This window comes from Arachis stenosperma, chromosome 4 (genome assembly GCF_014773155.1).
Source record: "Arachis stenosperma cultivar V10309 chromosome 4, arast.V10309.gnm1.PFL2, whole genome shotgun sequence".
In the NCBI taxonomy this organism is placed as follows: domain Eukaryota; kingdom Viridiplantae; phylum Streptophyta; class Magnoliopsida; order Fabales; family Fabaceae; genus Arachis; species Arachis stenosperma.
Genome location: NC_080380.1, coordinates 137,643,702 through 137,715,790, shown reverse-complemented (window position 1 = coordinate 137,715,790; position 72,089 = coordinate 137,643,702). Strand labels below are relative to the sequence as shown.

At 30.6% G+C, this 72,089-nt stretch overlaps 7 protein-coding genes and 2 pseudogenes across 9 annotated transcripts; 4 read left to right on the top strand and 5 right to left on the bottom strand.

The window, feature by feature from the left end:
* Positions 1–11,500: 11,500 nt before the first annotated feature.
* On the bottom strand, positions 11,501–15,845 carry LOC130975669 (uncharacterized). Its single transcript, XM_057900424.1, has 4 exons — positions 15,775–15,845; positions 12,062–12,236; positions 11,879–12,008; positions 11,501–11,790 (listed from the first exon to the last, which is right to left on the bottom strand). Exons 1-4 carry the CDS (start codon positions 15,843–15,845, stop codon positions 11,501–11,503), a joined length of 666 nt encoding a protein of 221 aa, XP_057756407.1.
* Positions 15,846–22,838: 6,993 nt separating this feature from the next.
* Positions 22,839–24,095, top strand: LOC130975668 (uncharacterized). The gene has a single exon (XM_057900423.1). The coding sequence runs from the start codon at positions 22,839–22,841 to the stop codon at positions 24,093–24,095; it is 1,257 nt and encodes a 418-aa protein (XP_057756406.1).
* Positions 24,096–26,261: 2,166 nt separating this feature from the next.
* LOC130973500 (uncharacterized) lies at positions 26,262–28,511 on the top strand. Its single transcript, XM_057898057.1, has 3 exons — positions 26,262–26,601; positions 27,657–27,785; positions 28,058–28,511. The coding sequence occupies exons 1-3, from the start codon at positions 26,311–26,313 to the stop codon at positions 28,235–28,237; spliced, it is 600 nt and encodes a 199-aa protein (XP_057754040.1). The 5' UTR covers positions 26,262–26,310; the 3' UTR covers positions 28,238–28,511.
* A 269-nt stretch (positions 28,512–28,780) lies between these two features.
* LOC130973499 (uncharacterized) lies at positions 28,781–31,477 on the bottom strand. Of its 2 annotated transcripts, XM_057898055.1 has the most exons (9): positions 31,338–31,477; positions 31,023–31,103; positions 30,573–30,662; positions 30,208–30,374; positions 29,860–29,929; positions 29,683–29,762; positions 29,480–29,542; positions 29,300–29,376; positions 28,781–29,048 (listed from the first exon to the last, which is right to left on the bottom strand). In XM_057898055.1, the coding sequence occupies exons 1-9, from the start codon at positions 31,413–31,415 to the stop codon at positions 28,948–28,950; spliced, it is 807 nt and encodes a 268-aa protein (XP_057754038.1). In that variant the 5' UTR covers positions 31,416–31,477; the 3' UTR covers positions 28,781–28,947. The 2 variants fall into 2 exon arrangements, with proteins under 2 accessions (XP_057754038.1, XP_057754039.1); XM_057898056.1 differs by lacking the exon at positions 29,300–29,376 and having other exon boundaries at positions 31,338–31,457.
* Positions 31,478–32,595: 1,118 nt separating this feature from the next.
* On the bottom strand, positions 32,596–35,168 carry LOC130975667 (uncharacterized; annotated as a pseudogene).
* Positions 35,169–54,231: 19,063 nt separating this feature from the next.
* LOC130974386 (outer envelope pore protein 16-3, chloroplastic/mitochondrial-like) lies at positions 54,232–56,817 on the bottom strand. The gene is made up of 2 exons (XM_057899255.1): positions 55,589–56,817; positions 54,232–54,718 (listed from the first exon to the last, which is right to left on the bottom strand). The coding sequence occupies exons 1-2, from the start codon at positions 55,698–55,700 to the stop codon at positions 54,573–54,575; spliced, it is 258 nt and encodes an 85-aa protein (XP_057755238.1). The 5' UTR covers positions 55,701–56,817; the 3' UTR covers positions 54,232–54,572.
* A 1,716-nt stretch (positions 56,818–58,533) lies between these two features.
* LOC130976086 (uncharacterized) lies at positions 58,534–61,100 on the bottom strand. Of its 2 annotated transcripts, XM_057900846.1 has the most exons (9): positions 60,931–61,100; positions 60,768–60,848; positions 60,124–60,213; positions 59,871–60,037; positions 59,705–59,774; positions 59,308–59,387; positions 59,115–59,177; positions 58,936–59,012; positions 58,534–58,808 (listed from the first exon to the last, which is right to left on the bottom strand). In XM_057900846.1, exons 1-9 carry the CDS (start codon positions 61,018–61,020, stop codon positions 58,708–58,710), a joined length of 819 nt encoding a protein of 272 aa, XP_057756829.1. In that variant the 5' UTR covers positions 61,021–61,100; the 3' UTR covers positions 58,534–58,707. The 2 variants fall into 2 exon arrangements, with proteins under 2 accessions (XP_057756829.1, XP_057756830.1); XM_057900847.1 differs by lacking the exon at positions 59,308–59,387 and having other exon boundaries at positions 59,115–59,218.
* Positions 61,101–61,683: 583 nt separating this feature from the next.
* LOC130975666 (origin of replication complex subunit 5-like) lies at positions 61,684–64,434 on the top strand. The gene is made up of 5 exons (XM_057900421.1): positions 61,684–61,719; positions 62,410–63,239; positions 63,320–63,745; positions 63,887–64,172; positions 64,275–64,434. Exons 1-5 carry the CDS (start codon positions 61,684–61,686, stop codon positions 64,326–64,328), a joined length of 1,632 nt encoding a protein of 543 aa, XP_057756404.1. The 3' UTR covers positions 64,329–64,434.
* A 79-nt stretch (positions 64,435–64,513) lies between these two features.
* LOC130975665 (signal peptide peptidase-like 2) lies at positions 64,514–66,112 on the top strand (annotated as a pseudogene).
* Positions 66,113–72,089: the final 5,977 nt, after the last annotated feature.

Below are 72,089 nucleotides of genomic sequence, written 5' to 3'. Positions count from 1 at the left end.
ATTAAATTTATTTTTTTCTTATCAATTTTACTCTTTATTTCCTTGCTTATAGTTTCTTTAGTATTCAAATATTTTAAATATATAATTATATTTTTTAGAATTTGACTATTACTCCTTAAAATTCAATAAAAATACTTTAAGTTTTTAATTTTTTTTAAAAAGCAAGAAAACCAATTCAAATAAACACCAAATATGTTAGAATGGCTAGATACATTTACAACCCACACAATTCTCTTTATAATAGGTATGTTTTTGAGTTTTGAAATAATTTATTAATTTAAATCCACACAAATATCTCTTTTTATAAATTAAATTTAAATTTCTAATAATTAATTATCTAGAAAATAGGTATATTAATCTTAAATAACAAAAAATAATTTATAATTGTTCTCTTTTTATATTATATATATGATGATGGTTATATAAATTTTGAAAGTTAATTTTATTTATTGAATTTTAATAATTATAGGAGCGGGTAAGGACAAAGTGGGTTAGAGTTCAACTTTTTACTACCTGCGGATAGGAGTGGAGCGGGTTCTATGTGGGTTATTGTAGGGCAAGCGGAGTCGGATAGAGCAAAAACTCGCTCCATTGTCACCCCTACCTAAGATACAGATAAAGTCTAAATATAAAGACCAAATCCACTTTGCAGATGTGCTCGACCTCATGGGGACCGACCTGGTGTGCAGAATGCCTGAATCTTAACTGCATATACAAATGTGCTCATATATTCAAATATGAGATCTCAACACCCCTAAATTAAAAAAGATAACTACCTACCAGAATAGGAGAAGAAGTTACAAGAGTGGCCACTAGGTCACTCGTCCATTTATTTAACTCTCCTTTCTTAGGAATTTCTCAACTCTAATCTATATAAAAATCTGTCCTAAATCCTTGCTTGCTTAATCATACGAATCCCTTGCAAGTACCACGCCACACACACACACCTTCTCACGAGAAACTCAGATGGATCCATCCCTCCATGAGAAGACATCATACATTGCACCTGAAGGTACCTGGGTCCCATGTTCAGGCCCAAATCATCTTGATTTTAGGTAAGTCTTGAAACAACTACATTTATTATGTATTAATAATTTACCATGTCAAATTTATATTTTACACCGGAGAAAATGACCTCTCCTACGAGATGTCTAAGTGACACTTTTTTTCCTCTATTTCTAAATAAAAAAGTTATTCGTACACTAAAATCAGCAACTAATGTACTTGTATATAAATACATGTGTGGTTTAATTTATTTTCAATATGTATTTATATTCTAGTATGTATTTTATATGTTGTGACTGATTTTGGTGACCGATTTTAATGTATACGTAGCATAGAATATTTCTAAAATGTTCGCTCTCTTTTTCTGTTAGAGTTAAATAACATACACTTTATTCTATTTAATTAAAATATTTTTTAATAATTATTTTTTATACAAAATAGTAATAATTATTTTATTATTTAAAAAATAATAATATAAAATATATAATTATTATTGTAATAGTTTTTATTTATTTTTAATATTTTAATTTGTTACAAAATACTTAATTCAAAATTTTTTATATACTTCATGATTAATAAAAGTATTAAAAATAATTAAAATTTATTACATGAATGGTAATATATATCTTATATTCTTGTTAAATTTATTGTAATAGTAAAAATAATAATATAAAATATATTAATTATTTGGGAGTAAAAGCTACAACAAACGTTCTCTTTGATCAATTTAAGATACATATAAAAAAGCGTTGCTTTATAAATTAAATAGGCAACATTTATAGTATTTATCTATTATACTTTCTAAGAGTTGCCTTTAAATGTTTAATGAACTTTCCATTGTAAGTGTTGTCTAAAATTATTTCACTAAATTTTTATTTTATTTATTTTTTAAAATTACTCTTCTCCTCCTAAACTCAACCAAAATTAAGAAAAAAGCACAAAACACATCAACCAATAATTGATTCATCACATTCCTGGCTACCATTACTTAGAAACAAAACTCAAGTCTCGAACCATACCATTTCAGAATCAAAATCCTAACCCTAACTCAATTTTTCCCTTTAACGAAATTGACGCGCGTTCTGCATTCCTCTTTTGCTTCGCCGTGGTGCCGTGCTCTGTCCATCTCAGGCGAGTCGACAACTCTCCGCCGTTCACCTCTTCCTCTCAAGCCTCTCGCCTCTCGCCTCGGTCCTCAGGCATCTCTTCCTTGAAGGCGCCGTCGTCCTTGAAGGCTTGCATAGATCTCTCAGGCATGACAAAAATTTCTTCCAGATTTTACATAATTAATTTGGTTGAATCGTTGAAATAACAAAACTATTCAGAGACTTGTTTTCTACTTCTTCTTCTTCGACTTCTTCAGTGCTCCATGGTCCACACTTCAATCCCGCGGAATCAAGCCATTTTCTCCACTTCTTAATTTGAAGCCTGAAAAAGCAGTAATCCTCATAATTGATCGAGACTTATGCATGTCACCAATTTCCAATTATGTGGCTTGAAATGGTCCTGTGATGACAGGGAACTTGCTTCTAGAGGTAATGATAATCAGGTATGCTTCTATTAACACTAGTGTAGATTAAAAAACAAAACATGATTGAATGTAATGATTTATTATTATATGAGCAGCTATTGGTATGGAGTTAGCACTCTCAGCAACCGGCATTGAGACTCACGGAGCACACAGCTGCCGTGAAGGCTATAGCATGGTTGCCTCACCAGAGCTGTCTCCTTACTTCCGGCAGTTCCACCGCCCATAAGTGTATCCGTTTCTGGAACACTATAAATGGCCATCAGTTGAACTTTGTTGACATTGGAAGCCAGGTTTCTTTCCTAAACTGTCTATTGAGACATGAATGAATAATGTACAATGGTTCTATAATAATAACAATAACAATGTTTGACTAAGTTTGCAACCTTGCTTGGAGTAAAAATGTGAATGAGATAGTAAGCACTCATGGAATTAGATCATGGTGTGAAAATATCCATCACTAGCAAGGGTAATGTTTTACTCGATTTATTATGGCAGAGGAGAATTTCAAGTAATAGAAATATTGAATTTGATTATTAGGTTGCAACTCTAACTGGCCACAACATGAGAGTTCTTTACCTTGTAATGTCTCCTGATGGTCAAACAATAATCACTGGTGCAGGGGATGATGAGACATTGTGCTTCTGGAATATCTTCCCATCCAAGAAAACACCTGTAAGCACTTATGCAGTGTCAAATTTATATTTGGCTTAAACACACTTATTGGCAAGAAAAATTTCAAGAAAGACCAATTAAACTGGAAAAGGAGATTGGAATCCAAACAATGCCATAAGACTCATGAAAACTATAGTCGATTTGAAAAATCTATGTCTTGTTACATTGGGTTATCTAACTCAATTGTGAGATTTCACATTTGTAGGATTTGCTAAAGGTATATAAAGAGACCAGAAATGGAATGTTAGGACTTGATTACTCCACTAAGTTCTCACCATGGCTTACATTTGGAAGCTTGTCTCCTCGTTTAATTGTTAACAAATTTGCTTTCATTATTCAATATATTGGCATAAAAAATTATTTGCTTGTAACCATTAAAGATGCTGTTTGATATTTAAGTTAACTTGAATTTGGTAATGATTAAGAAAGTGCAGTTGTGAATGCAATTGTGCCGCTTTTAAAATATGAATAAGTATATAGCTGAAATCTTCTTATTTATGTAATTATTTGTTTTGACATCTCAAATTATTGCTTTGTTGAATAGCTGAACAACCAGGAGAATTATTCTTACATGGTGGTTATATCTACTAGTTCTTCTTCTTCCTATACAAGGGTTCAGATCAGTATTTTTTTTAGGGGTTTTATAAAAAGCAGGTTTTACTTTCATGCTTTTTCTTCATCTAATTTTTTCACTTATTTTCCTATGCATATTTAGAAGTGGTCTAAATTATTAGAGTTAATTAGTGGGTTGAAGAACATGTCTCAGTTTGTATAAGATCTCTTTTCATAAATATATTTAACAAAAATGTAGTGCCACTGCCACCTAAAGAGAGTTTTGTCACTCATCCTTACAAGAGCTCAATGTAACTAATAATAATAAATAGCATCCTTGTAATTATTTTTAATATGTAATTAGTCTTGCTTTATTTGTGTTATTTTGTGCATGCAGTGATTCAAAGAAGTTTAATTTATATATGAAAGTTAGTTAATCAAGTAGTATTGGCTGCAAATTCAAAGAAATTAAAGCACTAACTAGTTGAATTGCTGATACATGTGGCAGAGAAGTATGACAAAATGGCAAGAGATATTGGGATGTCTTCTACAAGTACCAAAAGGACAAGGTATAGGGTTGTTTGCTTATTATGTTTTATTTAGTTGATACTAGGTAAAAATATTATTTTTTAATTAGAATTAGCTATAAGCATTTTTGCCATTGGTTTTATTGTTTTCGGAATTATAAGCATTTCAGAGCCCAAGGGTACCTAGTTTGCACCACCATTAGTTTCATTGTTTTCGGAAGCTTATTATGTTTTATTTAGTTGATACTAGGTAAAATATATTTTTTAATTAGAATAGCTATAAGCATTTTTGCCATTGGTTTTATTGTTTTCGGAATTATAAGCATTTCAGAGCCCAAGGGTACCTAGTTTGCACCACCATTAGTTTCATTGTTTTCGGAATTATAAGCATTTCCATTCATGTCCATTCCTGTCATGGCTTGCAAGTGAGCCTTTTATTAAAATTTAATTAGGGAATTATATTGTGCGATTCTACATGGACATTTTTATAGCATATAGTATCTGCAAAGCCTATGTGTGCAGAAAATTTAATTTCTAAGCTAGATGAGGTGATATATACTCCATTATTTCTTTCATCCATTTTGTTCCTGTAAGCATTGCCCTATTAACAATCCCCAAAGAAGAAAAGTGAGCTACAAGAAGATTTTTGTCTACTTAGAATTTTCTGTTCCAAACAAAGTATACACAATGAATAATAAAAGGATTAGCATTACTATTATATTATCAAATCTATCCCTAGTCTTAGCTGCTTCCTTTCTCTTGCTTGTGTCTTCAAAACTTCCAGCAGCAGCACACAAACAACGCCAATCCCATCTTTAGCCTTGTTGAAATCCATGATGAGTTGATGAGAATTGACTAAGGTAGGGTTCTTATTAGAAAATTAGGAATTTGGAAAGAAAAGGTAAAAAGTGTTATCACTATAAGGGTGGCATGCTAGTTTCTACTTTTGAAAATTTTGTTTAAAGACAAATTATAATGGCCTTCACTAGACTCTTGTAGAAACTATTTTTGTGTGTCATTATCTCAATTGCTATATCTCTTTGTCTCTATCTTTATGATCTCTCTTTACACAATCCAAGCATTTTCCATAGGATAAGAATTTGAGTTACTTGAGAATTTGATAAGAATTTGTATATCTAATGTTATTCTTCTAATTTGATGCCTTGGATTTATAGGTTAGTTCGGAGGAGGGTATTGAAACAAAGAACCTTGCTTCGGATATTGCTGATATTTTCATAAAAGAAAAATCCTCAAGTTCTCCCACTATTACTTGTAATCAAGATGGTGGTTTCTTGTGGAAGGATGATTTTCTAAATAATTCAAACTCTATAAAGGAGGACAAGGTTGGTTCTTTGTCTTTCACCATAACCAGTGCGACTTCATGTCAGCCGAATGAATTGAATAAGAAATCAGTTATGAGTGATGGGATGAATTCGATTCAGAGGTCTCCAGAACTGAAGAGTCATGTTGCAAAGCCGGCAGCTCGGACCAAACTTCCTTTTAAAAAAGGATATAGTCAAATGAATTGGCTTAAGCTTACTCGGACACATCCTGGCCTTGCAGGTTCTCTTACTTAATCTATTGCCTTAGTTTTTTATTTAAAAAAATAACTCTACTTAGTTGTAGCTTTGAATGATAAGAATACATGAAGCTTATGGTTGATTATTATAGCTGAATTTAAAATAAGTTGCACAACAATTGATGCAAATTTCTGATTAGTGTAGCATTATTTCAGAATCATTCATAGGATATATTTTGACTTCAAAGCAAGACCGTCTTTTATAGTCAAAAGTCAAAAATTGAGAATGTTCTAAGCCAAAATCCTTCACAACTTGTTCCCAACCTTCTTCCAACCAAATTTCATCTTCATTCTTTTGAATCCAATATACTCTTTGTTTAAGAGTGTTTGGTAGCTTTAACACTATAGGATTTGATACTCCTCTCCAATATTCTTTCACAAAAGCTTTAGGAATTTTCTGAAACCAAAGCAAGCATGTAAATAATAACTAATTAATATTATCTGTATATTATGAATGGGAACAGAGAATAATATAAAATTAACGAGGAAAAAAAGAAAAAGAAAACTTACCAACTCATGCTGAAATCTTTGAACAAGAATTTTAAAGAAACTTCTTTCATGTAAAGTCATTGTGAGTAGTTAAAAAGAAGAAGTAAAAGAAGTTAGGTTGAGTTGAAGAAGATATCCAGAAGACGAAGAAGAAGATCTAAATCTTCTTTTCTCTTTGCTATACTTAATAAAGTTCAACATAAAATCATGACAGTGCATCAATTGGAAGATAGAGAATGATGATGGAGACAAGGGCTATGCATTGATGATGAATTTCTTCATCATATTCAGATCTTTATTAATTGTGTACCATACTACCATTACAGAACAACTACTCCTCCAAATCAAATACTATAAATAGAATCGAAAGAATTAAATTCACAGCTTGATTCATTAATGACATCAACATCATATAATCACTTTAGTTATACGCCAGTCATGATTTCCATATTAATAGTAAATAGCATTTTTATATAAATATATATATGTTTTTAGCTAGCTATGGCCTAGCTGCCTGTGAAAAGATCCAAATCTTCTTTTCTCTTTGCTATACCTAATAAAGTTCAACATAAAATCATGACAGTGCATCAATTGGAAGATAGAGAATGATTATGGAGACAAGGGCTATGCATTGATGATGAATTTCTTCATCAGATTCAGATCTTTATTAATTGTGTACCATACTACCATTACACAACAACTACTCCTCCAAATCAAATACTATAAATAGAATCGAAAGAATTAAATTCACAGCTTGATTCATTAATGACATCAGCATCATATAATCACTTTAGTTATACGCCAGTCATGATTTCCATATTAATAGTAAATAGCATTTTTATATAAATATATATATATATTTTTAGCTAGCTATGGCCTAGCCGCCTGTGAAAAGATCCAAATCTTCTTTTCTCTTTGCTATACTTAATAAAGTTCAACATTTTGTCTTTGCTATACTTAATAAAGTTCAACATAAAATCATGACAGTGCATCAATTGGAAGATAGAGAATGATGATGGAGACAAGGGCTATGCATTGATGATGAATTTCTTCATCAGATTCAGATCTTTATTAATTGTGTACTATACTACAATTACACAACAACTACTCCTCCAAATCAAATACTATAAATAGAATCGAAAGAATTAAATTCACAGCTTGATTCAAATGACATCAACATCATATAATCACTTTAGTTATACGCCAGTCATGATTTCCATATTAATAGTAAATAGCATTTTTATATAAATATATATATGTTTTTAGCTAGCTATGGCCTAGCCGCCTGTGAAAAGATCCAAATCTTCTTTTTTCTTTGCTATACTTAATAAAGTTCAACATAAAATCATGACAGTGCATCAATTGGAAGATAGAGAATGATGATAGAGACAAGGCCTATGCATTGATGATGAATTCAGATTCAGATCTTTATTAATTGTGTACCATACTACCATTACACAACAACTACTCCTCCAAATTAAATACTATAAATAGAATCGAAAGAATTAAATTCACAGCTTGATTCATTAATGACATCAACATCATATAATCACTTTAGTTATACGCCAGTCATGATTTCCATATTAATAGAAAATAGTATTTTTATATAAATATATATATGTTTTTAGCTAGCTATGGCCTAGCCGCCTGTGAAAAGATCCAAATCTTCTTTTCTCTTTGCTATACTTAATAAAGTTCAACATAAAATCATGACAGTGCATCAATTGGAAGATAGAGAATGATGATGGAGACAAGGGCTATGCATTGATGATGAATTTCTTCATCAGATTTAGATCTTTATTAATTGTGTACCATACTACCATTACACAACAACTACTCCTCCAAATCAAATACTATAAATAGAATCGAAAGAATTAAATTCACAGCTTGATTCATTAATTACATCAACATCATATAATCACTTTAGTTATACGCCAGTCATGATTTCCATATTAATAGTAAATAGCATATATATATATATATATATATATATATATATATATATATTAGCTAGCTATGACCTAGCCGCCTGTGAAAAGATCCAAATCTTCTTTTCTCTTTGCTATACTTAATAAAGTTCAACATTTTGTCTTTGCTATACTTAATAAAGTTCAACATAAAATCATGACAGTGCATCAATTGGAAAATAGAGAATGATGATGGAGACAAGGGCTATGCATTGATGATGAATTTCTTCATCAGATTTAGATCTTTATTAATTGTGTACTATACTACCATTACACAACAACTACTCCTCCAAATCAAATACTATAAATAGAATCGAAAGAATTAAATTCACAGCTTGATTCAAATGACATCAACATCATATAATCACTTTAGCTATACGCCAGTCATGATTTTCATATTAATAGTAAATAGCATTTATATATATATATATATATATATATATATATATATATATATATTTAGCTAGCTATGGCCTAGCCACCTGTGAAAAGATCCAAATCTTCTTTTCTCTTTGCTATACTTAATAAAGTTCAACATAAAATCATGACAGTGCATCAATTGGAAGATAGAGAATGATGATGGAGACAAGGCCTATGCATTGATGATGAATTTCTTCATCAGATTCAGATCTTTATTAATTGTGTACCATACTACCATTACACAACAACTACTCCTCCAAATCAAATACTATAAATAGAATCGAAAGAATTAAATTCACAGCTTGATTCATTAATGACATCAACATCATATAATCACTTTAGTTTTACGCCAGTCATGATTTCCATATTAATAGTGAATAGCATTTTTATATAAATATATATATGTTTTTAGCTAGCTATGACCTAGCCGCCTGTGAAAAGATCCAAATCTTCTTTTCTCTTTGCTATACTTAATAAAGTTCAACATAAAATCATGACAGTGCATCAATTGGAAGATAGAGAATGATGATGGAGACAAGGCTATGCATTGATGATGAATTTCTTCATCAGATTTAGATCTTTATTAATTGTGTACCATACTACCATTACACAACAACTACTCCTCCAAATCAAATACTATAAATAGAATCGAAAGAATTAAATTCACAGCTTGATTCATTAATGACATCAACATCATATAATCACTTTAGTTATACGCCAGTCATGATTTCCATATTAATAGTAAATAGCATTTATATATATATATATATATATATATATATATATATATATATATATATATATATATATATATATATATATATTTTAGCTAGCTATGGCCTAGCTGCCTGTGAAAAGATCCAAATCTTCTTTTCTCTTTGATATACATAATAAAGTTCAACATAAAATCATGACAGTGCATCAATTGGAAGATAGAGAATGATGATGGAGACAAGGGCTATGCATTGATGATGAATTTCTTCATCAGATTCAGATCTTTATTAATTGTGTACCATACTACCATTAGTCCATTACACAACAACTACTCCTCCAAATCAAATACTATAAATAGAATCGAAAGAATTAAATTCACAGCTTGATTCATTAATGACATCAACATCATATAATCACTTTAGTTATACGCCAGTCATAATTTCGATATTAATAGTAAATAACATTTTTATATAAATATATATATGTTTTTAGCTAGCTATGGCCTAGCCGCCTGTGAAAAGATCCAAATCTTTTTTTCTCTTTGCTATACTTAATAAAGTTCAACATAAAATCATTACAGTGCATCAATTGGAAGATAGAGAATTATGATGGAGACAAGGGCTATGCATTGATGATGAATTTCTTCATCAGATTCAGATCTTTATTAATTGTGTACCATACTACCATTACACAACAACTACTCCTCCAAATCAAATACTATAAATAGAATCGAAAGAATTAAATTCACAGCTTGATTCATTAATGACATCAACATCATATAATCACTTTAGTTATACGCCAGTCATGATTTTCATATTAATAGTAAATAGCATTTTTATATAAATATATATATGTTTTTAGCTAGCTATGGCCTAGCTGCCTGTGAAAAGATCCAAATCTTCTTTTCTCTTTGCTATACTTAATAAAGTTCAACATAAAATCATGAGAGTGCATCAATTGGAAGATAGAGAATGATGATGGAGACAAGGCCTATGCATTGATGATGAATTTCTTCATCAGATTCAGATCTTTATTAATTGTGTACCATACTACCATTACACAACAACTACTCCTCCAAATCAAATACTATAAATAGAATCGAAAGAATTAAATTCACAGCTTGATTCATTAATGACATCAATATCATATAATCACTTTAGTTATACGCCAGTCATGATTTCCATATTAATAATAAATAGCATTTTTATATAAATATATATATGTTTTTAGCTAGCTATGGCCTAGCCGCCTGTGAAATGGTCACAAGATTATAGTTATTTAATTAATAGCTACATATAGGTAGCATGACTTATGCATATAGCAGGATATATCATGGTGCCCCTAATTTAATAAAAGCTTAGTTAAGCCTCTTATACTTTTGGAAAATTTTCAGGTGTTACAATCACTTTACTGATACATTGGTATGACAAGTACTATTAGGTAGCCAATTAAAAAGTTGTTGTGTATAATATTGTGTAAGCTGGTGGTGACTTCTTTGACTATAACCCATGTCCCATGGTAATGCAAGTACCAAGTTTTGTGACTTCTTTGACTAGCTATAACCTATCTTCTATCAAAAGATTCTTTAGATATTTTTATTCTACTAATCAATATTTTTTGTTTTTACCTTATATTTGAATTAACACTAATCAACTTTCTTTTTTCTTTTTACACTAAAAATATTAGCCTTCTACCATTCCCTATTTGTATTATGTTATGAAAGCAATGGGACGCTTATTAACAAAAGAAAGAAATAAATAAATAATGGTTGTTTGAGTTCATAAATCAAAAACCAAAAGCTATACAACTCCAAAAAGAAATAACAAAAGAAAAATGTGTAAGACGTAACATTTTGCCTCTCAATAATCTTGTAAATCTTTTGTCTTTTAAAAAACACAGATTTATACAGAACACATATGATTAGAGGATTAGGAAGCATGAACAAATTAAAACTAACTGAACTGTCCCATCTTCGAAACTATAGTTAAATTCAGCAATGATTAATGTAAGCAAATTAAAGAGAAGAAAAAGAAAAATAAGAAACTCAATCTATATCTCTCCCGTATGTGTTTTTGTTCCATATACAAGTTGATGGACTTGGCTGTGTTTTCATTCTCTGCTGCTTCTTTGTTACATTATTATTTTCTTCTTGACGAGGACTACTGTTTAGAATGCTATTATTTTCTTTAACCACATCAACTTTGACTATGTGATGATCTGAAGTCCCTTTGGAAGAAAGCACAAGACAGGACCCTGCTACGAACTTATATGTTGAATCTGATGATGATAATATGTAATCTACCCTTGTTCCATACTTACATGTCCCTTGCACACCTGCATTATAATTTTGAGGATTAAAGAGTTTTCAAAATTGATGAAATGTATGTCACATAATTAAAAGCTTAAGGTATTCTTGTTTTACTTTGTCCTTTGGCAATCATCACAACAGATTCACATTCCCGTGAATAGTCCTTAGCATCCGTGTAGTGCTTACTCTTTAGATATTTCATCACTTCAACCTTTGGTATTGGTTTTCCAATCTCTTCAGAGTACTGAAAAACAAAACAAAGGGAAAAAATAATATCAATTCATACATAGGACTAACTTGACTTAAGTTTGTGTCATTACTCTTAGTTTTCTGTTGAGGTATATCCTCTGCAGTTACTCGGATTGCATTAATCTGCTTCATCCTCCAATTCTCATCAAGATGATCAAGATGGGTGCAGTAAAAGTTCATTTCACCAGCTTCAAGTACATCGATGGTGGCCTTCAGAACATTCCTGTTGCCAACAAAATTAGTCACATTCGCACTTGTTGCTCAATCATATTCTCTAATCTAATCTATTTCTAACCCACCAGAATTCAGAGTCTTAATAAAACTCCCTTAAAACTCCATATAATTTTAGAACACCAAATCACGTGTTAACTTAATTAACTCGTTTATCTAAATTGATTCTTAAATATGTGTTGGTTCCTTTCTTTTATTTAGTTCTACCTTTCTTATTTTTTGAATTAACATTGACGTACAATTTGTTAAAAGTAATACCATATCATTTAAAGAAATAATTTAGCAATGGAAATTATGTTCTAAATCGATAATCATTCATGAAAGTATCTGTAATTAAATTTAAAAGAATACGGTGAAAATTTAAAAATATCAACAACAAACTTGGATTCTTATTTTAAACTTTTATTTTCTTACCTTTAACATTTGTTTATTTATTATTTTGTTAATAAATTTTTTGCTAAAAAAATGTGTTAATATAAAAAAATTGTAATATTAAATGATTAATTCATTCAAAAGTAAATCTAAAGAATCATCAACAAAATGAATTTGTTATTTTTCCAATTATTTTTGTTTATTAGAATGAATTTATTATTTTTCTATGAGCCGTTCACGAAGGGCAAAACTCCAGGAAACTCAACTCATCGTTCTTTGGTTAACGGGAGATCAGGTTCTTGTCTATCCTTGCTCTGCAATTTATTAGCGCCACCACATAAGCTACCTTGACGATCTCAGCCATCAACATATTTAATTCAATATCTTCACGGTTTGAAATCATGTCATACCAGTATATCAAAAAAGTACACTGATACATTAGAAAATCTTCCTATAGTATATAGTAGTAACTAGAATTGATCCATGATGATGCTACTACTGAATAATATATAGAAAAATTTTCAAGTGTACTATCATATCGATTTTTCAGTAATTTTTAACCGTTGATCTTAATTATAAAAAATATATATAATATATATAATTAAGATCAACGATTAAAAATTACTGATATATCAATACGACAGTACACTTGAAAATCTTCCTAATATATATATCTTCATTAGATATATATAACGAGGACCCTTCATTAGATATATATAGTACTAGTGGTGCCATTATAAAGAAAAAAAGAACTTCAATGTGAAGAAGGCATCAATGCACCGTGCAAAAGTTAGTAAAAAATAAACAACTTTGAGTGACACCGGGCGCACTAGTTGAGGGTTGGAAGTTGGTCTAATAACTGCAGTAAGCACAGTACAATAATAATAAGGTAAGTGTATGTATATGTAGGTATGCGTATTTAGGTTAGTAGGTTAGGGATATATATTAATATATGTATGTATGTTCTATTTTGCTGTCCCCACCACAGTATGCTACTATAGACGAATTTAATTTATGAGAGGAATTAAATCATGATGCAGACTAGAGATTCAAATAGGAACGTACATATATATATAGCTATTAAAGATTTTGTGGAAATGCTCAATGGTGTTGACCATATTATATTTGAGGTATGCGTCTATTCACTATGTAAACATGGAGTAGTCTGTGGTGGGGCAACAATCTTTAGAAAAAACAATTAATTAATTATTTAATTTTCACCGAATGTAATAAGAATAGGAAAAAGTCTAAGATTCAGCAATTTTATTGAATTTTGGCCAGCATGTAATTAATAGAAAAAGGTGAGCTATTGGATAAAATTTTATATCAATTTCACACCATTAAATTATTATTGATGGCTATTTGATGGTTAACAATTACAAAAATTATTTGCTCTCTAGCATTGCCCAAATATAAATACACATACATATCAAGTAGTGAGGCTATAACGTATTAATGATCTTGAATATTACGCGGTAAGATAATATTTTATTTAGATCCAAAAGATGTGACATTTTATAATTAATATTATGTTCATTTTAATGATTCGAATAGAAAAGTTCTCAAACACTGACTATATTTATTTATATAGCTGGGACAATGCGCGTGCAAACTTTCTTAAGTCATAGAAAATTATGAACTTAACTAGATTATGCAACAATCATAATAATTCTAAGTACTAAAGGAATTTTACACAAAAATACTAATTATATGTATATAACTATATATATATTGGAAAACTATATGATAAAAATTAAGGAATAGTTGATAGGGAATAATACAAATTAAATCTGCTAACACCGATGAAACAACTATATATTTGTACTTCCTCGTTAACAACAAAGTCTCACAATCACATGAGTAGTGATTAAATATGGTTAAAATGTGGCTAATTTTTTTAAATGTGAAAAAAAATTTTGATGTAATACTCAATTATTAAATTTTATGATATTTTTTAAAATATTTATATTTTGTATATTTTAATACATCATAAAATTTAATAATTAACCAAAACTTTATTAATATCTAAAAAAATAAACAAAAAAATGATCTATATATCTCAAAAAATAATAATTAAAAACTGTTTGATCATTTATTTTGTTAAAAACTCTACACTCTAGAGTATTTAAGAATGAGTGAGTGAAAAAAAGTGAGCTACATAGGAGAATGAGCTACAACTTGAGAAATTGTCTCATTCCATTCTCACATTTAGGCGCTGCCAACATTAATTTACACATGTAGATAAATTCATCTGTCTACATAGTAGAATTTGCCTGCCTATAATATATAGACTTGTTTATTGTGCTCATCATGCATGTCCGCATCATGTCAAATAAATGTGGATAATTAATTAACAGCCAGGTCGAGGTTCCCATGCATATTCATCTAAAAAAGGATATAATAAAGTAGTATGATATTTTGGGTGGGTTAAAATGATAAATATTCTGGGTTTAATTTGAGTTTCTACCAAATAATATTGTTTTTTAATAATATTATTTTTTTTCACAAAGTCATATAAAGAAAATAAAGTAATTTACTTGAATAAAATAAAAGAGAAAAACGTTTACTCAAATGCAATAATTACAATTTCTTTACTTGCGTGTTCTTATTTATTATTATGTAAACCGTGGTAAGTTACTTTCTCTTTTATTTATGAAAGGATATATAAATGCAAAAATCTTTGTTAACGTGCGCAACGCCTTTCATGGCTCCACCACCACCAAAGGCTGAAAACCACCTCAAAGACTTTCTCGAATTCTCTCTCAAGCTCTCAGTTGCAAATTTTTCTTGGATTCTAATTATTTATATAAAATTAAATTAATTAAAAAATAAAAATATACTAATACAATTTAAATCATATTAAAACATAAAAAAGTTTGCTGAGTTTATAAATAAATTTTACTTAAATAAATAAGTTTAGTCAATATGATAGGTGAATTTTGTGCAAATTTTATGAAAACACGATAAAAAATTAAACCCTAAAAAATAACATGATTTTTTTTAGAATTAAATTTTTTTTATATTTTATAATAGAAATAAAAATCTGATTAACATTGAGTTGGTACAATATATTAGATAATTTTATAATATATTAATTTTATCTAATATATTGTACCGCGGTTTATGCACATTGCGTCTCATACATAAACCGTGCTTACCTATCACGGGTTATGTGTAAATGGATGTTCCACCAAACAAATGGACAAGCCGAGGCGGCCAACAAAGTCATACTGGCAGGGCTGAAAAAAAGACTACAAGATACAAAAGGAGCCAAGTGTTATGGGCTTACCTGACGACGCCACAATCTGCCACTGGAGAAACACCCTTCTGACTTGTCCTTTCTAGATTTACTACTACTATACCTATTATTCATTTGTTCAGTTTCAAGTCTTTCATGTTTGATAAATATGTGATTCAATTATTTAGGGCTTTTTCTTATGGGAAAAAGGAGAAGTTAATGGATCCATGAAGAAAGTGGGTGAACATTTTTTTGAATCAGCCAAAATTAAACCCTCAGAATGGAAGAAATTGTGTAACAACAGGGTATTACTTTGTCTTACTATTTCCTATGCTTCCATATATACTGTGTGATGATATATTATGTATAGAACAATTTTATGTCTTACATTATCAAGTATGAGGAAATTGAAAATTCTGTATTACTTGAGTGACTATTACTGAAAACCCTTGAGGATTCTGTGATCTTGTTCTTTATTTAAAAAGCAATTAGCATGTATGTTTAGTCACTTAATCTTTTCCAGCAATCCAGCTGTAGGTAACTTGAGAAATCAACAGAGTCATAGACTTCTACAACTTATCTTTAGTTTCTTATGTTCCAACTTATGATTAAGGTATCATTGTTTAGACAATACTTAGCAACAGATGATTAGAAGGCACTAATCCTATCTAAAGAAGACCATAATGTCATCTGTGAAGGTAATAATTTTAATGTAATTATGATATGAGTTGTGAATGTTGTTGTTCCATTTTATCAGTGAAATTTTTTGTAAATTGTTATAGTTACTTCCATTGCATTCCATTCCATTTTCTCATCAAATACTTCATCCTTACATTTATTGATATGCTATTTATTTTGAATTGGATGATGATGCCAATGGGTCATGTAACAATTCATCTTAGTTCTCTTTTCCTTTAATGTATTTTATTTATTTATTTATTTTGCATTATGTGTTTATCATTGAGTAGAGGAAGATGGTCAGTATTTATTACGTGCTTTCTGTGTAAAGCATATGGTTTTCTCTTTGTTTTTAATTTTCTTTCTTAGCACGTATATATGTTTTTTTATTTTTTATTTTTTATTTCTAACAAGTTCTTTATGTTTGCTGTCATAATATTTTAATCTGGCAGTCATTCTTAAAATTCCATAAATTCCATTCATTCTTATGATTGGGAGTACCACAATGAGCAGCACTGAAGCATTAAAAGCAGGATTATGTGAAAAGGCATTAATAGTAACTCATTATTATCTTGATTTGCGATGGCCAGCATTAGTACTTTAATTAAGGTGAGGAGATAGATTTGTTGTTAGATAAATGTCTCATACAATGATCTTTGTCTTTCTGAAAGCATTTTATGGTGGCATTAACACTCTTTAAATTGACATTTGTCATTTGAATTTGATGTTTTTCCTTTCTTTTAACAATTCATAAATAATAGATGAGACTATTGGACATCAAGACCAATTTTTGGTCTAACTTTTAATTTCTGACATTAAACGTTTCGTAAATTAATTAATACTTGACCATCTGTAATTCATTGTTCAATCTTATTTGGTAACAAAGGATACAAAGAGTGGCGTGTTCTATTGTTCTAATAATTCCACCACTTTTTTCATGTCATTACATCCATAATTATATTGGCGGCCGTAGAAGATTTGCTTTATTTTTTTCTTAGTAGATAGTCGACATTGTTTATTTCCAGGAACCAATTCTAATTGCTCAAAGTTATTATTTGTTTTAATTTCTTTTTTTTTGGTGTTAATTGTCTGTTGTGTGATTGTAAGAGATGTGATTTAATGTTTCAATGTTACCATTTTTGTGTATATGCAAAATGGCATGAAAATCTATGTTCATTAGTGATGTTTTAACTGGACTGAGTGAAAAAAAAAAAAGAAAAAGAAAAATAATTAAGCTCTTTCATTTTCTTTTTTGCAGCTTCGATGCTTCTATAGGCAGTCATCACTATGTGAAAACTTAGTGCATAGTGTGCATAATTTAATTATAAGATTTTCTTCCTAAAATTTATGCAGGTAATTTTGGTTTTTTCTATGCTATATATATTTTGGGAAGATGTTCTTTTTTACTTATTTTTTTTAAAAGAAAATAATCTTTTTTGCCCCCTCTTGACTTGTGCTTTATGCATTGTCTCAATTCAAGATTGAATTCCAAATCTAAATGCATATAGTATTAGATTATATTAATTTTGTGATAGTGTGATATTATTGGTATTTTGATTTCTTTTGTCCTTTGTTAGTAAAATCAAAATTAGTCTTCTAATATAATTCCTTTTTATGGAGACAATATGTCATTACTTTATGGTTGGGGACAATATTTTTTTTTTGTTTTTTTGTTTTGTTTTGAGTTTATTTTTCTTTTTCCATGATTACTTTTAGATGGGGTGTCATTGGTGCAGTATGAGTACTGCAAATGCACTTGAGTGTGATACTGTGTTTCATTTATATGTTTATATTTATTTCTTAGTAAAGTACCTTGCTTTAGTTAGGGTTTTTCGTGCCATTGTGGAATCATTTCTAAGCTTCACTCTGTCGTATTTTTTTAAAGCTGCAGTTACATTTGGTTTAGACAATTCTTAGGCCTGTTATAGAACTTCAACGAAACTACTTGGATTATTATGCTGAAAATAGAGAAGAGAAAATGCTTATTCCACAGGCTGTTATTTCTTTCCTCGGAAATATCCGCAGGTCAATTTTCTCTTATATTAAGGAAATATCCTCTTATATTTATGTTGTGTTTATGTTAAACAAACTTTCAGCAAAAAAACGCCACCATGAATCTGTGAATTTTCAGGATCATGTGTTCTCTCTATAGGAAATGGAATATGTGCTGCATGGAGTCATTGCTTTGGGGATAATGGCTGCTGGTGGTGTGCTCTCAGGAGGGAATCCAGCATCACATGTTTTACAGATTAAGAAGCAAGGTGATTCTGCTGATGCCAAATTAGTTGTCACACTTTAAATTATGACAAGATGATTGTTTTAAGTATAATTATGTAATTCCTTTTTTTGTTAACAAAATTTTGGCAATTGTCTAAAGCATGATTTTTTTTTAGGATTCAATTTCTGTAGAAACTTTTTTCTTTTGGTTTAAAAATATTTTAAGAGTTTAGCTAAAAAAGTGTATTAAAGGTAGTTGTTAAATTTACAAGTACTAAAACTTAATTTTATTTTAATAAATGTATTACAAACTTTAACGCTTTATTTGTCCATAAAGATTTTTTTTGTCACCACCTTAACATTTAATATAAACAAATTAATTGTGGGATCAAAATCAATCTTGAGTTGTTTTTGTATCAAAATCTGAATAAATATGATAAATGACATGAGATCCAAAAAATTTATTAAATATTTTTTGTATTTTGGTTCACTTCAATAAGCGACCATAGAATTTGAAACTTTTTGAGTTTGAAATTTGATTTTAGCAAGCTTAAACTCTAACCTATTATGACTGGAGTTGCTCCAGTAGTACTAGAAGTCTTTTTTTTAAGTGGTTATTAATGTGTTATTGTCCAAGAGGTAAATATATGATTTTTGGTTCTACAATTTTGCTAATTTATTAAGATGGTTATTATTTTGACAATCTAAAAGTTTTTCCAATAATTTCTGTTGTACTAATGTAAAAATTCTACTTATTTTTTTAAATTAATTTTTTTGTGCACATTTTCTTAGTGTTATTTATCTGTGACGTGTGTGTGTTTGATATGCAAAGTATCATGGATGACATCAACTACTTTTCCATAGATGCTTATTCTGAACTGTGAAGTCCTTGCTAAATTTTTAAGAATGCAACTTCATTTGGAATTCCACGATATTATCCTTAGGTTCTTCAAATCTTACAAAGCTAGATAAATAAATAAAAAAAAAACTATGTTAGATAACACACATATTATGAAACTAAAGAATTTTTTAAAAAAAATATACCCACCTATTTTTAAATTGGATGACATTTACATCTTCAAGATTGAAGAACATCTTTGTGCCATACATAAAATTTTATAAAATAATCTTTTCTGAAAAATTTAATTTAATACAAAATGAGTAAAAATTCACATAAAAAATAAGTAAAAGCTCACATATAAAAACATATTGTTAATAAATTATGGATAAATATTACCGTTATATAACTTCACTCTAACAAATTGTAAGACGACAACAGCTCCATTCTTATTGTCGGATTCCAAAAAAGCATTTAATTCATGTGCATAGTTGCCAAAAAGTGCACATTCTATTATTTTTTTATATCAAATAAAATGTTTAATGTTAAATATATTTTTTTATAACAAAATAAACAAAAAATAATTATAACTCAAAAAGTAATTACCAATAAAATAACATCAAATAATTAATTATTTTAAATTTGTAAGAAACAAACCACGAAAAGAATGCTTTTTATTAATTTTTTTTTTAAATTTGAATACTTTTTCTTTCAAAATTAATCCGAAGCGATTTTTTCAAAAAATTTAAATACGTAGACGTTTAAAAACGATGTCTTTGAATCCAAAAAATTATAACGAAGCTTAATGTTAGTTAAGATACATTTGTTACTTATTAATAATATTAATAAAAATATTTATAATAAAATAAATTAAAATAATAATTTAAAAAGATGAGATTATAAAAAATTTTATATTTATAAAAATAAATATATAATTATCCATCATCAATCTTTAATTCAATAATAGTGTACTTGGTAGATTTGTCATCCTTTTCAAGAGTTCTCTTACTCCCAATTTCAGCAAGATATCCAACAACATCTGAAATAATTTAAAATAAAAAAAAATTATTGTCAATAAATTTGTTAAAAAAAAAACACAACCGAAATTATCAATAAAACAAATAAATTTATAAATAAATTATACTTTTCTAAAATAACAAACTAACTAAATACATACGTGCAATCATACCCAAGAGCATCCAAAGTGTCAAAACTCACAAACTTAAATCCATATTGTGGGATACTTGACGATTCTGGAAGTCTGTGTACTTCAGTACGCCTGGTAATTTCCGTATGACAATGGAGGTAATTTTGTGAATTCCAGCCATTGGAATAAGTAGAGAGATTTTGGATATATGTAAAGAGATTGATGTACTTTAAATCGTGGTACTTTACATCTCTCATGACTTATACTTTTATAGTTGATTCATAACTTAAAATTAAAAAAAAAATAATCTAAGAACAACAATCTAAAATTTAAGAAATAACAACTTAAATAAAATAATTTGAAATTTAAAAAATAAAAACCTAAGTAAAATAACCCAAACAAATAAAATAATTTAAAATTTAAAAAATAACAACCTAAGTAAAACAACCCAAACTTAAAATTTGAAAACAACAACCTAAGTAAATAATAATTTATAATTAATAAATATAATTCTAAAAATTTCTAGTGACAACACCTAAGCAAATAAACTCCCAGACTCAACGTATGAGCGCCACGTCAGCATATGAACTCCCCATTTGTATATTATAAAGATTATAAAGATTAATTTCCTAAACTATCTAAACTATTAATTATGTAGAGTATTGAATTTGATATTTAATTATATAGAGTACTTGATTTGATATTTATTAATTTTTTAAATTATATGAAAAAAATTAATTAACTTAGTATTATTCATTTGTCACATAATTTTATATTACTCAAAGTATAAACGGTAGTAGTAGCCAACAGGATTTTATATAAATTAATCTTTTTATAAATAAACTATATAAATACAATAAAATAATTATGCACACATAACAACATTGGGGTCATTGAATCGGAGTAATAATACAGTATATATAATTCATGTTTTTGTTTTTCACTCATTAGATTTGATACTTATCTAGTTATTATTACTATAGCAGTTGATGAAGAGCATGTGATGACAATAATATAATGCAATCCTTCAAACATAGCTATATATTATTTTTGAAATTTTATAATAATTAAATAAATTTTCATAGAAAATTTTTTTATCAGAAATTCAGTTTTGCATATAAAATTATAAATGTTAGCAGTTATTGGGTTTGAATCAACTTATTCAGCTGCACCATGCATGTCATCAATGCTGTGGACCTTCCCTTCTAGCTTTTCTACAAAGATTTGATTCTGTTGTCATTTGCATCACGCAAATTATCTAAACACGACAATACTAACAAGTTTTGCGTCTGTCTAAAATCAGTTCAAGTATTTTGAGCTTATCTAATGTATCATTTAATTTAAAACATTAAATTAAATTGATAAATGATCTAACAATTTATATTTAATTTATTTAAATTTATTAAAAATTACATCAAAAGATTCAAATCTTTTGATAAGAAATAACAACTTAAATAAAATAATTTGAAATTTAAAAAATAAAAATCTAAGTAAAATAACCCAAACAAATAAAATAATTTAAAATTTAAAAAATAACAACCTAAGTAAAACAATCCAAACTTAAAATTTGAAAATAACAACCTAAGCAAATAATAATTTATAATTAATAAATATAATTCTAAAAATTTCTAGTGACGACACCTAAGTAAATGAACTCCCAGACTCAACGTATGAGCACCACGTTAGCATATGAGCTCCCCATTTATATATGAGCTCCCCATTTGTATACTATAAAGAAAAAGATAAAGATAAAAAATTATTTAAATTTATTAAAAATTACATCAAAAATTCAAATCTTTTGATATTTTAAAATTCTCCCCATATAAAATTTGACAACTAAATTATAAATTAGTTATTGTGCATTTTCAAAAAGCTCAAAAGAGTTGAGCTTATTAAAGACAGACCCGATAAAAAGATCTTTTTGTATGAGATATCCAAACATAAAATTATTTTTACTTTTTCATAAGATTTTTAAAAAAAAGATAACTCAAACAAAGTTTTTTCTTAAAAACTTACCCAAACAAGGTCTATATAAGTCATAAGATATGAAGCAGAGAAACCGTAGCCTACAACACCAAGCAACTTCTCTGTTGGTTTGGTAACAATGGAGAGTCCATGGGACACTGTGATACGAGACATGGATCTCTTAACGGAGATCCTTCTCCGATTGCCAGTGAAACAAGCGATTCAATGCAAATGCGTGTGCAAGAAATGGTTGTCAATCATCTCCAACCCCAAATTCCGTTATTCACACACTTGTCGTTTATATTCCAAGTACAATAACAAACCTCCACCCACTGCTCTGTTGGTTCAGAATTTCGGAGACACGAAGGCCAAAAGAGCTTCTATTGTTCCCTTCCACACCAATAATAACAACGCCAACAAAATCTTCTTCCACCTTGATCTTGATCGACGCAAACACATGTCTTCTACTATTATACACTCTTGTAATGGTCTGTTACTATGTAATGTTACACCCACACCCCATTCTGGTTTAACAACTTTTGAGTCTTTTGTGTTACGACTAGAATCCCACTTTCGCATATGCAACCCAGCCATCAGCAATGACCACTGCGTTTATCTAGATTACCCCCTTGGCGATGTAGATTCCCCATACGATCATGATATCTACATATTTGACCCTTTAGACTTGAAGGCTTATCTTGTTTTCGAACCTCTAAAACAACCTCTTTCTTACAAAGTTATTTTATTTGGTGAAATGGAAGCTCCGTTTGGACATTATTATAGTCGTCTCAATCAACTCAAACCCCGAATTGGGATTCGTTTGTATTCCTCAGAGACGTCTTGTTGGAGTAGTGTTGTTTGCAATCTTCCTAATGATTTACGTGTCCCAGAGGGAGTTTATTGCAATGGTGCTGTTCATTGGTTTCGTTTAGATGATGACAATTCCGTTTATTTCGATGTCAATCGGCTTTGCTTTGATAAATTGCCTGCAGTCCCTGCATGTGTTGACTCAAATTCAGAGCTCTTGGGTGTTAAGTATTTAGGAGAATGTAAAGGGAGGCTGCACTTGATTCTATCTGATAGTTTGGAGTTTGATATTTGGGAATTAGAGGAAGATTACTCTTCATGGGTTGCCAGATACCGTGTCAATCTTAATCGCATGCATGATGGGGAATCGGCCTTGTGCTGGAATCTTTCAAGTAATCCATTTTGTGTGTTAAGTTTTGTTCTTCGCCAAGAAGAAGAGGAGGAGGATTCCATGCTTGTGTTGTTCCAAGATCGTAAAATAATGTCTTATAGCCTAAAAAATTATGGTTTGAGGGTTCTTTGTAAATTAGATAGAGTGCCTAGATCTGTTCATCACTACTTTGAGACTCTGTTATCTATTGGAAATTAATAGAGTTCGATGTAGAGCAAGTGCATTATTAGTTCATCCAACATTGGAGCAGTGATAGATGTAAAACTTCTTCCGTATGTTCTTCAAATAATAAAAAAATAATTTTAAGGTGGTTTTTGTTCTATTCTTTAAATGTAGAAAGTAATCGGTGTTTCTGTGTTTTCTCTATGCCCTTCAATTTATGAGCAATATATAACAACTTCTCACCAATTCGCAACACTTATTACGCAATGAGCTCCACTACCACCCTCCTTCTTCTTCTACTACTTCTGGTGCTGCAAAATTACGAATTTGCCCATGGAGGAAAGCGCAAGGAGCCATCTTTCCCGCCCGCCGATCTGTCGAAAATGGAACCGTCTCAGATCAAGGAGGAGATGATGAAGCGCCACACCGGTCCAGTCATCGGCTTCGTCAAGCTCCGCTTCGGACTTCGCCGTACTCCGGTCAGCCACATTTCTGTTTCTGGTTAAGGCTATTCTTATCTTGGTGTAAAACAGGGCTCCAATTTTAGCTATGATTTTATCGGGAAATTGGCTGTTTCTGCATGTTTATTGGTTTTTGATGAATTTCAGTTAGAATTTTGGTTACATTATATAATTTAAAACCTCTTGAATTTGAAATTTAAGGTTAGCACGCTTAAATTCCTATAGGTCAATGTGGGATTATAAAGGTGAGTAAGTTTGAAGTAATTTTTAGTTATAAAGACGAGCGTCTTATTAGTAGATCTTAATAAAGAGTTTTTGTGAATTATTTTGATCAAAGATGAGAAGTATGTCATAGAAGAGAACACTTATATACCAAATCAAAAGGTTCATACATAGAGAGCAAGCACAAACATAAAAAACTTATTTAATAACTTATATAAAGAGATTCAACACTTTTTTTACACTTACTTTTGTTTGAGGATAATTAAACTTTACATATAAGTTTTAATTAAACAAAGATATTAAAGGTTAAATTTATGATTGTTTCTTAGAAAAATAATTGTGATATATATAAATTTTAATTAAACGAAGATAACATTTTTTTGTTTAACATAAGCTAGGTGCAAGTTTGTGGTGTATTATATAAAGTTAATTGAGCTTAAATATAGTATCCAATTATTAGGATTTGAACATTTCGTAAATAATATAAATCTCTACATTAATTTAATGTATTTTTTCGTTAAGAGGGGTTATCATTGTATACTTAATTAGAAATTTAAATAGATAATAGATTTAATTAAATAAATATATAACACTAATTAAATAAGGTACCAAAAATATATTATTATACTTTTTATACAATTTACGTATATTGAATGAACAATTATAAATAGGATTTTAGAACTAAATGTTTGTTGCAAACTATTTTATTTAGTACAAAATAATTATGGAATTATATTTTGTCAATTTTAAAAATATTTTAAATTGAATTATTACTTTGTAAGGAAGCTTAAAAAAAATGTGTTAGGATTGGATTTTATTTTTAGTATTTTATGATTTTCTATTTTTAGAAGTTTGTAAAGAAAAAAACGTAAAATTAAGAAATTTTATTTTTTATTTTTTATTTTTTTCTTCTCTTAATGAAATTTTGAAATAAAAAATATTTATAATAAAAACAAAAAATAAAAAATAAAATGAAATAAGTTTCCAAAGATGATAAAAGCATAAATTTCGTTGAACTTTGATATAACGGCTTTAGGTTTGTTTAGATGACATTTTCAAAAAAGATATTTGTTTTAAAAAAATAGTACTATATCTCTTTTTTTATTAATTTAATGTAAAAAAATTATTTTTTTTATCTTATCAATTTGATGTCGAAAGAAAATAATTTTTTTATTTGATATATATTTTTATTTTTTGATATGTTTTTATCTATTAACAATTGAATGAAAAAAATTTTATAAATATTTTGTTAACTTATTTTTTTTTAAATTACTTTATAATAATTATTTTTATTTTCTAAAATATTAATTATGTAGAATATTATATTTGATATTTGAGTACATAAATATTTACTTTGAAACTAAATTAAATTATTAATTTTGTCTACTACAATATTATTTGTTTTGAATATTCTAGCTTTTCTACAAAGAATTGATTCCGTTGTCATTTGCGTCACGCAAATTATCTAAACATGACAATACTAACAAGTTTATGTGTTTTTCTCTATGTCGTTCAATTTATGAGCAATATATAACAACTCCTCACAAATTCGCAACACTTATTACGCAATGAGCTCCATTACCACCCTCCTTCTTCTTCTACTATTTCTGGTGCTGCAAAATTACGAATTTGCCCATGGAGGAGAGCGCAAGGTGCACATCAGCGATGACCTTGATGACGTGTACGATGACGAAGAGGACGAGTCTTGGAAGGAATGGGGCAAGAAGAAGGAGCCATCTTTCCCGCCCGCTGATCTGTCGAAAATGGAACCGTCTCAGATCAAGGAGGAGATGATGAAGCGCCACACCGGTCCCGTCATCGGCTTCGTCAAGCTCCGCTTCGGATTTCCCCGTACTCCGGTCAGCCACATTTCCGTCTCTGGTTAAGGCTATTCTTATCTTGGTGCAAAATAGGGCTCCAATTTTTAGCTATGATTTTTATCAGGAAATTGGCTGTTTCTGCATGTTTATTGGTTTTTGATGAATTTCAGCTAGAATTTTGGTTACATTACTGATTTTGTCCGGTCAATTTCGTTTTCTTGAGTGAAATGTAAGCTGGAATTGGAGTTTAGTGAAAGTGACCTTCTAGAGTTTTAGTGCTGAGTTTTACGTTATTGTTAGGGTTTCTTTTTAATAAAATGAAATAAAATATGTTTCATTTTATTTTTTGAGTTGTGGTTGTGATTATTTCAAGCTGTGGTTTTTTGTGATGGATTTTGGTGGAGGATGATTGGCTCTTGCACATGTATTGTTTTTGCTCATACTTCATTTAAGGGGAGAAAGAAGTTAAAAAAATTAAGATATAGTTTGAGTTGAATTTGTGATTTAATGTGATCAATTGATTCTAGTGAATTTCAATGAGCACATTCGCTCATGGCCATTTATTAATTTTTTCATTTGAGCTCTAGTTGAGTTTAAGTTTTGGTTACTCTGTTGGATTAGGGTCCTTTAAGTTTAAAGTGAACAAACTTAGTAAAGTGATAAAGTGAGGAGTAACCGCTATTGGATTGATAACTTCTATTGCAATGGGTCTTATCATTGGGATTTGCTTCCCTTGCCATGTAGCCTTCAAGTGACTGCTGTAAAAGTGATGGGTAATTGAATTGTCGGCCGTCGAGCATGTTAAGGTTGCTTCAGCATTATGTTTGTCTTATCCATTCTGGAAACTGTGTTCTGGGATGGGGAATATGGATATCTCTGGTGCTTTTTTTTTTTTGGATAGTTTATGGTGCTTTCTTTTGGTGGAGCCTTATTTTCAACTTCTTCTTAGTAGTTTATTTGATTTATCAAGATGGTGTTTGATTATCAAATTGGTCCTTATTGGCAATTTTCTTTGTGATAGAAGAAAGAGTTTTTGGTTTGAACATTTTTCGTTAATGTTAACGCCCTTAACTGATTGCCATGCTTGATTTTAGGACATGGTAGCGGAAATCGCCATGAAATGGTCACAAGTTATGAGAACTGGAGGCATTGGTATAAGGTTCATGGGTGTTGATACAAGTACAATCATGTTCAACATGGAAAGCATCAAAGGCATGGATGAGGTACGCCTTTGCATTTTACCTTCTTTTCCCTCTACTTTGAAATTTTAAAGAATGAAGAATGGAAGCGGCTTGGCTTATCAATTTTGACAACAACCCTATCTATCTGCTATTATGTTCATCTCCTGCCTTCCCATTTTATGATTTACTATAAATCATGTTGAATTATGATCCTTGTACCTTGCTTTTATTCTCCTTTCATTCAAAAAGCAGTTTTAGATTCAGCCTTGAGATAATTGTTATTTGTTAGTGATGATTTTCTGCTGATATTACAGTTGAAGGACTTTATCTTTGACCAATCAGAGGCATATGAGATCAAAATCGGGAATGATGTTTTTCGAAGACCTGGAGATCCACCTTTAGAAGAGGTTCTTCAGAACCTTCAGAAAGAAAAAACCAAAGCGGATAATGCTGGTCAAGAGGAAAATGATGGGGATTTGAGAACAGAGTTGTAATTCATTTCTAGGGATATGATTGTCTTCCAAGGTTTAGTAACAGTTTTGTGAATTTTGTAGTTTGACATAAAAAAACACTTTCTTCCTCCTCATTTTAAGGTGATGAACTGCTTCTAAAGGATAATGTAGTAATCGCCTTTTCAGCATTTGTGTAAACCAAGAGAAACTCAAACTACTGCATTGATGAGACGAAAGAAACAAAGATATTCAAATTCCCCTTGGTGAAAAGTGAGTCCCCTAATAACCTATCAAACCATATATGACTATTCTACTTTATCTTATCCTATTCCTTCCTTTCGTTTCAAAATAACTATATTTTCACCGTTTTAGTACATTGAAAAATATATTTAGACACAGTTGTATAATTGTGTTTAGCAATGTTGATTTTTATCAAAATTCAAGTGACATTTATGTTAAAATGGAGAATATACTACTATTTCTAATCACGAAAGATTTGAATGTTGATAATGCTAACTATATAAGATATGAACGAACTAATACATGACTAGAATTGTAAGTATTCAAATCTTTTATGGTTGGAAATGTAAAAAATTATAGTTTATTCTAAATTGGAGAGAAACATTACAATTATAAATATGATGATGCAAAAGCTTAGAGACAGAAGGAATTTACCATTGTTTTGCATTAATGGAATGTAATTAAATGAAATGATATAATACAATGATAGACAATCTAATGAAGTGGAACTACTATTTCAGCTTCTTACTGAAGTCAGACAGCTCAAGAAGTGTAATCCTGGGGCTAGCTGCTGCTTCATCTCTCTCTTTCTGAGTGTTGAACCCCCAATTAACTAATCCAAATCAACCAAATTTAGCAAATATGTTATTCTAAAACAAACAACAATACAGAAGATAGAAACTCCAAAATGTATAAGATTGAAGTTATAGGGGTCACATGCACTAACATGATTCGATAGTGTAAATCTTCTTATAATTTTAGCTTATACATCAATAATTTCTGTTATATTCATACCATTGGATGATCTTAGTGTGAAAATAAACTTGGTGCACTAAAAGAGACACGGAGAAAGAAAATTGCTACCTAGATACAAATTCCAATTGTCCAACTCTGGTTCTTTAATGACATTTTTTAAGGTTGTAAGCCTATCTTCCACAAAGCTGCAATTTTAAAAAAAGAAAAATATTAACCTTAGTAATTTCTCTTAAACCATGTTAACATGCAAATACAATGTTCTTAATAACCTGAAAGGCAAAATCTTACTGTAGGGTCAGTCCTTGGTGCTCTGGCATCTTTTGAAGCTTCTTTAGCACTTCTACCTTAGGACTTCATAGAAAAAATAGTAATAAAAAGATTTTAAAAAACACTAACAAAACAAAGAAAGCACATGTTGGTTGTTAACAAAATACGGGTGTCAAAATAGTATCTGCTACAACATGATTTTGATATTCATACAAGATACTAACCCAGTTCCTAAACCATATATTCTTTCTGGTGGTAAAGTGATTCCAGCAAGCTCTTTCAGTAAAGCATCAGCAAAACGGCCCTATAGCCAAAGAAGGAAAAAATGCAAAGTAAGAAGAGATCATAGCAATGTGAAATTTCATATAGGACTAGAATTATGTATTCTTAAGGATTATTACCTGTTTTGTGGTGACAATGTAAACTTTTGAGCTTGCAAATCTTAGTGCATCAGCAGTACCAGGATAGAATCTATAGGTATAAAACACAATCACCAATAAGCAAGAGTTCAAAAGTCAAAAACACAATCACGCGAACCCTTTTTCTAAAATCCAAAAATCAAATCTCAGTTGTTTTTGTCTGGTGTATCGAATAGTACAAATATACATGCATCATACCTTAAGATTTTAACATAATTCTGGACAGTACTGACAGATAACTTCTATTAAATCTATCCTGTTAGATCATCTTGGTGAATTGAATACTAAGTTTAACTCGGCACATTTAAGACATTCCCTTAATTGAACTACCTGTTTGCTCCCATCCAACCAGAGAAATCATTCTGCAACCAATCATCTCTGACCTTTCCAAAAAGATCTATCAGTTCATCTCTATTCTCATCCCATTCTTCCATCACAATAGGCTTCAATTTGATCCATGTCTCCAATATACCCTCAACTGTGAGCCCTTCTGCAACCTTTCAAGAAGAACTATGACATAAATCAAGTGATACTACACTTGTCAATTCATAATAAAAAGGTTAAATTACACTGGCATTTCTTCATTTAAGTTATAAAACGCCTGGTGTAAGCATGATATTACTTAATCTCAGAACAGATTAGTGTAATTTAAGATGACAAAAATCAAGGTGATTTTAGGCTTAATATATACAGACCGAAGATTTTCGAATTGATGGAACTCTGGTCTCAAGCAATAATCTCACAAGTAAGAGAGTCTCATATCCAGTTTCCACCACTGGCCTCACCTGACATGAAAATACTACAAGTTCATAAGAAAAGTAGTAGAACTCAAATGTTTTATGAACACTGCAGAAATTGTGTTGAGATTTTAGCTTTGCAATCATTTCTTAAGTAGCAAACCAGTCATTGTTAAAATAAATAACTAATCATTTGAACATCTATTCATTAATTTAACCAAGTGCTTCCTTCGTTTAATTTATCATTTTTTGGTTTACATACATTGATCCAATAATATGCCAAGAAGTTATAGTGACAGATAAAGAAAGACAAACGGAGCACTTCGTAAACATAAATTAAGCATTGATAAGTGAGCATTGTTTGTTGAGAAGTGTAATTAATTAACAATTTAGAAGTTAATTATTTACTGTAATCATCTGTTGAACAATCCAATCTTCAACGGTTGGATCCACACCATCAAACAATGCTGGCCATCTCAACTTGGCTGCCTACAAATTTATCGAAGTGATCACAGCTTAAGTTTAATACATTATACATTATGACATTAGAATCTTATTGATATTTTCCACTAACTGGATAACATTAACAGAAAATTTGAAACATTAGTAAAAGAAGATAGAAATCCTAGAACTAGAAGAACATATATACAATGAAAATGTTGGAAATACTGTGTATTTCTCTTCCATTATTTTAAGAGAGAGGGAGGAAGAGAGAGCATGAACCTTGACGGCAGAGATAGCAGTCTCTCCACAAGTATCACACAGAACTCCATCAAAGTCTAATGCATAAAGATGACCCATTTTTCCTAAGTTCCTTTCAATCTTGCAATGTCTATCTTTATGTATTTTATACTAAGATAATAATATAAATTTGCATGGTACACAATACCCGCCATCCAAAACAGGATTGAAAATCTTTGGGGCCTAGCTTCCATTAAAATTATGACACGTGAATGTCTACCATTTTTTTTGTTTATTTTTCATTTTTGTCTATTTAATAATAATGCCAATAGTTTCTTTCTTTTGTCATTTAAAGTTTTTGTAAATGACACTTTTAATACACTTAACATGGTTGTAATTTTTATGAATTATGTCTGTTCTTTAAAAACTTATCTAAGTAAAAAAATTCGCCTTGATGCCCTTGAAAAGGTGCTATGCTTAGGTGGCTTAACAAATTCCAAACTAAACACACTTTAACAGTGTAAGATTACATTTTTTGATTTGCATCTTAGATCTTTAAAGGAAAGGCCTATGGTAATATCTAAGTTTGAGTGAAAAGAGCTACCGTTACCTTATTAATTAAGCTCATCTACAGCATAAATGAATTTATTATAGACATGATATATAACTGAATATAATAATATTGTTTGATCTATATAGTCGACTTTATCTTGATGGAATTTGTTGTTTAAGTTTTCGTGCATTACAATATAATTTTATCTATGCATTAATATTTTTACCATTTTGCATAACTTTGATGGAGACCAAAACTGCCTTCTAAGATGGAAGATGTGTAGTAAATCCTCGAAAAATTTCAGTACCTTTTTTCAGCGTAGTATTACCACAAATAATATTTGCTTTCGAAATAGTCATTCACATATGACTATGAGTGGCGTCGTATTTTTTGGAATCTTCCACATTGATCTTGCAGCTTCATTTGAGGCACATATTTCCTCTATTTATTTCCACATTGTGATAACTTAATATATTTAGCCACCCAAATAAAAGCAAACTCATGTGTAAACTCAACACATTGCCTTCATCCAAGAGTGTAGTGTAAACTCAACACATTGCCTTCATCCAAGAGTGTAGATCTATCTTTTCTTATTGAACATAACATAATGAAAACCAGTTTTGAGTTTCAATAATCAACTGTCAATTTATTGTGTGTGTATATACTATATTACTATGTACTGAAAAAACATTTCTCTATATAACATTAGAGGATACAGTTACAGCAGCCACTTTCTTTTAAATGAGATGGTAACAAAATGTTCAGTTCAATGCTGACACCTGAAAAAGTGAAAATTCAATGAAGGCAACAAACAATCATTTCAACTTCTTACTGAAGTCCGACAGCTCAAGAACTTGAATTCTGGGGATAGCCGCAGCTTCTTCTCTCTCTTTCTGAGTGTTGTAACCCCAGTTCCCTGATCCCAAAAACAATTACACTTATCAGGCACACTCGACCATACGTATCACGATGTCATGTAATATTTTCCCATGAGAGAATCCATTCCAATTATAAACTGGTTAAGAAATACAAAAGGAAGCTACCTAAATACAGATTCCATTGATCTAACTCAGGTTCTTTGATGACATTTTTTAAGGTAGCAAGCCGATCCTCAACAAAGCTGGTTAAAAGAGTTAATTTCATGTAAGCAATAATAGAGTTCCAGTAGAAATAACAATAACCAGAATGATGTATAATTAGTTCTAGTAGCACAATATCTTACTGAAGTGTGAGTCCTTGGTGCTCTGATCTCTTTTGAAGCTGCTTCAGCACTTTCACCTTAGGCCTACCGGTAAAACCAAAGATGGTGCAAGGAAAGTGAATTTCCTTTCAAAAAATAAAGCAAGAGAAAAGAAAGAAAAAAATGTTAAAGCATCACTGGACATTATTTTAGACGAATATATACTACACTAACCCAGTTCCTAGACCATATATTCTTTCAGGTGGAATTGTCACCCCAGCAAGCTCTCGGAGTAAAGCATCGGCAAAACGGCTCTAAAATTACAAAAGAAATGATAAAGATACAAAATGAACAGGGGACATGATGTAAAATTGCAAAAGGTGCATAAGTCGTATTAGGACAACATTATCTTCCTTTCTCTCTTACTCTTTCATTCCAAAATAATTATCACCTTGAAAATTCGGTACATTAAAAATTGTATATATTACTTGCAATTTATATCAAGATACATTGACTTTTGAAAGTAAAAATATTATGGAATGGAGTATTTTTCATTAATACTGAGACAAAAGTATCTGTTGACGGGATTATCATCCCCTAGCTAGGGTAAAAAAGAAGGTTGGATGCTGACCTGTTTCGTGGTGACGATGTACACTCTCGAGCTTGAAAATTTTAATGCATCAGAAACACCAGGATAGAATCTATAGACAAACATCACGAATTAGTAGTAGTAGATCTCCTTCATGTGATATAAATATGCTAAACTAATCACAGCTCAGAAGGTTTAATTTGGTTACCTATTTGCACCGATCCAAGTAGCGAAATCCTGCTCCAACCATTCATCTCTAACCTTTCCAAAAAGATCTATCAAGTTTCTCTATTCTCACTCCACTCTTCCATGATAACAGGCTTCAACTTGGACCAATTTTCCAATATACCCTCAACCGTGAGCCCCTCTGTAACCTTGCAAAAAAAGTAGGCATCAGTCAAAAGCAGATGCAAATTCCACGGATAAATGCTAAAGATCAGAGATAAGACATTGTACTCACTGAAGACTTCCTGATGGAAGGTATTCTGGTCTCTAACAACAATCTCACAAGTAAAACATTTTCATATCCAGTTTCTACGACCGGTCGGACCTATAACACAGACAACTATGGAAGTTCATCTTCAGAATGAAAATTGGTCTATTTATTCACCATATTCAAAGCAATGTTTTTGAAAGCTCAATATTTTGAGTCAAATATTCACAACATCATATGCAAGTAACTAAATCTTTACAAAAAAAATTATTAAAACCGGAAAATGTTCATATTTTGAGGGAATAAAACTTGATTAACAATAAAAAAGGCAACAAAGTTAGCGAGAAACAGTGTGTTGTTTAATTAGCTTAGTTTTGAAACAATTTTATAATCAATGTCCTACTGAAATCTTAGAGGAAAAATCAATTACTTCCTCAAAGAAGTGAGCTTCACACATGCATTGCACCTCATATAATTTGAGGCCTCTGTTGTTATTTCCAAATCGTATAAGTTGATAAGCAGTTAACAGTTATTCAGAACCAAAACACATAACATCTAAACTATAAAGCAATTTAGCAAAAAACGAATGCATAAACATAATAATTAACTAATTAATTTAAAAAAAATGCATAAGAACTTAGAAGTAAGTAGTGAATATGAGATTAATTACTGAATGCATCTGGTCAACAATCCAATCCTGAGTGGCGGAATCCACGCCATGAAACAAAGAAGGCCATCTCACTTTCGCAGCCTGAAAGGTATCCTAGTTAATGAAAAAGTGAAAACTTGAAATGAAAAAACAAGTAAGAGAGAAAGGAGAGAGCATACTCCTTATGAGAATCATGTTTTGTTCTCTGACCTCTGAAATCAATAAATGCAGAGGTGAATGCCAATGCTGATCCAGCCTGAATTGCAGTTTTGATGCTCCGTTACGGGAAGGAAGTGTTCAAATGAGTGAAATCAATTCAGTATTGTAGATGAAATACGGGGCACTGGACGTGATACGAATAGTTCACTCTAATGGCAGAATTGAAGAGATCACCACCAATGGCAGAGTTGAAGAGCTCACTACTCGCACCATCAAGGCTGCTGACGTCATGAGAGCTCATCCTAACCATGTCATCAAAAAATATTCTTCTTCCAACCTCCTCATCGTTCCTCCCCACGCTGACCAATACGATGCAGCAGCAGATCAGCAGCTCTCCACCCCCACTCACACAAGCACCAGCAGCACCTCCAGAGAGTAAGACGGCTGCTGGTGCTTGTGTAAGTGGGGGTGGAGAGCTACTGATCTGCTGCTGCAGCGTGTTGGTTGGGAGGGAGAGGCAGGGGAACGAGGAGGTAGATGTTGCCGCGACGGAGGTCAGCGTGGGGAGGATCGATGAAGAGGTTGGAGGAAGAATATTTCTTGATGATATGGTTAGGATGAGCTCTCATGACGTCAGCAGCCTTGATGGTGCGAGTAGTGAACTCTTCAATTCTGCCATTGGATGATTGGAGTGAACTATTCGTATCACGTCCAATGCCCCGCATAGTAGGATGCATGATATGCATCTCCTTATGCTCTTCATTATTAAAACTACGTTGGAGAAGAAGATGGGGTAAAAGTGGAAGTTTGTGTTATTATTTATGAGAAGAAGATGCAGACGTATATATAGAAAGTAGAGTAAGCAAAGGATGAAATGGGAATGGCCGAATGGGAATGGGAATGGGAGCTTCATTCTGCTTTTCAAAGTTTTACTTTTACTCTTTTGTTAACACCCTATTCTGTGTTACTCATTCTATAAACTATAAAGTTCTTATTGCTCCCAGCACCCCACATTTACACCATAATAATAATAATAATAATAATAATAATAATAATAATAATAATAATAATACCCTTCCAATATTAATATTTTATACACATATTAACACCTTATTTTATATTCCTATACATTTTTCGTATAGAAAATTTTTAAACATTCTTAAAATATTAATATAATTTTAATTGTTAATGTCAATTAATAAATAATGTATATTTTTTATAATTAAAATTAATGGTTAAAATTGCTAATACATATATATTTTAAAAATATTTAAAATTTTTCCTATCATATAATATAATCATCATAACAAAGTTTATCTCTTCTTCTAAATAATCAGATAATATAATTATATATAAGGTTTAACTTAATTTTACATAAACCATATATATAGTCAAATTAACAAAAGTGTAGCCCTAACTATTTGAACTAGAAGTGATACAAATATAAATATATATAATTAAAAATTTAATTTTGATATATTTTTATAGAAAATTTTGACTAATTATGACTTAAAATTTTTTGTTATCAAACTTTTTTCCATCACAATATATAATGTGAGTGAGGATGTCAAATTCAAAATAAACGGCATTTATAATTAAAATCTTATCGTAACGGATAAGGTTAAAAGGGATTCTAGCTGTATTGAAAGAAAACCTAATAAATTAATACATGGAGAGATCATTTTTATTTTCTCACAAAATCTTAAGAGTGATAAAAAATAAGAAAATTTAAAAAAATAAAAACTCTAATCAAAAGTGAACTGGTTATAAAACCTATTGCACATAGACAATCTTAAAAATGGAATCCGAGATATGATGCTTAAATAACTCAAACAAAACCACTTGTGCCCGCTTGGACATTGTACTTTGGAGGATTTGGAAGAGTCAAAATTGTTGAATTGTCCTCAATAACCTCTGGTGAATGGTGACATATTCCTTCTCTCATGTTAAGATAAAGGAACCTTAATTATTTTCCCCCATAAGCCAATGGTCACGGAAAAAAATAAATTGAAAACTAATTATAAATAGAGACATGGTCCCAAGAGCATTCTCTGCTTAATAGGGTGATAAAAGAAAAAGAATGGTTCCAAGAGCATTTCCTATTTAATCTATCATAATTAATAATGAGAATCATTTCTGGGTCAACTTACACAAAGTGCATTTAGAACAATACCTAAATTCAGGAATTACAGTTGGAAATGTGGACAAGATAAGGTGTATAATATCATAGATTAGTGGACATAAATTTTTGACAAGTATATTATCATAATTTCCTAATCATGTGCTTGCTTCTGTAATAAAATTAACGTAAATTATATATATACTTTAAATCTAGCTTAAGCTTATGTTAAAATTAAATTATTTATTTACGTTAAAGATATAATAATTTATATGTCATTTTTTATCAACTTAAGTTTTGAAAAAAGTGGTATGTCAAAAATTTGTTACATTATTTCTTCCCTGTACATTTTTCATCATGTAATATTCTCTTCTTCATATGATTTTTTATTTTCCTTTTGTGCACATGCTGTATTTTGGAGTATATAAAAGAAAAGTGATTATATCTTAGCTTCTCGTGCTAATTAGTAGTTCATATATACATTATTCCCACTATTGATCATCCATATTTAATTAGTATATGCATGCATATGTGCACATATTTCATCACATTATTTGTCTGTGTCTTATTCATGTAAAATTACGAACCATCAGAGGATACTAGTATAGGCCGAAGTCCCCCCCAAAAATTTCAATAACTTAATATAGATCCAAAAAATTTTGTATAATATTCATTTTATAAAAATAGTATTGTATTTATTTTGGTCTTGCTTTGTTGCTTTAATCATAGATTTTTTGGGCGTTGAACTTTTGCATGCACAAGCCAAGGTTGTAATTTAATTTTCCAGAGCTTATCAATTGACGCGGCTTTTCTCTCTTGCTAATTAAGATTGCTAAGATTCTCACAAATTTAAACAGTAAGCTTTGATTTAATTGCTAACATTCTCTCTCTCTTTCTTTCCACCACCCCAACTCCAATTCTTCATCTTTTATATGCTGTACCTTCTCTTCCTCCATTTTCTCTCCAATTTCATCCAATTGAAAATGCAAAAATACAGCATGAGGGGGCAAGAAATGTAAAGGAAACACATTAAGAAATCGCCAGAGTTTAAGGGCTCCAACACAAGACAAAATACATAAAGCACTAAGTAACTAGCACAATTATGTATGATAAATGCAGTTGAATGGAAACCACATGATGGACAACCAAAAGCTTAACCTTTCTTAGGTGAAACATCACTTTTTCTTTGATGGATGCCATTCGATCAATAGAGTAAACTAAAGTACCAATATTTGATCTGATTTAGCTAAGCACAAGTTTAATGTTTTATCCAGGTCTCATAAAGATGAGGAATAAAGATAGATTCATGATGTTTTTTATTATTAATTTTACATAAAAATAATTACAAGTGGGTTTTTTATTAAAAAATATTATGATAATAAAAAATAAGAAAATAATATTGTATCTATTTTGATTGAATGTCAAAAATAAACAAAGTTGTTTTACTAGTGTTGAATATGGTATTCAAGTGTTAGTTCATCATTTTAGTCACTGTCAAAAAGATACTACATGGGGATGCTACATCTCGATAAATAAGTGCCCTGTACAAAAATTGGACCCTAACTTATTATATACAAGCATGACAAAAACATATTATTTTTTTCTCTTTTATTTGGGTCATTAAACAAGTAGGATAAGTCACAATTGGGGCCAACATTAGACATCATATTAGGTCCCCGCCCTCTCAATGTTTAACTTAATGGAGGAGTAGAATTTAAAAGGTCTAATTCATGAAAACTAGTGCAGTTCCATATTCGTGCAAAAGGTCTAATTATTTAGTGTCAAGTTTTTTTTTATTCTATTTTATTTAATTGGTTTAAAATGACAGCAATGCTTTATTATGATATTGAAGTGTTTACTCTTGCAACTTGCAAGTGTTCTGTTATATAAAAAGTGAAACACAATTTGGGAGATATTATTTACATATCAAAATTAGACTATACTTTTTTTTGGAATTAATGAGAAAAAAAAGCATAATAATTAATAAGGCTTTGCTTAGCATTATAAAATGTAAGTCGAAGGCCTTGTTCGTCGGCATGAAATTTTAAGCTTTTTCTTCTAAACACTAACAAATTATTAAAAGGAAATAACAAAATATAATAAATTAATTATATTACGTGTATATTAAAAATAATCTGTTAGGAAATTATTTAAATTCCTAACTTATTTGTGGGTAATACATATATCAATTATAATCACAAATGATGCTATTTTAAATTAAATGACTTATATAATGATGATCTCAATTATTGTTATAAATGCTAATTGAATAAGTCATTGTTACTTTTGATTTGGAATTAAATGAGAATAAAACCGGATATTATCTTTTGTTCCTTAGATAATTATCTTTTTGGATTTTAGATATGTTATCTTTTGGGCTTTAGATACTATTTTATTTGGGCTTAAGGGTTTAATGGGTGCCATGCTCAAATATAAATAGACTTTCAGGGTTTCGGTCCCCAATATACTAAAGCCGCCTTTGTTGCTCTTTCCCCATCAAAAGAGTTACAGTTCAGCCGCCTAGGAATACAGAAGGCTTTGGTTGAGAAAGATCGAAAGAACCACAAGATCCAAATTCTTCCGATCGTATGATTCGTGTTTATGAATTCCGCATTATGTTATATTTTTGGTGATTCAATATGGATAATCTGAGTTATTAAAATTAATTATTCCAACAAGTAGTATCAGAGCATCCAAAATTGAGTCATTGAAAATATTAAGTTTTTTTTTCCACGGGATCAAAACAAGTTTGCTTGTTGCTTTCTTTTTGGATCGAATTCGATTTTCTGGATCCGGTAAATTCATTATTTGTTTTAGTGTGTATACATTGACTTTATAAATTGAAGTGCCCTCTTTATATGTTGATTTATTTGTTAATGTATTCTATACATGTGAATGTAATGAGCCTTTGACACATGATCGAACAACATATGTGTGTGGATAATGATTATTCATGGATTCGTTCTTTTTTTTGGAGAGAACGGTTGAATATAAGTTGTCGAAAGTATATATGAAATTAATCGTTAATTTCTTTATATATATATAATTGCTTGATATGATTCTTTTAGCTTTTTATAAAATTAAGAATTATAATGTATATGTCACTTATGCGAATATTAATCTATCTAAAGGAAGATTTATATTTGGCCAAGTTATGTGTATATATTAATAATATTTGAATAAAAAAATTATTATTATTTTTAAATTGTTACATAAGGAAACTAGTAACAATTTGAATTATTATATCCACATATTTTATAAAGACTTGGTTTTGGAATAAATTGATTGAACATTATGCTGCCAAAGTAGCCTCTTTTGTGAAAATTGGTTTATTCAAAACATAAGAAATATGGTGATATGTAATTCATGCGAATATTGGTCGGCCCAAAGGAAGACCTATATTTGGCCGAATTACATGCACATATTAATGGTAAATAAATATTTGGGTAACTAAGAATAAAGTAATACTTCTTATTTATGCGAACAATAATCGGCCCAAAGGAAGTTTATTGTTTGGCCAAATAATAAGCATTGTACACTTTTGTTTATTTTCTATTAATTATGCGGACAATAATCGGCCCAAAGGAAGGTTATTGTTTGGCCAATTAATAGAAAATATATGCGGTAATAAATAGGTTGCAAAGTTTAAGTCTCCATGTGCGCATTAAGTCTGTCCAAAGAAAGGCTTCATGTGTGACAGGAATTTTGACAATATTTGATTACTGCAATGAGAGTATCACTTACAGTTAATTTTTCTATCCAAAGATTGAAAATTAATGTTGTACTAAGATATCTCAATATGGATTTTTTTCCCATTAATTAACTAATGTTTACTGCATGTTCTTTTGTTCTAATCCAGAAACTATGGCTTCAGCTACTAATGTTTCTGCACAAATTAGCAGTATCCCTATGCTGAATGGTTCAAACTTTAAAGTTTGGAAGTATACCGTGGAGATTGTCCTCGGTTGTATGGACCTAGATATAGCACTTCGAGAGAAGAAACCCACTTCCACTCTGGAAAACCTCAATGAGGTTAAAATAGAGAAGTGGGAGAGATCCAATCGAATGAGTATTATGATCATGAAACGCTCAATTCCTGAGGCATTTCGGGGCTCAATTACTGAGGATAAAGATGCCAAACAGTTCCTAAAGGATGTAGAAAAATTCTTTACTAAGAATGAAAAGGCGGAGGCAAGTAGTCTTTTGAACAAACTTGTCTCCATGAGGTATAAAGGTAACGGGAACATAAGGGAGTACATTATGGAAATGTCTCATCTTGCTTCAAAATTGAAAGCACTAAAGTTAGAGTTGTTTGAAGATTTACTCGTGCATTTCATTTTGATTTCCCTTCCTGCACACTTTAGGCAATTCAAAGTGAGTTATAACGCTTTGAAGGACACTTGGTCCTTAAATGAGCTTATATCTCACTGTGTGCAAGAAGAAGAGAGGCTACAGCAAGATAAGACTGAAAGTGCTCACATAGCTTCATCTTCTCAGTATAAAAGAAAGCGTGATACTACTGCGGATGTGCCTTCTCAGCGGAAAAAGGCTAAGAAACAAGATCAAGTTTCAACTTGTTTCCTTTGTAAGAAGGTGGGACACGTGAAGAAGGATTGTACCAAATATGCCACCTGGCGTGTGAAGAAGGGTATAATTCTCACTTTCGTTTGTTTTGAGGCTAGTTTAAGTTATGCACCTGTTGATACTTGGTGGGTAGATTCTGCTGCTACTACTCATGTAAGTGTCACTATGTAGGTTGCCTGTGGAGCCGATCGTCAAGTGATGCTGAAAGATACATCTACATGGCAGACGGCAATATAGTTGCAGTCGAAGCTATAGGAACCTTTAGATTATGTTCCACGAGTGGATTTTATTTGGATTTATTAGAGACATTTTATGTACCGTCATTTAGACGAAATTTGGTTTCTGTTTCTCGTTTGGACAAATCAGGTTATTTTTGTTCATTCGGAGGCAATAAAGTCAGTCTCTTTTATAATTCGAATAATATTTGCTCTGGTCATTTGGTGGATAATCTATATAGGCTTAACTTAAATTCCTATAATAATGAAATACTGCAAATGGGTACAAAACAAAAACTAAATGAGAATTCGGCATTGTTATGGCACAAATGCCTAGGCCACATCTCTAAACAGAGAATTCAGGGGCTCGTGTCGGATGGAATTCTTGGACCCCTAAATTTGGCAGACTTTGGAGTCTGCATTGAGTGCATAAAGGGGAAAAGGATAAACGAAAGGAAATTAGGTGCCGAGAGAGCTAGAGATGTCTTAGAACTAATACATACCGATATATGTGGCCCGTTCCCTACTGTCTCTTGGAATGGACAACGGTACTTTATTACGTTCATAGATGATTACTCTCGTTACGGGTACCTATATTTAATTCATGAAAAGTCTCAAGCCTTGGATGTTTTCAAGTCTTTCAAAGCTGAAGTTGAACTTCAACTTGGAAAGAAAATTAAAGCTGTCAAATCTGATCGTGGTGGTGAATACTACGGAAGATATGATGGCTCAGGTGAGCAACGTTCCGGGCCTTTTGCTCTGTTCCTAGAGGAGTGTGGTATTGTTCCGCAATACACCATGCCAGGTAAACCTAGCATGAATGGTGTTGCAGAGCGAAGGAACCGAACTCTTAAGGACATGGTGAGAAGTATGATTAGTCATTCTTCCCTGCCTGAATCACTCTGGAGAGAAGCATTAAAGACCGCAGTGTACATCCTTAATAGGGTGCCAAGCAAAGCAGTTAACAAAACCCCATATGAAATTTGGACTGGAAAAAGGCCAGTATAAAGCATCTGCATATTTGGGGATGTCCAGCTGAGGCGCGACCTTATAGGCTGCATGAAAGAAAATTGGACTCAAGAACAATTAGTTGCTACTTTGTTGGTTACGCTGAGCGCTCACGGGGGTACAAGTTTTACAATCCTGCATCAAGGTCTATTTTGAAACAGGAAATACGAGATTTCTTGAGGATGTTGAGTTTGGGGGGAAAGAGATATTAGAAATGTTGCTTTTGATGAGGATTCTGTAACTGACAATGATCAGGTCTTTGTACCTATTATTGTTCAAGACACAGTTATAGTACAAGAGCACAATGAGAATCCTACTGTAGATCCAGTTACAGTACAAGAGAACAATGAGAATATCGTTGTTGCTCAAGATACTATTACAGCACAGTAAAATAATAAGAATCCTCCTCAATCCCAATCCATACAGCAAGCTCAACAACCTCAAGAAGTGTCATTAAGGAGATCCAATAGAGAAAAAAGAAAATCCATCTATGATCTCAAACAAGCTTCCTGTTAAATGGTATCACAAGTTTAATCAAGTCATTACCTCATATGATTTTGAGGTAAATATTATAGATGAATGTGTATACCGCAAGTTCAGTGGGAGTAAATATATCCTTTTGGTCTTATATGTTGATGACATTCTACTTGCTAGTAACGATATAGGCTTGTTGCATGAAACTAAAAAATTTCTATCGGACAAATTCGAAATGAAAGATCTTGGTGATGCCTATTTTGTATTAGGAATCGAGATACTAAGAGATCGCTCTCAAGGTATTCTTGGATTATCACAAAAGAACTATATCGATAAGGTTTTAAGTAGATATGGCATGGAAAGTTGTAGACCAATGGACACACCCGTAACTAAAGGAGACAAGTTCAGTCTCAAACAATGCCCTGAAAATGATCTTGAGAGGACAGCAATGCATGATAAACCTTATGCATTAGCACTAGGGAATTTAATGTATGCTCAAGTCTACATACATCCCGATATATCATTTATAGTGGGAGTGTTAGGTAGATACTTGAGTAATCCGGATATGGATCATTGGATAGCTGTTGAACGCATAATGCGTTATCTAAAGAGAACAAAGGATTACATGCTTATTTATCGGAGATCAGAAAATTTGGAGATCATTAGGTACTCTGATTTCGATTTCATGGCATATGGTTGCGAAACTTTGTCACTAAGCTTCATATAGTAGATGACATTGAAAGGGCCATTAAAGATATTTTGTGACAACAAGTCAGTAAGTACTATACTCCAATAACAATAAGAGCTTGACAAAATCGAAGCATACAGACATCAAGTTTCTTAGTTGTCAAGGAGAAAGTTTAAGAAAAACAGATTTCCATAGGACATATGGAAACAGAGTATATGCTAGCAGACCCATTACCAAGGGATTGAACCCTAAAGTTTTTCATGAGCACACTGCTCGGATGGGTGTCAATATTTATGATGCCTTGATTTAGTGGGAGTTTATTTTATGCTATATGTCCTATGACAGATATTGAGTTATTTTTCTGCAAAATTAAGTTGATGGTTTATTTCATGTTATATGAAATGTTCATTTTGCAATATTTGTATTGTGTTTGATCTGAATAAAGTTGGACCAGCTGGAAATAGACATGCATGAGATCACTTGGCATGTAATTTCCATATTACTCATCCAAATTTGATCTATGTCGTTAAGTATATTAGGATGGTGATTGGCGTGGTTTAGTCACGGCATTTAATGTGATAAAAGCTGCGGTAGTTCCATATCTAATGTATGAGACGAACCAGATTGTTAAAGTAATGAAAGAAATAGCATTCAGATGCGCGCATAAAGTTTATAAAATGTGATTATGTCAAGAAAGAATATATGTATAGCCCAAGTGGGAGATTGTTAGGAAATTATTTAAATTCCTAACTTATTTGTGGGTAATACATATATCAATTATAATCACAAATGATGCTATTTCAAATTAAATGACTTATATAATGATGATCTCAATTATTGTTATAAATGCTAATTGAATAAGTCATTGTTACTTTTGATTTGGAATTAAATGAGAATAAAACCGGATATTATCTTTTGTTCCTTAGATAATTATCTTTTTGGATTTTAGATATATTATCTTTTGGGTTTTAAATACTATTTTATTTGGGTTTAAGGATTTAATGGGTGCCATGCTGAAATATAAATAGACTTTCAGGGTTTCGGTCCCCAATATACCAAAGCCGCCTTTGTTGCTCTTTTCCCATCAAAAGAGTTACAGTTCAGCCGCCTAGGAATACAGAAGGTTTTGGTTGAGAAAGATCGAAAGAACCACAAGATCCAAATTCTTCCGATCGTATGATTCGTGTTTATGAATTCAGGTACGCTTCCGCATTATGTTATATTTTTTGTGATTCAATATGGATAATCTGAGTTATTAAAATTAATTATTCCAACATAATCATCAAATAAAATATTCATATAAAACAAATATTAAAATATAAAATAGGTATAAAAATTAATTAAATAATAAATATTTATATATAAATACATGTATAATAAAAAAATACGATACTTTGCTTTTTTTTTTTTAAAGGAATTTAGCATTTTTCATGTTAAGGTATTATTGTCAAAATAGACCATTCAAAATAGAATAAAAGTAAGAATTTAAGCATTCAAACATAAATCATAATAAAATTTAAAAGTAATAATACAAGTGTTGATCCACCATGTTTGAGTGATTAATTTTTGGGTTAATTATTCCGTTAATTTTTATAGTTTTATTAAATTTATAATTAGATTTTTATATTTTTTTAATTAATTTTTTATACTCTTTTTAGTTTTAGGTCATTCTTATTATAAAAAATATTAAAATTAATTGAATATTTTTTGTAAATTAAAGGTATTTATAATTAAAAATTTAATTAAATTTTTAACCGTATATTTTTTAGAAAAAATATTTTGTTAATTTTAATTTTTTAACAAAATTAAAAAAATATAAAAATTTAATTAAAAATTTAATATAATTATAAAGACTAATAGAATAATTAAACCTTAACTTTTTTTTAAATATATCCATGAATATCATATGTTAATATCTACTAAAATCTAAAACTATTTTATATTATCAATAAATCACATTAAAAATTTTGAATAACCTTTACATAATAAAATTGAAAATAACTATAACAACTAATATGGTAGTATATAAATAAATTATACCGTGAAAGTTTTATTCCATAAAAGTATTCAAACTAAAGCATGTTTACATCATTTTTCTATCTATTTTGATTTCTTCCTTTTCAATGGAAAATGAGTCAAATGACTAGTGCAAGTGGGAGGATGTATCTTTGAATCGATAAAATAGTGTACGACTTGTTCCTTTTTCATTTGGGGCTACTCTCGAAATAATTAAAAGATAAATTTAGATATCGTTACTTTTGTTATCTGTATAAAAAAGACTTAAGACTTAAGAGTTAAATACGGAGATATTTCGTACTCACTAGGAGACAAACAATAATATTTTAGGATCATGTTATGTAGGCATAGAATGATAGAAAGATTGCACACAAATTGGTTATTTATACGTGAATACAGAATAATTTATATAATTATATTTATAATAAAATATAGCAATAATTGAGTTTTTGTGTTGATAAAATATTTAATTATTTTACTTTAAAAAGTTTATTTATTCTGCTATGAAAATTTTGATTATTTTAAAGATTTAACTAAAATATATCTTTAAAGAGAAATGTTATTTATATACTAAAATTAGTCATTAAAATTAGGAGAAAATGCCATTCCCCTCTTCTGAGAGATGTTAAAATGACACTCCCCTCCCCTTTATTTATAAAATATACATTCCCCTCCCCTATAACCTTTAAAAAAGCCCCTCTTTAATCCATTTTAAATTTTGTGTTAACTAGTGCTAACTTTATTCATTTTTTTTGAAAAACAAAATTATTTTTACAAAAATATCCTTTAGTAAAAAATTTTATTTTTTTGTCATTAAATTTTGCTTACTAAAATGTCCTTTAATAAATTATTTTTTTATTGATTAAATTATATTTTTACTAAAATATTTTTAAAAAATTAATAATTAAATTATTTTTTCTAATATACCCTTCAATAATTTTTTAATTATTAAATTGTAATTTTACCAAAATTTTTTGTTAATAATTATTTTTATATTTTACTATTATTTTAACATTAAATAAAAAATTTTACCACTGCTAATATGTATAATAATTAATATTGATAAATAATTTTTTTAAATGAAATATTCTGTTAACATTTTTAACTAAATGGATTAAACTGTCCATTTTACAAATAGAGGGGAGGGGAGTGTTATTTTAGTATCTCTCAGGGGAGGGGAGTGTCATTTTCCCTAAAATTAGTCATCAATGTATTTGTGTATAAATATATTTGTGATTTAATTTATTTTTAATGTGTATTTATATTCTAACATGTATTTTATACTGATAACTGACTTTAGTAACTGATTTTGGTATATACGAAACATATAACCCAAAAAATTTCATGTTAAACTTAGTAACAAAACCATATATATTATGAGTAATTAATTCATTTTATATGCTATTAGTCATTGGCTCATTGTAATTTCGTTATTGATACAATTTTTTTATAATAGACACTAAAAAAAATATTTTTACTCTAATTTTTTATAAAGTAACTCCAAATATAATTTCTTTGCTTTGTATATTTTTATGAATTTATAGAAAAAAATAACATTATTAAAATAACAGTGACATTATTCATTTTTTAGACACTATTTTAATATTAGTATTTTTTAATAATTAATATGTATTTTTTAATTAAAAATATTCTAAATATGTAATTAATTATAATAATAATATTTTTATATATTTAGTATACAAATATAATTACTTACCTTAAATTCCTTGCAGTACCCATATACTTTTTTCATGAAATTGTGTGAAAAAAATGTTAGAAGGTGAGTTAGTGGGTTGGAAAGCAAGCATGAGTTTTATGAAGCGTGAACTCCACGCACACACAAAGCTCCTGGCCGACCCACCAAACCCAAAAGCGTGAATTAGCGAAAATTCTAGTTCAATGGTTACCACGCGGTGTTTTCTTCAAATTAAAAATAAAAAATTTATTTTCATAAAATTATGAGTAATTATCTTGATTAATTACTAAAACTTTTAAAATTGGATACTAATTTTTTAAAAATTTAAATTTAATGTATTTTTAATGTAAAAATTGTTTTACAAATATATTTAATTATATAATTTATTGTTAAAAATAATTATAATTGTATATTATATAAAATATTTTATATTATCAATATATTAAAATTAAATTTATTTTTTAAATATTAAAATATATAAAATAATTTTTAACAGTTTTTTTTATTAGATAATATTATATTTTTTTTCAATTTGATTAAAAATAAAATTTATAAAATTTATAAAATTTTAAAATAATTATTTTAATTAAACAAATTAAATTAAGAAAATTATATTATTTAATAAAAATTAAATTAAAAAAAATTATATTTGAAAGATTAAAATATTTAATATTAAAAATTTGGGAGACTGATATAAATTACTCTAAAATTATGATTAAAAAACTTCGCATTTTGCAACAAGAACTGTTACCATTCTCTCTCTTTTTCCACCACCCCAACCCCAATTCTTCATCTTTTATATGCTGTACCTTCTCTTCCTCCATTTTCTCTCCAATTTCCTCCAATTGAAAATGCAAAAGTTAATTCATGATGTTTTTTATTATTAATTTTATATAAAAATAATTACAAGTGGATTTTTATTAAAAAATATTATGATAATAAAAAATAAGAAAATGATATTGTATCTATTTTGATTGAATGTCAAAAATAAACAAAGTTGTTTCATTAGTGTTGAATGTGGTATTGAAGTGTTAGTTCATCATTTTAGTCACTGTCAAGAAGGTATTACATGGGGATGCTACATCTCGATAAATAAGTGCGCTGTACAAAAATTGGACCCTAACTTATTAGTTATTATATATAAGCATGACAAAAGCATATTATTTTTTGTCTCTTTTATTTGGGTCATTAAACAAGTAGGATAAGTCATTATTGGGGCCAACATTAAACACCATGTTAGGTCCCCGCCTTCTCAATGTTTAACTTAATGGAGGAGTAGAATTTAAAAGGTCTAATTCATGAAACTATGAAAACTAGTGCAGTTCCATATTCATGCAAAAGGTCTAATTATTTAGTGTCAAATTATTCTTATTCTATTTTATTTAATTGATTTAAAATGACAGCAATGCTTTATTATGATATTGAAGTGTTTACTCTTGCAACTTGCAAGTGTTCTGTTATATAAAAAGTGAAACACAATTTGGGAGATATTATTTACATATCAAAATTAGACTATACTTTTTTTTGGAATTAATGAGAAAAAAAAGCATAATAATTAATAAGGCTTTGCTTAGCATATGATTATAAAATGTAAGTCGAAGGCCTTGTTTGTCAGCATGAAATTTTAAGCTTTTTCTTCTAAACACTAACAAATCATTAAAAGAAAATAACAAAATATAGACGCTTGACAAATTTATATTGGAACTATTTTATAAGTGTAGCTTGAGAAATTAATTTCAAAAGTGAAGAATATTTAGGACTATATTATGTTAAGACTATTGTATAACTGTATCTGCCATTGAATAAGTAATTCTGTCAATAAATTTACAATACTACAAAAAAAATAATAAAATTTGGAGTCAAGTAAACAAATGGAGAGAGACGTAAATCAGTATCCAATATTGAAAGGAAGTAGACTCTAACCCAATATACTTAAATCAGTATATTGCTAAGGTCACGGGATATGCAGCAGCAGAAGGAGAATCAATTCCTTTTTTGTGTACCCTTTCCAAAAATAGCGTAACATGAAAAAGCATGCTGCATGCGAAAAAGGACTTTGCATGAAAATAGAAAGAAAAAAAATTGACCTTCACGATTTTTGTTGAAGCCAGTTGTCAAATATCCAAAAGAGGAGTGAGAGTGTCTTGAAACCTATATGGATATATCTGGAAAATTTTGTATAAACAGTTGATGAATATCAAACATGATAACATGGCCTCTCTGGTTGCTGCACTTGACGCCTTCCCAGTTGCAACATTAAACCCACCTTTCAGAGAAAGCAGAGCTCGTGACTAGAAATATGCCAAACTGTTACCATTATTAATGGTGTTCGTATTTGGAGAGCTCATGACTAGAAATGAAGAAGAAAAACAAAAAAAGAATATGAAGACATAGAGTACATTTCTTAGTGAAAAAATATGATTAATTATTAGTTTAATTTTAAAATATGTGTCCTCAATTAGATTTCTGCTATGTATTTAGCCCCTCTCAATGTCCAATTCTTACTTAAATATCCGATAAATTATAATGTGTTCTAATACTGCACGATGTGGTGGCCGAAGTCTGAATGTTTTAGATAATTTATTCATTAATTTGATTTGATCTTGATGATAATTTTTTACTTGGTGAATTATATGGTACAGATCAAGTTGATATGGAGAGAGATTGATGCAGTGAGGAATTGACACTTATGGCTGAGATGAGCAGTAATTTGTTGGCAGTGAGTGACTTGGTGGTTGTGAGCCGTGAGGCTTCCATATTGGCTTGAAGGGTGGATCTCGATCATGAGCCTTGTTTTGTGTGGGTCAGCATTTTATTGGGTATGTAACAATGGTTGCTGCAGAAACACAATAATGGGCCTTGAATTGTTTGCAAGGTGGGGCAATATCCTCTTTTTGTTAGTTCTTCATAAATAGGTTTATGGATAAACCCTTAAATTAAGTATAATTAAAAATCAACACATTGTTACTGCTCAAAAAAGAAAAAATATCAATACATTATTGTTGTGTGTGATAAAATGAAGATAAAAATCTACAAATTAGTTATACTAACATTGTTTCATGTCTATCTCCATAGGAGACATAGATACAATTACACATGTATATTATTTGGTTAGTGAAATATTAATTTTTGAAGAATATGGTTATACACAAACATACATAAAATTCATGTATTTAGTGTCCTTAAAAATAGACGAGACATTGAGACACATTAAATAAGGCACATATTTTACATTTTTATCTATAGTTATTTTTTGGGTTAAGTATGATTTTGGTCCCTAACGTAAAGGTCGAAAAATTTTTTCGTCTCCAGCCTTTTTTCGCCTACAAAATACTCCCGAAAGTTTAACTTAATCTTAAAATAGTCTTTTTTACCAAAACTTTTTATTTTTATTACCAAATTATCCCTAATTAAAAAAATATAAAAAGAAAAGAAAAATGGGTTAAAGGGCTGGGAAGCTCTTCACACGAGGGGTTCAGGGAAGAAGCGGGATAAGGGAAGGTGGGGAAGGAAAGGAGAAGGAAATCCGCCGCCGTTGCTCCTCGCCGCAGTCGCTGTTCGTCATCGTTCGGCCGCTGGATCTCTCCGCTGCTTCTGCTTGATCTCGCCGCTGCTCTGCTAGTTCGAGGCAAGAACAGGAGAAGGTTTCAGTGGTTTTATGATGGTGGGTGGTGGAGAGGCCGACGATGGCAGTGGAGCTCAAAGAAAATGGCGCAAACTGAAGGTGAGCCGAGGGAGGAGAAGAGGCTTCGTGCTGTGACAGTGGCGCTAGGGTAGCACGAAGTAAGAAGAAGAAAAGGGTGGCGGCGCTGTGATGGCTGATCAGCCAGAGAGGACAGTGAACAGAGGAGAAGAGAAAACAGGAAAGGAAGAAGAAAAGAGAAAGGAAGGTGGTTCGGGTAGCTTGCCGACTTCTGCTTCTACTTCCATTCTTCTTCTGCTTCTTTCTTAGAATATCACTTTTATCCTGAACCCTAATTTCTTTTTTCTCCTCCTTTTTCATTCTCTATCTAGAGCTTTCATCCTCCTCCTCTTCCTTCTTTCTTCCTTTTCTCCCTCTTCCTTTGCCATTGTCGCTTCTCTCCGCCCTCCTTTCTTCCTTCTTCTCTTCTCCCACTCTTCCTTCCTTCTTCTGCTTCTCCCTCTACCTTCGTGTGCATTTTCTCATTCTCTTCACGTCGCCCTCTACTTTTCTCTTCTCTCCTTTGCATCACCTTTTGCGTCACCATCGTCGTTATCATCACATTTTTATTTCGTCTCTGTCATTATTTAGCTTCACCTTTCTAGATCTATGAATTTATATCGATTTCACTTGCCACCTGTTGTCTGTCTTTGTATCCACGACTACAACTTTCATCATCCTTCTCACTTTTGTTTTTGTTTTTTTTTAAGAATTAAAAGAAAATTATTTTTTTAATTTGAATTATTTAACTGATGTTTGAATTAGAGTTGTTGATTTTGATAATTTGAGTCATTGGGGATGAGAAATTAGTAATGAAGACAATGGTAGTGGTGAAAATTAGTGTTGAGGGCGGTGGTACCGTGGCGGTGGTAGAAATCAGTGGTAAAGTGATTTTGACTGAGGTAATTTGACTTTTAAGTTAGATAGATGTGTCTTGTATATTATTACCAAACATAATATAAAATTTGTGTATTTTTATGTCTATGTGCCTTTGTGTTTCTGTCTATTATTTTGTGTCTATTGTTACTAAACGAAGCATTATGGATAAATATTGTTAGTTTTATTTATTTTGATTAAATTTTGTTTATCAAAATACCTTTTAACAAATTATTTTTTTGTTGATTAAATTGTATTTTTACCAAAATATTTTTAATTTTTTTTAATGATTAACTTATTTTTTTTAAAGATACATTTCAATAATTTTTCAATTATTAAATTATGATTATACCAAAATTTTTATTAACAATTATTTTTATACTTTACTATTAATTTTTCGATATCGATGTATATTATTTTAACATTAAACTAAAAAAACTTACCACTATTAATATGTATAACAATTAATATTAATAAATAATTTATTTCATACGACTATTGAAAATTATTAATTTTATAAAAACTTAAAAAACAAGTCGAGATGAAAAATCTCAAATTTAAAAAATTAATATCTCATTCCTTTACATATTTACAAAATAAGTTCCTTAATAATTTAAAAAATTATTGAAGGATATCTTAAGAAAAAATAATTTAATCATTAAAATTTTTTTTAAAGAATATTTTGGTAAAAGTACATTTAATCAGTAAAAACAATAAATTGTTAAAAGATATTCTGGTAAATAACATTTAATTACAAAAAAAATAAAATTTATACTAAAGGATATTTTTATAAAAAATATTTTTTTTTGAAAAATGGATAAAATTAATGTTAGTTAACACAAAAAAATTTTAAATAGATTAAATATAAATTTTTTTAAAAGTTAAAAAGAAGGAGAGTGTATATTATATCATTATGTTATAGTATAACATATTTTATGATATAATTTTTTATTTGAAGTCTTATATAGGTTATGTTAGACCAAATTATAAAATAAAAAACTTATTTATTATTATTATCTGAATTATCTAAAAAATTATTTAAAAATTAATTAAAATCATTACCCCCGTAATTAATAAATTTATCACATGATGTGGGCATGATACAGCCCCCAATCTTAGGCATTACACCCATGTTTCACACACACACAATACACTCACACACACTACCATAGGTATCATGGGTTCTTAAACCAACAACCAGCCTCAGCTGAAATTTGAACCTGGGTGCAGCGTTGTATGAGGCGGACAGGTATGCCAACTATGCTGGGCCTCAGCTGCCAGTCTAATTCTATTCACCTAGTAAAAAAAGTTATCATTTACAAAAAACGTCTAGCCCAATATTAATACAAATATAATAACGGAGCCCACTTCCATCCGTCCTTCTCCTTTGGAGTTAGACGGCTCGGCTAAACCAAGCTAGGAGAACTGACCAGTATCAGATTCTGCTCCCTGAAGCCACACACCAAAAGCACGTGTGATGTGCTTGATCCACTTCTATATTTCTGTACTAATTTAGCTCTTTATACGTGTCAGCATGAGATAAATAGAAAAAAAATATCTGTATATCTGTATGAATTTAGATCTGTACACTATATTCCTGCAAATTACTGTTCTAATTATTTAGTGTCAAATTATTTTTGTTCCATTTTATTTAATTGGTTTAAAGTGACAGCAATGCTTTATTATGTTATGAAGTGTTTACTCTTGCAAGTGTTCTGTCATATAAAAATAAAAAGTGAAACGCGGTTTGGAAGATACTATTTACATATCAAAATTAGACTATACTTTTTTTTGAAATTATGAGAGAAAAAGCATAATAATTAATAAGGCTTTCCTTAACATATGATTATAAAATGTAACTCGAAAGCCTTGTTTGTCAGCATGAAATTTTAAGCTTTCATTTTTCTAAACGCTAACAAATCATTAAAAGGAAATAACAAAATATAGACGCTTGACAAATTTATATTGAAACTATTTTATAAGTGTAGCTTGAGAAATTAATTTCAAAAGTGAAGAACATTCAGGGCTATGTTATTTTAAGACTATTGTATAACTATCGGCGATTGAATAAGTAATTCTAAATTTACAATACTGCAAAAAATTAATAAAAATTAATGAACTGATTCTACATGTCTGATAGTATCCAACAGAATCACCTATAGCTAATTTGGACAAACCAACCAATAACACTGCGTAAATGAAGCACAAGAAGCAACATTCAAAATACTAAATGTGGGTTTGGTTTTGGCCGATTGCGACAAATAAATATGTACCGGCAAGAGAATTTACATAGGAAAAAATACATCTTAGTTCTATGCTCCCACAATGTTTATATACGCTATAATATCACTATGTATCAAATCAGTGTTAAAGCTAACATCCCTATGTTTATCAGCTTGTTAAGTCCTTCATGTGAAGAAGTGTTGCCACTTAGTTCTCCAGCATTCACATATTGACTTCTTCCAGTGCCAGTATTTGCAGACACATTAACTGACCAACCATCTATGTAAAACAAATTTTAAGGCTGAATAAGCATTACAATAATAAATAACATAGCCCCAAGCAACGAAAAATACAGCTAACTTTATCATGGCATTCTATAATTCTCATTCTTTCCGCCAGAAATTAATTAAAAGAAAAGTTTCAATTAGTTAGCAATAAAGGTTTCATTTGAACTACAACCGCTAACAGATACATTATGATTAGGCCTTAAGCTATGGCTACAAGACATTGTGGGCTTTAATAACAAGAAAATTTCTTGGTTGGAATGGAAAACGAACAACTTAGGAGCTTCACGGAAAAATAATGAAAATAAGGGAATACAACTAAATGTCAGCGAAAAAAAATAACAAAAGGCAATAAACTCTGGAATTTAGTTTCTATATAAAGAAAAATAAGGTTCAAGTTCAGATAACATCAGCTATCAAGCAAGTATTATTGGATCTGAATGAAACAGATCACTGAAGACAGCAAAAAAAAAGGGCACAAATGTCACTTTAAGCTTCTGTGATTTCAGAATTGACATTAAGGATATGAATAAAAACACATCGGCCCCAAACACAAATCATAAAGAAACAAATATGAAAACTCACGAATACACACAAGCAACGTAACTTGAAAAGGAGGAGGAGGAGGATTTTGTTGGTGGGGGCACACGCACACACAACATTCACATACAAAGGAACTGGATTTCCTTATATGATACTTCACTATCACATCTAATTATATTATAGGGGAAAGCCATCAAAGCATCATTGAGTTCTGTTCACCATTTTCATCGACATTCCATAAGTGAGATTTCAAGATATAGATTTAACATATGCAAATTATGGTCTAACAGAGATAAAATAGTAACCCAGAACAGTTGCACACCTACAGCACCATTGACAAGATCCCTCTTCATCCTAGCGTTCTGCACCAACTGCTTAACACCAATGTAGACTCCTCCTATGGCAACAAAGGTCAATGCATAGTTGCCCATCATCTTGAAAGTTCTTATGAGGCCTGGAAGAGCAACGTTTCTCTCAACACGAGGAACATGATTCCAGGTGGCAACAACAGTACCCAGATGGTGCCAGAAATTAAACCAGTTGTTGCACCCTTAATAGTTTTCATCAATGCAGAGTTGTAGGCAGCATACTCCTTATGAGAATCATGTTTTATTCGCTGACCTCTGAAATCAATAAATGCAGAGGTGAATGCCAATGCTGACCCAGCCTGAATTGCGGTTTTGATGCTCCCTTACAGGAAGAAGTGTTCAAATGAGTGTAATCAATTCAGTATTGGTGAAAAAAAATTCATTGCTCAATTACCTCATCCAACATCACAATTCACAAGCAGCAAATACATTTCACAACTAAAGCAAAATCAAATTACCAGAAATGAAAATCCAGATAGCTACGCACAACAAAATCTAGGGTAAGGGCTTAAGAAGAGAACGAAACCGAACCTCCTTGAACGTGTGAAACTGGGCATCTTGCCGGCAAAGAAATGCAAGTAAACGACGAGAGCGGTGCCGTGAGCTTCAGCAGATCATAAGGAAGTAAGGAACCAGTCAAAACGATCGGCGCAAGCGAAGAGGCGGGAGAAAGGAACAGCAGCTGGCGACGGCTCAACCTCCTCTGGCTCCTCGATCTCCTCCTCCACCTCAACCTGTTGCGACGCCGAAGTCTCGGCACCGGGATCAATATACAGAGACGGCGACTCCGGCGGCTCCGAAACCTCAGACACCGGAGTGAGAGACTGTATGTGCGGCGGGGACCAACCGAACAGCTCTCTCGACACCATCACGCCCTCCGATCCCTACTAGAATTGAAACCAGTGACAGATCCACCGTTATTCACAAGGCAAAATTCGATTCGAGAAAACGACGTGGAGGAACTGGGTTCTTCTTCTTTGCCAGATACAAATAGGCGCAGGGGGGGGACGATTCGAACAGAGCTTCGTCTTCTTCTTGGCCAGAGACTACACGAACATAGCTTGAGAGAAAGAAGAGCAGAGTGGAGACGACACGAAGAGAGCTTCGGACATAGAAGAGCAGAGAGGAGACCGAGTGACCGACTGACGGAGACTCTTCTTCTTCTTCTTTGCCCAAACTGGAAGAACACTTTAGATCAAACACTTTTTTTTTATTTTTTTATTTTTTATATTTTTTTATTTTGAATTTTTAAATTGTTTCAGATTTAAAATTACAAAACTAAGGCTAACTAAATTTTGACTAAATTAAAAAAATTAAGATAGTTTTTTGTTCAAAATAAAATAAAATATTTAAGTTTTTTTATAAAATTAAATAAAACAATCATTTTTGTTAAAATATAAAAAAATTAATAAAAGTATTGATATAATATATATTTAAAAATTACTTAGTGACGCAAAAAAAATATAATTCACATGTCATATTTTAAGTTGTCGATGTTTTTATTGTATCGTTATGTATGAATTTAACATCGTATCAAAATATTCAGGTCCAGAGATAGAAAATTCGCAAATAGGGTGTTACTTGGACCGTCCTTAATATCACGTGAAATTGACTGTTCCACTTTTTAACTAACTTACTATTATGATAAATTATTTTATATAGGATATAATTTTAAGTATTGTCGTGAAAATTGGATCGAAAATAAAAAAAATTTGTTTGATTAACCAAAATCCAATTATTAAATCAGTACTATTTATTAAGATAAAATTTGATTATAAATAATTGATTAACTGATCAAATTGATCTCATTTTATAGCGGTTAATTGATTTAAAATAAAATATTTTTTTTAAAAAATTATATATTTCATATATATAAATATATTGTGTTATTATATTCGGTTCAACTTCAATTAAATCTTTAAACTTTTGAACTTTTAATTCTACTAGTTTGATCACTGATTTAATTTTTGAAACTTTAGTTTTAAGAAAAAATATTTTAATAATGCCAATAGTTTCTTTCTTTTGTCATTTAATCTAAGTTTTTGTAAATGGCACTTTTAATACCCTTAACATGGTTGTAATTTTTATGAATTATGTCCGTTCTTTAAAAACTTATCTAAGTAAAAAAAATGCCTTGATGCCCTTGAAAAGGTGCTATGCTTAGGTCTTAGGTGGCTTAACAAATTCCAAACTAAACACACTTTAACAGTGTAAGATTACATTTTTTGGTTTGCATGTTAGATCTTTAAGGGAAAGGCCTATGGTAATATCTAAGTTTGAGTGAAAAGAGCTACCGTTACCTTATTAATTAAGCTCATCTACAGCATAAATGAATTTATTATAGACATGATATATAACTGAATATAATAATATTGTTTGATCTATATAGTCGACTTTATCTTGATGGAATTTGTTGTTTAAGTTTTCGTGCATTACAATATAATTTTATCTATGCATTAATATTTTTACCATTTTGCATAACTTTGATGGAGACCAAAACTGCCTTCTAAGATGGAAGATGTGTAGTAAATCCTCGAAAAATTTCAGTACCTTTTTTCAGCGTAGTATTACCACAAATAATATTTGCTTTCGAAATAGTCATTCACATATGACTATGAGTGGCGTCGTATTTTTTGGAATCTTCCACATTGATCTTGCAGCTTCATTTGAGGCACATATTTCCTCTATTTATTTCCACATTGTGATAACTTAATATATTTAGCCACCCAAATAAAAGCAAACTCAGTTATATATGTGTAAACTCAACACATTGCCTTCATCCAAGAGTGTAGATCTATCTTTTCTTATTGAACATAACACTTACATAATGAAAACCAGTTTTGAGTTTCAATAATCAACTGTCAATTTATTGTGTGTGTATATATACTATATTACTATGTACTGAAAAAACATTTCTCTATATAACATTAGAGGATACAGTTACAGCAGCCATTTTAAATAGAAAGATTGTGGTCACAACAAACTGACTTTCTTTATAAATGAGATGGTAACAAAATGTTCAGTTCAATGCTGACACCTGAAAAAGTGAAAATTCAATGAAGGCAACAAACAATCATTTCAACTTCTTACTGAAGTCCGACAGCTCAAGAACTTGAATTCTGGGGATAGCCGCAGCTTCTTCTCTCTCTTTCTGAGTGTTGTAACCCCAGTTCCCTGATCCCAAAAACAATTACACTTATCAGGCACACTCGACCATACGTATCACGATGTCATGTAATATTTTCCCATGAGAGAATCCATTCCAATTATAAACTGGTTAAGAAATACAAAAGGAAGCTACCTAAATACAGATTCCATTGATCTAACTCAGGTTCTTTGATGACATTTTTTAAGGTAGCAAGCCGATCCTCAACAAAGCTGGTTAAAAGAGTTAATTTCATGTAAGCAATAATAGAGTTCCAGTAGAAATAACAATAACCAGAATGATGTATAATTAGTTCTAGTAGCACAATATCTTACTGAAGTGTGAGTCCTTGGTGCTCTGATCTCTTTTGAAGCTGCTTCAGCACTTTCACCTTAGGCCTACCGGTAAAACCAAAGATGGTGCAAGGAAAGTGAATTTCCTTTCAAAAAATAAAGCAAGAGAAAAGAAAAGAAAAAAATGTTAAAGCATCACTGGACATTATTTTAGACGAATATATACTACACTAACCCAGTTCCTAGACCATATATTCTTTCAGGTGGAATTGTCACCCCAGCAAGCTCTCGGAGTAAAGCATCGGCAAAACGGCTCTAAAATTACAAAAGAAATGATAAAGATACAAAATGAACAGGGGACATGATGTAAAATTGCAAAAGGTGCATAAGTCGTATTAGGACAACATTATCTTCCTTTCTCTCTTACTCTTTCATTCCAAAATAATTATCACCTTGAAAATTCGGTACATTAAAAATTGTATATATTACTTGCAATTTATATCAAGATACATTGACTTTTGAAAGTAAAAATATTATGGAATGGAGTATTTTTCATTAATACTGAGACAAAAGTATCTGTTGACGGGATTATCATCCCCTAGCTAGGGTAAAAAAGAAGGTTGGATGCTGACCTGTTTCGTGGTGACGATGTACACTCTCGAGCTTGAAAATTTTAATGCATCAGAAACACCAGGATAGAATCTATAGACAAACATCACGAATTAGTAGTAGTAGATCTCCTTCATGTGATATAAATATGCTAAACTAATCACAGCTCAGAAGGTTTAATTTGGTTACCTATTTGCACCGATCCAAGTAGCGAAATCCTGCTCCAACCATTCATCTCTAACCTTTCCAAAAAGATCTATCAAAGTTTCTCTATTCTCACTCCACTCTTCCATGATAACAGGCTTCAACTTGGACCAATTTTCCAATATACCCTCAACCGTGAGCCCCTCTGTAACCTTGCAAAAAAAGTAGGCATCAGTCAAAAGCAGATGCAAATTCCACGGATAAATGCTAAAGATCAGAGATAAGACATTGTACTCACTGAAGACTTCCTGATGGAAGGTATTCTGGTCTCTAACAACAATCTCACAAGTAAAACATTTTCATATCCAGTTTCTACGACCGGTCGGACCTATAACACAGACAACTATGGAAGTTCATCTTCAGAATGAAAATTGGTCTATTTATTCACCATATTCAAAGCAATGTTTTTGAAAGCTCAATATTTTTGAGTCAAATATTCACAACATCATATGCAAGTAACTAAATCTTTACAAAAAAAATTATTAAAACCGGAAAATGTTCATATTTTGAGGGAATAAAACTTGATTAACAATAAAAAAGGCAACAAAGTTAGCGAGAAACAGTGTGTTGTTTAATTAGCTTAGTTTTGAAACAATTTTATAATCAATGTCCTACTGAAATCTTAGAGGAAAAATCAATTACTTCCTCAAAGAAGTGAGCTTCACACATGCATTGCACCTCATATAATTTGAGGCCTCTGTTGTTATTTCCAAATCGTATAAGTTGATAAGCAGTTAACAGTTATTCAGAACCAAAACACATAACATCTAAACTATAAAGCAATTTAGCAAAAAACGAATGCATAAACATAATAATTAACTAATTAATTTAAAAAAAATGCATAAGAACTTAGAAGTAAGTAGTGAATATGAGATTAATTACTGAATGCATCTGGTCAACAATCCAATCCTGAGTGGCGGAATCCACGCCATGAAACAAAGAAGGCCATCTCACTTTCGCAGCCTGAAAGGTATCCTAGTTAATGAAAAAGTGAAAACTTGAAATGAAAAAACAAGTAAGAGAGAAAGGAGAGAGGGTACAGTACCTTGAGAGCAGAGAGAGAGCTCTCACCGCAGCTATCACAGAGGATTCCATCGAAGTCCAAAGCATAAAGCTCCCCCATTTCACTCTGCATCGTTGTTATGCTCCTTCCTCACTCTTCACAACTCACAATTCAACGCTCCGTTCCTTACGTCCCTGATGTAGCCACGTGTTTGCTAATCATTTTTATTTATTTCTTTGTTGTATATTATAATATAATAAATTTATTTATGTGTTCATTTAAAGCTTGTAATAACTTTTTTATATTTAATGCATATTTCCAAACTTATTTTTGTATCAACCTTAACTATCAAATGGAATTGATTAGAAGTGCGATGATTTTATGGGATAAAAATATATGATAAATTTATTGTATAATTATATATCAAAGAGGATAATTTACTTTCTAATTTCCACTAAGCAATTGCTTATATAATTTGATTTGTATCACTCAAATTTTTCATCGAATTAAACATAAATAATTAATTTTAGGTATCTATAGTTTAATTAAATTCTCGATTAGCAACTTTAACTTATAAAGTTTGTAAATAGCTTCAATTAGATATTGAGTAACTATTGTTATTTTTTTTTTTTTCTTGAAAAGGGAATATTCAATTGGATGTTGCACTGGTACAATTTATTTTTTAAAATAAAAAACTATATCTACAAGTTTTTGGTCATGGACTAGAAACCCAAATCAACTGGCCCATAATGAATTCTGACGCAGGCCGAAATAGACAATCATAAGCCCAAAAAAATGGAGAGAAAAGTGGCTCTTCCCGGGAACAACGTTGTTTGATTTTGGCGCCATTTCCATTCCTTTCCCTGCAGTGTGTTGTATTGTAATATTGTATTTGCCATTTGATTTTGCTCTCTTCACTCTTCATTCTTCACTGTCACATTGCACCAAACAACTGCGTGGAAAAAGCCAGGCGCCTTCACTGAGTCGTGCTTACCACGCGCACCCAATTGGATCTGCTCGCATCTGTATTCTCTGTTTTCTCGGTAAAGACCTTTCTTCACTCCACAGTCCTTTTCTCTTCTTTTAGGTTTAATTAGGGTTTTTTCCTCACTTTCTTAATCTAATTGGATTTGGTTTGTTCTCAATTTCAGTTAGTGTTCATATTTGTCTTTAGAATATTCTATGACATATTTTTCCTTTCAAATCAACGAAAATTAATCAATTTTGCATTGTAGTTTGTGAATTTTGAAAGCCATTTATTGAACCGAAGCTTTGATATCACTCAAGTTCAATTTCACTGTATGATAATGATGATGCTTTCATAAATCTGATTAATATATCCATTAGAGTTAGTGTTAAGTTCTATCAGGCTGTGTGTATGTGAACTCCAGCACAATGGATTATTGTTTATTGACTACCAATCCTAAGAGTGCGTGGAATCCGTTACAATTTGTTTTTTCAAATTTTGATTCCAAATTGATGATTCCATTGTTGATTTTATCAGAAGAAACATGAATTCAGGAAGCTGCACAAATTCCCAGAAGAACTACAAGGTCTTTAGCTTCGTCTTCTGCGTCGACTTCTAATAATGCATCTTCTGCAAAAGTAAATAGCCTTGAACCTCTAACAATCAATGACCTTTTAGTTGGAGGAGACCCTATTAGCCTAGATGAATTGTTTTCTAATTTCCCCGGTAGAAGTAGCCAGATTCTCGAGATTGTAAGTCTTTTGGGGCCATTGAACACTCCAATGCTTCCTTTGTTTGTGTATGGTGGTGCTTCCACTGGAAAAACCAGTATCATTCTTCAATTATTCCGGCATCTCAACAGGCCTCTTGTTTATTCTAGCTGCAGGACGTGTTATAATCAGCGTATCTTGTTTGAGTCTATTCTAAATCAGTTGCATCTCCATAGAAAAAGTTCTGCTAATGGCTATTCAAATGCAAAGCGCTGTGAGAGACCATCGGATTTTATTAATTTTCTTACGGAAGCATTGACCGATGCCATAAACAATCTGAAGGAGAAGTCGGAGAAGTTGATATCAGGCAAGACAATGGCACAAGGGGGGATTGGAAACATGATCTACTTGGTATTTGACAATTTTCAGCTTGTTAGAGAGTGGGATAAGAGCTCTACTTTATTACCCTTTCTGTTTAATCTCTATGATCTGCTGAAGATTCCTGAGGTGGGTCTAATATTTATCAGCAATACTTCTCCAGATACCTTTTACTCTTCTAACATGGGTTATGTGGAGCCTATCCCTGTATACTTTCCTGATTACACAGATGCTGATCTTCGCAAAATATTGTCGAGAAACCAAGCAGACTCGAAGCTGTATTCTTCATTCTTGGAGTAAGACATCTTATTACTATTACTTTCCTTTCTCAGATTTACATAATCTCATAGTGAATTTTTGTTTATTTTTCATGCAGTGTGGCTTTAAGGTCTTTCTTTAGGGTTACTAGGCAGGTTGATGAATTGTCCACTGCCTTCAAACCACTATATGAAAAATATTGTGAACCTTTACGCGATAAAAGAGTCTTTCCTAATGGAGACAAAGACATGAAGAGAAAGTTATTTAGTCATATCAATCCTCACATCACGTCCTCTCTGAATGAGATATTTAAGGTTTCATCTCATCCTTCAGCTGAAGTTGAGAACTCCAAAGAGGCAAATCTGAAGGTGAATCAAAAGAAACTGGAGCGACGTGAAGAAATTGCCAAGCTAGACTTTCACATGTCTACGAGTGCAAAGTATCTTCTTATTTCAGCATTTCTTGCTTCCCGAAATCCAGCTACTCTTGATGCTTCACTTTTTGATTCCAAAGGAGGTTCTGATAATCGAAAGCGAAAGAGGAAGTAAGCATGTTGATTTGTTGGTTGATGTGTAATTTACAAAAATTAGTTCTCTAGCCATAGCATGATTCTGCTTTTGTTCTCTCTCTTTTTTCAAGCAGTGGATGTTTAACTTTTTAGTCTATTGTTCTTTTTTGTGTGTAGACCCTCTGAGAAGGTGCCTGAAAGAAAGGAAAGTTTAGAAGAGGAGTTACTAATGAAAGGACCTGGAAGTTTCCCACTGGAGAGGTTGTTAGCCATCTTTCAGTGTATTGTATCGGTCGCAGAAGATCCGTCGGATGAGGACAAACAAAGCGGCGAGCTGATGTCTGATGTTCTGTTGCAGCTATCCAGTCTCTGCAATGCTAAATTTATATTTAAAGGAAGAAGCTGTCCAATTGAAGGCTCAGTTCGGTATCGGTCAACTGTATCAGAAGACTTGGCTTTGAAGGTAACCTCAGTTCCCACGTAACACTCCCACAAAATTCTTGGTTTATTTATATGACATTTGGAAAACAAATGAAGAATAATATTTTCATTGTTGTTTAAGCAGGTTGCAAGGAGCCTCAAGTTCCCTTTATCAAGTTATTTGTATAAAAGAACCTAGCAATCTTTGACTTTGGTTCTTCTGCTTCACAAATCCTGGTTATCCATTTTTCTCTGATAGAATCTGTACAACCTATGATGCTGCTATCTGCAGTTATCCTCATGAAATTGCCGGAATTATCCCTATGAATTGTAACATTGGATGGATTGAATAATTTTCAATGCACATGGAATTTCCAAAAATTAATGAGAATCCTCTTCCTGGTATGGATTTGAGAACACTAACCACTAGTGTTGCAGCATATCATTTTTGTTTGATAGTTTTTGCTAACAAGTGCCCTTACAAAATTTTGAAGTTTGCATTGTTCTCAATTTAACATTACAAGACAAATTCATAACATAGTTACCTTTCTCTTCTTTTTTGTTTATGTCATTCAGGGAATTGCATTGATAATTACGGTTCTTCAGATTGTCCGCATGCCAAATCTCAAGGTAATTTATACTTTGTTATTTTTTCACCATTTCTGATTTCTAAAAGGCTTCTTTTGCAAAACCTTATACTTTGCTTTTTCATGATATTCTTTAATTCTAAGCATAAGAAGGAAACATTAATGCCGCATCTTCATAAATACAGTACTGAACTCTTATTATGAATGAAGACTCTGACATCTATACTTATTTCTCTATAAGGTTGGAACTGTTCTTCTTAGTTGCGCCTTTCTATATGACATCTTCTGGGTATTTGTCTCTAAGTGGTGGTTCCATGAGAGCGTAATGATAGTGGTGAGTGTTCCCTTCTGTTTCATTCTCTACTAAGCTCGATTTTGGTCTCATAAACATGATGCGTTTCTTCCACTTGAATTAATGAAACATTTTCACTTCTGTACAGGTAGCTCGAGGCGATAGGAGTGGAGAAGATGGTATCCCCGTGCTGCTTAGCATAATTGGTTTTGGGGACATAATCTTACCGGGGCTTCTAATCGCATTTTCACTAAGGTCGAAACGAAAGTCATATATATTCGTCTTCCCTAGTTTAAACACTTTAATCACTACATAAATGAAAAGAATCCCTTGTCTCATTTTAGTGGTTCCTGGACTTAATTATTGTACCGATAAATTTACAGGTATGATTGGTTGGCAAAGAGGAACCTTCGGTCTGGATACTTCGTGTGGGCAATGAGTGCTTACGGTTAAGGTATGCTATTTCTATGTTTGATTCTTGGTATGACTTTAGTTGGTAGGATGTGTCAAAGGGTAATTTTCCATAAAAACTTTTGGACTTTATTTACTTTGTTACAAAATTGAGCCGGCTCACTTTCGGACCAGAATTAGGATGTAGATGAGAATTGAGATCACTGTTTGCTTGGTGTCTTTACATCATTCCCTTGAACTTTGATCTGCAGGTCTCCTTATTACATATGTTGCTTTGAACTTGATGGATGGGCATGGTCAACCAGCATTGCTTTATATCGTCCCGTTTACTCTTGGTTAGTACAATTGTTATTTCAACATGTTCAGGTGGCTGTCGAAGGCACCTTCGAGAACTAATGTTAAACTTTATGCATGTTTCTTACTACGAGTTGTCATCTTCGAGAACTAATGTTAAACTTTATGCATGTTTCTTACTACGAGTTGTCATCGTGATTTACAAAAACTTGTATTGTTTTTAAAACCTTGGTTTTCTTCAAATGCAGGCACATTTTTGTCATTGGGAAAGAAGAGAGGTGAACTCAATCTTTTATGGACAAGAGGGGAACCAGAAATGCCTTGCCCTCATAACCAAGAGTCTCAACAATGAACGAAGTGATAATAGGCATAGCAATATAGTGTACCATAGGTGTTAGTTTAATAGGAGACCGATAGAAACTCTAGGAGACTATGTAAACATTTGGAACTGTCATAACAAAAATTTCAACCAAATCATGTTATTAGCATGTACTTATAGTTATATCAACAGCTAAGACTTTAAGATACTATTACTTTTGTTAGATTAGATTTTTTATTTTATTTTTTTCTTAGATAGAAGATGGTATGAGATAAGAAGTAAGAAGATTTAAGAGCTTCCTCTTTGGCAATTGTTTTTTGCCTTAGGGAACATAATGTTCTTTTGTAATTATGTTCTGCAAGTTTGCTTATATGAGGATGTGGCCAAAAATGATGTCTTTGTCAAGCAAATGGCAATAAGGCAAGAGACATCACAGACAACTCTCAATGAAGGGGCCCGGCAGAGGATGGTGACAAGGGAAAAAGAAAAACAGAAAGAAAACGAAAATGAAAACTGTTGTATGAAGATGAAAGACTATGGTTATGTTACTTATAACTAAAATTGAAATTGAAGTTGGATAAATTTCATTTTCCAAGTGTATTCTTTGATGAAATATCATTAATGTAGGCTTGGCTCATGTCCCTTGTTTTACTCATTTAAGTCATTTTCTTCCTCTATTTCTTCCAAGATCCCAAGTCACCCTTTAATGAAGTAGTCTTACTCAAGTTGTAAATATTTGATTATTTAGAAGAAAAAGGAGAAAATCATCAATATAACCGAATATCACATGCAATCATGAACCAAATGGGTAGCAAAAGGAAAAACCATCTTCCAAATGATCAATACAAGCCTCACAAAATCAGAAATATTATCTGAGGAAAGAGAATCAGAATGGATAGAAAGGGTATCACCATAAGTTGGGATCACCGGATCAGTATCAAATCCAGACCCATGAATTGCACTCTTCTCTTCAATCTCATCTTATATGGAATGAGTTTTTTTTTTTTTTGGACGGTTATGGAATGAGTTTTAAATCATTACTTATGTGAAGAAAAAAAATTACTCCAACAACTACAGAGTCTGAGTCACATTAGGAGTACAAAAATGAATATATGATCACAACCCAATTTTTAACAATTTGTCAACATAGAAATGGATCAGAGTAAGAAACTTCTTTCAAAACTCAAGCAATCAATGCACAAAGATACAACATTATTACATACAAGCCCATCCTACTATTTATTTTCTATTGGCACAAGAGGCAGCCTCCAGCATCAAATTGTGCCTGGGGCCAAGGACCAATAATGAATAAAATTCAACAGTTAATTAGAAAAACAAATAAATAACTGACATGCAGCACTTTCCTAAGGCTTGTCAGCACCTCTCAAAATTGTTCAAGCCACAGGCCATTTGTGTGGGGGCTTGTAAGGATCCATTTTCCACTGATTCCTTCTTGTTTGTGTGACAGTATCATGAGGTCAAGTCCTCTGCATAGATAAATTTTTAATTAGTGTAGTGAATCAAAAGACATAAGTGGATGAAATGACATTAAATACTATTATTTTTATAGCATGTTATATCAGAAAACAGAAAGCAATAATCATGGCAAAGTGGTGTATTAACTACACACTGAATAAACTAGAGAGTTATTCAGGGAAACAATAAACAAGTCAAGTTACTAAATTCATCATGCCAATTCAAAAGGGTAAGGAAAGAAATCTCTCTGGCAATAATGCCCCATATCATGGTTTTAAAAGATGATACACATGGAAAGATATATAGCTTAATCTCCCTGTGGCTTGAACAATTTTGAGAGGTGCTCAACTAGGACGAAGTTATACCATTTCATCGGTCTAACAACAACAAAACGCATTAAGTAAAACTCATGTAAAGGGGATCGAAAAATGCTCAGTTACCTGCATCATTTCCATTAATAAAAGACAAAAGGTCATCGACTGAACGATCATCCACATTCTCTTCTTCAACTTCAACATTCTGAAACATGTGCCCGACCAAATCTTGTTAAACATCAACATTTTACAATTAAAGAATCAGGACATTAAAAAAGGTACAAGTAATTAAATAATACTTTACAAATTGGACAGTGTGCTTGCACTGTAATGTGATGAAAAAAATAAGAAACAATATTTACACCTTTAGCCTCTCATGCTCCTTCAGCTCTTTCTTTTTCTTAGCATACAAGCGGTTCAAAAGCCTGATCCTCGGATCAGCAGTTGTGTTTTTCAAGGGCTCCAATTTCTCTTCCTGGATCAAATAGAATGTCTAAAAACAGCAAAACTGACATGGCCAGGCTGCAGGCTCTGGCAGGCCACCTGACCTTTTTCCACCCCTAAGTACGACGACCACTTAACTATTTTTTAAGGATTCAATTTCTTTCTTATTAATAATTTACTAGGTTTTTTGTTGAAAAAAAAAATATAAGTATATCTACAAAAACATCTATTAATTAAACGGTAAAAAAAACCTCAGCTGTGCAATTTACCAATTTATTCTTTATCACTTGTTTGCATCATGTCATCATCTTTGATCTCGCTGTGTATAATTGAAGAATGCAATCCTTCTAGCTCTACACCGTTTTGATGAGAAAAAACATAACACCGCCCAATTAGCCTAGTTAAACACATCTAAACTAAAAATGATTTGAACTTATTTGATTTGTCGGCATAGTTTTACCTGTAAATCCACTTCAAATTATCGATCATAATAATTGGATCAAACTAAACAATCAGATGAAAATTAGTTTTATATGAATACACCGTAATTTCACACAAAATTTTTCTCTAGAACAAGGACAAATTTCCTTCGTCTATATCATATCATATATCGTGTATATAAGTAGTAAAAACAAGAAGATAATTAATACACGGTAGTTTATAGTGCTTATATTGTGGCTACAGAATTTTTAATAATATTTAAAAAATATTTGCTAAAATTAGATCATTTTTTATGTATTTTAATAATATTTTTTATTTTTTAAAATAAAAAAGAATTTATGTCATACAAAAATTAATTTTAATAGCATTCTTTAAATGTTGCTAAGATTATATAGCCATCCTAATCATACCCACCATAGCATATACTAATTAACATATGTAAAATTATATAAATCATATATATTAGAAACATATATTTACATGTCATACTAAAGTTAATTAATTTTATGCATGTGCTTAATATTCCATAAAGAATGAATGACTGAGATTAATGGAGGTTCATCATTATCTCTCTAGTCACCAAGGTACATAAAACTTTCCAAAAAATTTGAAAATATGTGGCGACATTGGCAAAATACAATGAAATATGCCGTGACGATTTCAACCGCTACAAAGTGACAAACTGAGTGTGATTTAGAACAGCTACCCAATTGGTAGTATAGCTAAGTTTTTATAACAGGAGAGTGTAGTATAGCTAAGTATATATTAGTGTAAGGTTCAATACTGTGTTATGATGAATATGTATATTTTGTCTTTTGTGTACTCAACAAGTACTCTCTCTTCTTCTCATTCTTCACTTTTTCTCTTCTCAATCCTTCATGATGATTAAGATCCTTCATTATACATTCTACATTCTATGGTGAACAAAAACAAACTCTAAAATAAAAACAGGATTTTATTTATTTAGATTTTGATGAGTTAAAAAAAATGTTTACATGCTTCTAAAATATATTTTTGTTGTATATTAAAGAAGTATTTTTGTGGAACACAGTTCGACAATAAAATATTTAAAGCTATATATAAAATAACTAATAAATAATTCTATCATGATGAAAATTAATATATAGAAATATGCTCAAATAGTGTGGTCTGTGGTGGTTGTCGAAAAAAAAAATAGTTAAAATCCATAAATATCATATATGTGCATATAACTGGTTTTATTTTCCATACAAAATATTTTTTTTTCTAGGTCTACTAAATACACTTTGTTAGTATTATACAATTGATTAACCAAGTCTTCTCATAAAATAATGATTAATATTGAATTGATGTTATAATATCTACGTCATTATCTGTATGATACATCTTTCTCTGTCACGCACAAAATAGCCCAGCAATGATTTCCAACTTTCCAATGTATATTGTATCTATTTTTCTTCAATTTGCTGTCCTATATTATATCAACCATATTATTATTATTATTGTAGTTGATCTTACATCATTATTATTCTTACGTTAGTTTAAATAAAACAATCGTGGACCTAAAGAATATATATAATTGTTTGGCTATCTTAGTCATTGTTGGCAATATGTTGAGCATATTAATGTAAGATTCTCACTGTCATTTCATATGAAGCCCTTTTTCTTTACCTTATTTATTCATGCATAGATATTAATTATTATGAGTCTCTTTTTTCAATTGGTGTTGTTTCATTAGCATTTTCTTTCGTGAGATTCTAATCTTTAACGCTGGCTTGTGAATTGCTTGTTTCTTTTAGTCCCAACACGAAAAAAGGAGAAAGAAAAGAGAAAGAAACATGTATACTCAAAATATGAAATGATAAGTGACATCTTAGTAGCAAATAAAGTTACCTCTTTTGTTTGTTATAAAAATGTCCCATGATGACATAAAATCGAAAAAAACAATGTTTTGATATATATGATAAAGTAATCATAAGAATATATTAAGTTTGGTTAATGACATTGAAAGGAGTGAAAACCAATAAATTTGAGCTATATAACTAAACATTATAAATGGTTCATGAATAATTAAGATTAAAATTTGTTATAATATCATGTAATTATTGTTTGTTGTAATCTTAACCATTGGTATAAATAAAATTATTTAACGGATCAAATTTATTTCTATTATATATATCTTTAAAATATTTACTTTATCTTTATTATTCATCACTATTTAGTATTCAATAAAATTAAAATAATTATTTTGAATTAATATGTTCATTCAGTTCATATACTAATAAGACTACATTTGTAATTGCACTTATAAAGTATTATCTGGATTATTTTTAAAATATATATTTAGCATGAAAATTTTTTATTCAATAAATTGATAAAAAAAGTTTTTAATCAAAATTCATATGTTAATATTCATTAATACAAATTATATATATTATAAAAATTTTACAAAACTTGAGAAAGTTTAACTATTTTCTTAAAATTTTGTGTCAATATTTCTTAACACAAATCATTTAAAATTTGTTGTCGCTAGGTTATTCTTTCAAAGTCTTTGTATGATCATTATCAATAATATTATAATATAGTTGCTTAGTTTAGAGAAATGATTAGGAATATTAAATATATAGTAACTCTAGTTATCCTTCTAATTTGATAAAAATAACATTGTTAAGATTTTACTCAATTTATTAATGTATGTTTCTCTTTCCTTATCACTAATTTTTTTATTTTTATTTTTTTCATAACTAATTAATTATAATATTAGTAAATCATAAACTATAAAATATAGAACCAAATTATATTACAGTACAAATTATTCATTTTATCAATCTATATAACAAAATTATTCATAAATATTATTATTAAGATTTTTTTATAATCAAATGAATATTGTTTATTAAGTGTGAGATGTTTGTGAATCACATCACATTAATTATACCAATACTAGGTAATTAGATGTTTAACAAATATTTTTTATTTCTAAAAATATAATTTATGAATTGTATTGTCAATTTCCATCTTTTTGATAAATACTATTCTATCTCATATGTGTGTACTTTGCACACTTGTATCCAATATCAAAATAAAAAATGAAATAAAAATATGTAGTCTTTTTTTAATAAATTAGTACGTAAACTAACTTTTACTATTAAAAAAATCACTTTTTCTATTTTAAATTATTACAAATTTAAATTATTGCCTATTATTCATCAAAATATAATTCTAATAATTATTATATTAAATTTATTATCGCAAAATATTAACTAATCAATAAATGCTACAAAAAAGATAAAAAAATAAAAAGAAATTATTATTAATAATCCAAAAAGCAGTAATATATATGATTTAGGTGGATACTAGCATGATTTAATGATCATTTAAATTGATAATAATATCCATAAAA

Excerpts from the sequence above, each read along its gene's own strand:
- LOC130973500 (XM_057898057.1), top strand. The coding sequence starts at position 26,311 with ATGAGCTCCATTACCACCCTCCTTCTTCTTCTACTATTTCTGGTGCTG. Across the intron at positions 26,602-27,656 it reads TCGGATTTCCCCGTACTCCG|GACATGGTAGCGGAAATCGC; the intron begins GTCAGCCACATT and ends GCTTGATTTTAG. Across the intron at positions 27,786-28,057 it reads GCATCAAAGGCATGGATGAG|TTGAAGGACTTTATCTTTGA; the intron begins GTACGCCTTTGC and ends CTGATATTACAG.
- LOC130975669 (XM_057900424.1), bottom strand. The coding sequence starts at position 15,845 with ATGACTTTGTTGGCCGCCTCGGCTTGTCCATTTGTTTGGTGGAACATC. Across the intron at positions 12,237-15,774 it reads TTACACATAACCCGTGATAG|GAATGTTCTGAAGGCCACCA; the intron begins GTAAGCACGGTT and ends TGTTGGCAACAG. Across the intron at positions 12,009-12,061 it reads ATGACACAAACTTAAGTCAA|TACTCTGAAGAGATTGGAAA; the intron begins GTTAGTCCTATG and ends TTTGTTTTTCAG.
- LOC130974386 (XM_057899255.1), bottom strand. The coding sequence starts at position 55,700 with ATGATGGGCAACTATGCATTGACCTTTGTTGCCATAGGAGGAGTCTAC. Across the intron at positions 54,719-55,588 it reads TCTTGTCAATGGTGCTGTAG|ATGGTTGGTCAGTTAATGTG; the intron begins GTGTGCAACTGT and ends TGTTTTACATAG.
- LOC130975668 (XM_057900423.1), top strand. The coding sequence starts at position 22,839 with ATGGAGAGTCCATGGGACACTGTGATACGAGACATGGATCTCTTAACG.
- LOC130976086 (XM_057900846.1), bottom strand. The coding sequence starts at position 61,020 with ATGCAGAGTGAAATGGGGGAGCTTTATGCTTTGGACTTCGATGGAATC. Across the intron at positions 59,775-59,870 it reads ACTTGGATCGGTGCAAATAG|ATTCTATCCTGGTGTTTCTG; the intron begins GTAACCAAATTA and ends GTTTGTCTATAG. Across the intron at positions 58,809-58,935 it reads TCAATGGAATCTGTATTTAG|GGAACTGGGGTTACAACACT; the intron begins GTAGCTTCCTTT and ends TTTTGGGATCAG.
- LOC130973499 (XM_057898055.1), bottom strand. The coding sequence starts at position 31,415 with ATGGGTCATCTTTATGCATTAGACTTTGATGGAGTTCTGTGTGATACT. Across the intron at positions 30,375-30,572 it reads CATCAATTCGAAAATCTTCG|GTTGCAGAAGGGCTCACAGT; the intron begins GTCTGTATATAT and ends TCTTCTTGAAAG. Across the intron at positions 29,377-29,479 it reads CACCAAGGACTGACCCTACA|CTTTGTGGAAGATAGGCTTA; the intron begins GTAAGATTTTGC and ends TTAAAATTGCAG.
- LOC130975666 (XM_057900421.1), top strand. The coding sequence starts at position 61,684 with ATGGAGAGAAAAGTGGCTCTTCCCGGGAACAACGTT. Across the intron at positions 61,720-62,409 it reads CTCTTCCCGGGAACAACGTT|GAAGCTGCACAAATTCCCAG; the intron begins GTTTGATTTTGG and ends ACATGAATTCAG. Across the intron at positions 64,173-64,274 it reads CAGAAGACTTGGCTTTGAAG|GTTGCAAGGAGCCTCAAGTT; the intron begins GTAACCTCAGTT and ends TTGTTTAAGCAG.